The sequence below is a fragment of the Cnephaeus nilssonii genome (genome assembly GCF_951640355.1).
Source record: "Cnephaeus nilssonii genome assembly, chromosome: 9".
Taxonomy (NCBI): domain Eukaryota; kingdom Metazoa; phylum Chordata; class Mammalia; order Chiroptera; family Vespertilionidae; genus Cnephaeus; species Cnephaeus nilssonii.
In genome coordinates this window covers 25300922-25373010 of record NC_137080.1, presented here as the reverse complement: position 1 = coordinate 25373010, position 72089 = coordinate 25300922, and the positions used below count along the sequence as shown (strand labels likewise).

The 72089-nt window shown below is 41.6% G+C and overlaps 1 protein-coding gene across 1 annotated transcript; it reads right to left on the bottom strand.

Annotated features, from left to right (window-relative positions):
• Nucleotides 1-43801: 43801 nt before the first annotated feature.
• Nucleotides 43802-58651, bottom strand: TNFAIP3 (TNF alpha induced protein 3). Its single transcript, XM_079780720.1, has 9 exons — nt 58514-58651; nt 55097-55409; nt 51568-51758; nt 50770-50917; nt 50435-50605; nt 49051-49231; nt 47261-48168; nt 46426-46607; nt 43802-45798 (listed from the first exon to the last, which is right to left on the bottom strand). The coding sequence occupies exons 2-9, from the start codon at nt 55392-55394 to the stop codon at nt 45526-45528; spliced, it is 2352 nt and encodes a 783-aa protein (XP_079636846.1). The 5' UTR covers nt 55395-55409; nt 58514-58651; the 3' UTR covers nt 43802-45525.
• Nucleotides 58652-72089: the final 13438 nt, after the last annotated feature.

Sequence of the window (72089 nt, the reverse complement as noted above, 5' to 3'; positions counted from 1 at the left end):
AAGTGGTGATTGAATCACCAAAAAGTCAGGGCTGTCTAACTCTTCATGATACAGAGCAGAGAGAGAGGGCAATATAATTTCTAAAGGAAGGGCTATGGCAGGAATTTTATGAAGTGTGTTAAGAAGTGAAGCAAAAAGAATGACCATTTACTGAGCACCTGCTACATAGCAGGCACTGTGCTCTTATAATCAATAAAGAGAGTGGTTCTGATATTAGCCTCCAATCCCTTCTCACTAAGGAATTGGTGAAAAACATAGTCTGGAGTTATTTTAATCCTTGGAAAGTAGATTGTGGCAGGAGTTAATAGTTACCCTCCTGTATCTATTCTCTCCTTTTAAAAGGGTTCGGGGAGCCCAGCCAGTGTGGCTCAGTGGTTGAGCGTCAACCTATGAATCAGGAGGTCACGGTTCCATACCTGATCAGGGCACATGTTCAGGTTGCAGGCTCAATTCCCAGTAGGAGGCAGCTAATCAATGATTCTCTCTCATCATTGATGTTTCTATCTCTCTCTCTCCCTCTGCCTTCCTCTCTGATGTCTATTAAAAATATATATATATATATATATATATATATATATATATATATATATATATATTTAAAAACAGAGTTTGTGGATATCCAGCTAAAGTTTTAACTTTGCAGCCTTTCTTTTTTTTTTTTAAAAAAAATAAACTTTTTATTGTTGATAGTATTACAGGCATTTCTCCTTCCTCTGCCCCCTTTTCTTGAAGACAGGTGTACCTAGGGACTCAGTGCTGCCCGGGGGAATGAGCGGAAGTTCTGTGTGCCACTGTTCTCTGTGCCTTCCATGCCCTGTCCTCCTTTCTTTGGCTGGGAGGCAGGTGTGGTGAGGAGAGCTGAATGGGCCATTGTGGATCTTCACATGGAAACCAGATTTTGATGGTGAAAGAGCTACAAAAAGAAGAGCCTCAAGATTGGGAGGCACATCACTAGCCCAGATTGCCAACCTGCACTTTATATTGGAGAGACACAGAAAGTCTGTGTCTTCAAAGCCACTGTTATTTTGAATCTCAATGTTACTGCAGCCAAGCCAATATTCTAACTAATAAGCTATAGTCTAATAATTAAATAGAACCCTTCATTTTCCAAATCTTCTGAATATGAATATATGTGAAAACTCTCCCTATACAATTATCTACCATAGCTCAGCCTCCCTCTTGTGGCCCAATGCTTCCAACAAAGAGAGGCTTTTAAATACAGATGCTCCTTGACTTACAATGGGGTGATGTCTTTATAAACCATTGTAAGATGAAAAATCGTTGAGTCAAAAAAGCATTTAATGAACCTAACCTACCGAACATCATAGCTTATCCTAGCCTACCTTAAACATGCTCAGAACACTTACATTAGCTACAGTTGGGAAAAATCATCTAACAATGAATCCACTGTAGAGTATCAGTTGTTTACTCTCATGACTGTGCGGCTGATTGGAAGCAGCAACTGTCCAACATCCTTCAGGGCATTAAACTGAATTTATTGCTAGCCCAGGAAAAAAACAAAACTCAAATTACACTTTGTACTGAATGCCATCACTTTCACACCACCATAAAGTTAAAAAATCGTAAGTCGAATCATCATTAATTCAGGACCATCTGTCCTGGGAGCACTTCATTTCCTTGGTTCCTGTCTTTAGGAAAGTCTCCCGAGGGGGTCCTGGCTTCTCAGGTTTTCTTAGGAGAAGCTGAACTGGGCCTAGAAACCAGGCTTATTTCTTTTTAGTTCAGGATGGGAGCAACTGTGAAAGTGAAGGCACTTGAGGATGATCTGATAATTATTAGTGATTTCTGCCATGATTTGACCTACAGAAGCCCTTTGAAACCATGGCAGGGTGTGGGATCAGGGTTTTCTCAGACTTGTCTGAGGTTTTTAGAGATAGTACATTGGCTGCTTCCGGGAGAGATTGGGGAGGGGTGTTATAATGAGAATTCCCCTGTAATCCCCTTTTCTAAAATAGGGTGTAGGGAAGATGTGGGAGGTGTCCCCCTCAACCACTAAGAAGTCTCAGTTGTAAAACTGATGACTTATTGATGAGTACATGGGGTCAATTGCTTCAAGTTCTATGATCCATTTCAAGGAGAGGAAAAGTGACAGGGCATTTACCCTATTTCTATAGATATTCTAATAGGCAATTGCACTCAGGAAACCCACTAGGAAAGTTATTATAGAATTTAAAGCAGAGGTAATTTTAGGGAAGATCAGGAATTGAATATAAGCCTATTGAATTTTTGTCTTCACTTTGTATAGGTTATAGCAGAACACAAGGGGCCAGACTTACATAAGGGGTGCTAGAGACGGGGCGGGTGGGGTGGGGAAGGCAGGAAGACCACCTAGGTATATTAGCTAGTTCCAAAAAGATGGGCCTGATCTTGGTTAAAAATCCTCCCTGGAAATGAAGATATTAGATTTATGGATTTTTGTTTTGCTTTGCGTAAAAGAAGAAAAAAAGTGAGAAGGAGAAACTCATGAGGCTCATTAAATAAGAAAAAGTCAGTAAAGAATATTGGGAGGGAATTATATTGTATTAGGCTAAAGAATAATGGAATTCACCATTCCATTATTCTTTTGCCTAATACAAGAAGTCTATTAATGAATTTGATAAAGCAAAAAGCACTATGGTTGAATATTCAAATAATGTTATCACATATTATCTCCAAATTCTGGGCAGATCTCAAGTGAAAAAAAAAATTAAACAGATATGGTCCCTGCCTTAGCCAGTAAAATCCTAGACAGATAACAGTGACCTAGACTGAGGAAAGCTATAAATCTATAAACAACAAAGTTGGTTTTAGACTACTATTATTGCCATCCTTCTTGCCATGCTATCACCCCAAAGGAATTTCTGCTGACTGGGACTAGCATTGAATTCAGCTACAATTCAGAAATATGTGGGTTAACAAATTTTCTCCAGAAGAAAAACAAGTTATGCAAGAAGAAGGCTATTTTAATAAAAAGTGACCATAGGCATCCTAAGAAAAACTCTACAAATCTTTTTTATTTTCTTGGTAGGATGTTACTGTTAGAAAAATGGATATTCTAGAACAAATCCGCATGAGCAAGTATCATATGTGGTTTTAAGCCAAAAGTCCCCTGTTCATTTATGGCACAAGAAAATCACTGTAATTCTCTATAAACTTCTCCCTCAGATGGCTTTAAGTCCTTTTCTCATTGGCACGAGGCAATGTTGACATGAGTTAGTCTCCAGACTGAGGTCAATATGCAGCCTGGCTGGCCAGCTCTCTTATTGGCACACGAAGGTCTTCTCATGTCTCAGACAAAATACTAAGGAAGTGACCAAGGCCAGAAATAAGGGGAAAGTTGGTGCCTCTGCTGAGTTCATAACTCAAGGTAATGAAACACAAACGCTGAAACATAGAAATCAAAAACCGAGAAGCAAAAATAGGAAAGGTTGAATGGTGTGGTAAGTCAGCCAAGACTTGACAAAAACAGAATTTGGAAGCAGATGGCATAAAAGATTAAAAATATCCGGCACAAACTGGATTAATTAAGAATGGCAGGGGCCAGCTGAGTGAGGAACATGTGGGTGGATATGGATTTAAGCTTGGTTTGTAAAGCTAACGGAGTCCAAAATGTTTCAGAGTATATAAACAAGCCCTCCCCTAGAAATATGTATTGCAGCCTACATGCAGATCACAGGGGGTGTTGACACCTCACTGGGACTATTTGTAAAGGTAAATTTATGTTTAGCTCCATTATGGTCTTTACTATGACTTCCCTAAGAAGAAAATAGAAGTATAGAAAATAGGATTGCCATATAAATTTGAATGTGGTTCAAGAGCTTTCAAATACATTTATAGGCTTCATTTTGTATTCTCATATACTTTTAAAATAAAAATGCACTGATTACTATCTAAAAAGTTGTTGATATTTAAAAATATATTTTTATTGAATTCAGAGAGGAAGGGAGAAGATGAGAGAGATAGAAATATCAATGATGAGAGAGACCACTGGGGATTGAGCCCACAACCTGGGTATGTGCCATTGACTGGAATAGAACTCGGGGCCCTTCAGTCCACATTCTGACACTCTATCCACTGAGCCAAACCAGCTAGGGCTGTTGATATTCTTTTATATATTTTAAAAAATTTATTCAACCTACCAACCCAAGATGAATGTATTGGGTATGAGGCCCTCAAAATGTAAGAGATCCTATATAATAAAGAGGTAATATGCAAATTAACCCTCACACCCTCACAAGATGGCTGCCTACAACCAGGCCGGCAGGGGGGTTAGTGAGGGACAACCAAACGACTGAACAGCAGGCTGCATGGGGCGACTAGGCCAGTGGGGGATCTGTGAGGGGCAACCAGGCAGACGGGGCAGGGGGTGCAGTTGGGGGCAACCAGGCTGGCAGGGGGGCAGTTGGGGGCGATTAGGCTGGCAGGGGGGTCAGTAAGGGGTGACCAGGCCGGCAGGGAGGGAGCAGTTGGGGGCGACCTGGCCGGCAGCGGGTGGCAGTTAGGGGCAACCAGGCTGGCGGGGGGGGGGGGGGGGGGCAGTTAGGGGCGACCAGGCAGGTAGGCAGGTGAGTGATTAGGAACCAGCAGTCCAGGATTGTGAGAGGGATGTCCGACTGCTGGTTATCGGTGCTAAACCGGCAGTTGGACATCCCCCAAGGGTTCTGGGATTGGAGAGGGTGTAGGCTGCACTGAGGGGGACTCCCCCCTCCATGCACGAATTTCATGCACCGGGCCTCTAGTTATAAAATAATATAATAATATTTCCCAGAAGCCTTTTTCTTTTGACTCTGTTGACTTGTATGTATACTGTGAATGGTAAGTACTGACCCAGGGCAGCAATAGGCACCAGGTAAATGTCAGTGTTTTTTATAAGACAGGAGAAGATGCACAAGAACTTAAAAGTTTTCATTAAAACAAAAAGAGAAATTTATTTTTAGGCCCAACTTGTTCAATTTAATTTCTAATATAATTTTCTTTTAACACTTTATTTACTAAAGCTCAGTTGAGTAGGAAATCCTTCACGTGGTCTGACTCTCTCATGGGCTCAGCATGGGATTCTGGTTGCCAGAGTTAGAGTTTATGAACTTCTGATCTTCTTTTCCGTAAGATGGTTTTGTTTTTGAGGATCAAATCAAATAATACTTATGGAAGCACATTGAGAGAGTAAGTCATCATACAAATAAAATGTATTATTTAATAAAGCTGTTATCCTTTGCTTACAGAATCATGCCTTGGTTTTTCCTGGAACTAACCGGGTTTCTTGTTTTACTAAAAAAGAAAGGCAAAAACCAACAATAAAATTGTTTCTTCTTACTGACTATAAAGAGTTGTCCTATAGGTCAAATGATTAGAAAACCTAGCCTAGCAATTATCTTTCTTTTTCCTGAGAGGCAAGACTTTCTGCAAAGTCATCTGCTGACAGTTTCCTATCCTTGCTATGAACTACAACTGCAATTTAAGAGCCTTGATCCCTGGAAATAATCCTTTCCTGCAAAAAGACATCGTAAAGTTTGGCTATAAAATAAATACCTTTGTTTCATCTAGAATTCTAGATAATAAAAGGGAATATTCATATTCTTACATTTCTTTGAATAGAAAAGCATCTAAATGCTTCAGGTCAAAATTTTAAAAGATAAAGAGAATGGAATAAGATATTTAGACTATATCCAATATATAAAGGGTTAAGTTTATTTATAAAAGAGATGCTTAACTTAATAAAAAGACAATCCAAAGTAAACGTGGCCAAATGATATAAACAGGCAATTTCTAGAAGTAAAAATGCAAATGATTAATAAATATGTGAAATTTTAAAAGACCAATGAAGTATATTTGCCTCTGACAAGTAGCCCACAATTAAAAATGTTATATATGAGAATGCTTATTTCCCCACATTTTTATTAAAATGCAATGTTAATAAAAATGTGGGGAAATAAGCATTCTCATATATTACTAGTTGGGAGTACAAATTACTGCAATCTCTTTGAAGAGAGTCTGTGGACCACAGGAGTAATTCTAAATACTAGTGTCAAAAAGGATGGTTGTCCATCTTAATTCACTTATTCATGAAACATATTTATTGTGTGCCTATCCTATGCCAGGGGTGCAGACATGCATAAGACAGAAATAAATCTCTGTTCTTATGAAGTTCACAGTTTATTGGGAGAGAGACAGACAATAGGCATAATAAATAAGTCAATTGCATAGTATATAAGCAAGTGATACATACAATTGAAAAAAAACACACAACACAGCAGAGTAAGGAAAATCTACAATATTGAGATGACAGTGTAAACTGCAGCTTAAATGTAGGTCTGGACCAGAAAGTGAAATGTGAGCAAAGACTTGATGGATGTGAAGGAGTGGCTAGTCACATGTTTACAGGGGAAGAAAGTTTCAGGCAAAGGAAAGAGCCAGTATAAATATAAATAATATAAATAGATAAAAATACAGTAGTTGTTGAATATAAATATAAAAAAAAGCAGAACTCATAAAAACAGAGTAAAATGCTGTTACTAGGGGTTGAGGGTGGGGGATAGGAGAGATGTTTAAGTATAAACTTGCCACTAGTAGATGAATAAGTCCTGAAGCTCTAATGCACAGTATAGTGATCATAGGTGATATTATAATCATCTAATTTGCTGAGAGACTGGATTTAATTATTTCCACCACATAAAAAGAAACGATCATTATGTGATGTGATAGAGGTGCTAGCTAAGTCTACAGTGGCGATCATACTGCAATAGGCAAAGGTATCAGACCAAATGTTGCACGCCTTAAACTTACACAACATTATATGTCAACTATATTTCAATAATGAAAAAGAAGTTGATAAGATGAATGCAGCTTGAGCCTTTCTCTCCCAAGGTTTATAGTTTCCTTTCTGCTGACTTTCTTCATTCATATATTTGATTCATGGAACCCTCTGTCTATAACATCTGGAAGGCTGTGTGGTCCTGTCACTGATCAGAAAGGTAGTTTTACTTTTGATCTATCTTGCATGCTCACACAGTTCAGAGATTTGAGCAGATAATTTCTTTATTTTTTCCATAAAATCACGCTGAGTCCATACAGATCTGCCTGGAAGACAGCAGTTTGAGAGGCACCAACGAAGCCCCTCCTCAGATCTCCCTTCCTTGTCCCCTTCGTGCTTTTTCTCCTCCTCTGCCTGCCCTCCGAGTCCTCCCCAGTCAGCCTCTGAACCCAGGGATTTTGCCCACTCCTGGAGCAGGCTCTAGGCCCTTCATTTTGTTCAGTGAAGAACATTCACAAGGCAAATAAACTTATCTCTTGCTAATGTGACCTCTTTTCATTGGATTCATGTTGTTCCATTACTTTTGCTAACAAAACATTGTCACTTTGCCGGGCTGGTTTGGCTCAGTGGATTGAGTGTAGGCCTCCAGACTGAAGGGTCCCAGGTTCAACTCCGGTCAAGGGCACATGCCCGGGTTGTGGACTCAATTCCCAGTGGGGGCGTGCAGGAGGCAGCTGATCAATGATTCTCTCTCATCATTGATGTTTCTATCTATCTCTCCCTCCCCCTTCCTCTCTGAAATCAATAAAAAATATGTTAAAAAACAACAACAAAAACATAGTTACTTTATTCTAATCAGAGACCTCTCTCATAATATAGTGGGAACCTTCATATCTGACTATAGCATGGTAAATTATTTTCTGTACTCCTTTTAATAGCTCTTTGGACAATTTATGATATTTTACAATTTTTCTTAAAAATTTTTTTTTGAGATTTAACATACTTTCAAGTGTAGCATTTGATGGATTTTAAAATATTTAACTACCCCCCTGAATAAGATATAAAAGATTGCCAGCTCCCCGAAGTCTCTCTGTACCTCCTTCCGGTCTATTCTGACATCTGTCACTATAGATTAATTTTGGACTGTTGTTCTTGGACTTTATGCAAATGCATCATTTTGTAGATACTCTCTCGCATCTGCTTCCTTTCACTCAACATTACGTGTGAGATATATCTATGTTGCATTACAGGTAGTAAGTTTTTTATTATTATTATTTTATAGTATTTCATTGTATAAATATACCAACATTTATTTGTTCTATTATTGTAGACATTTGGGTGGGTTTCAGTTTTGGGAAATTGTGTATAAAACTGCTATAAATATTCATGTGCATGTCCTTTTGTGACTACGTGCATTTTTCCTCTTAGGTAGGAGCATAACACTTTTTCTGTAGAGGGCCAGATAGTAAATACTTGAGGTCAATACTTGAGGTCACATGATCTTTGACACGGTTGCTCAATTATGCTATCGTAGGGCAAAAGCAGCCCTGTATAATGCATAAACAAATGTGTGTGGCTGTGTTTCAACAAAGCTTTATTTACAAAGACCGGATTTGGCCTGCACACCATGGTCTGTTGAACCTTGCTCTGCTCTTAGGTGTATACCTAGGATGGGAAATACTGGGTGTTAGGATGGTGGCATTTTAATTATGTTTTACCTTTTTGCAAAGGGGTGGCACCAATTTATACTTCACCAGCAATGGATAAGAATTCTACATCTTCACCAACTTTTCCCAAATATCTTTAAATTCCTGAAAACATTGTATTTTCTCTCACAGCCATCATCATTCTAACCATTAACTTTTATCTAGTTTTTTCTTCTCCAAGAAGTCACTATAGTAACTACCTATTATTAATGCCACTAATCCTTGCAAAAGAATGTTAACGAAACCTCAGTTTGTGCTTTTCTGCCCTTTTAATTTGATGTAGGAGAAGAGCACTATATTGGCAGTTGGGAGACCTAAGCTGAGCTGCTCTATATCTTTAATATAGTCACCTCTGTGCCTCATTTTTCTAATCTGTAAAATGGGACTAATAACTGCCTTGGCTATTTTTCTGGGTTTTTATAATAACAAATAAAACAACAGATACACAAAATTAATGATAAGAAAATGATTATAATATAGCAAGTGAAAAGAAGTGTGTTATAAAACAGTACGTCTACCATGATCCTAACTAGAGAAGAGGGAATTGGCAAAGTGTGTGTATAGGCACAGAAAAAATCAACAAAAGAATATTTCCCAAAACGTTTAGAGTGACAATTTTGGGGAGATAATCTATGTTGGTAATTTCATTTGCCTCTTTTCAATATTTCCCCAAATTTCCAAAATTTTGAACTTCTGACACAGACAAGAAAAAAAACTTCAATTTTTAAAAGTACTTAATATGGAATGAGGGGCTGCATCTCCCTCGTGGGGTCACCTCACTTCTATGTTTTTCAGTTTTTGGCTGAATAAGTCAGCAACTCAATCTAACAGCAACAGGCGTACACAGCACATTACAGAGTGAGGGATGACCATAATGGATATGAATAAGCAGCAGGAGTCCTCTGTTTTCAGTTATGTAAAAGGTGATCTTCATTTTTTTCTCTTAATACTTAGGGCTTTTGAGATATTATGATATCGTGTCAGGGCTTAGCAGTGAAAATAAATGAAGAAAAGCTATTTCAATTCTGCCTGGAAAGTGTATGGGAAATAGCTATAAATTCCTCTCGAATTTGTTGTAAGCCTAAAACTGCTCTAAAAAAAATAAAGTCTTAAAAAAAAAGCCTGTAAATATGAAAGGAAAGCAGTTTGCTTTGATGGGGTCCCGTGCCCATCCCCTGTCACTCACGGGCCACGGAGTGGGGGAAGGCACCAGCTTTGCTGTAGAGGGTGTGTGTGTGTGTGTGTGTGTGTGTGTGTGTGTGTGTGTGTGTGTGTGTTGGGGGGAGGTCGGGGGGAGGGGAGGGATTGTCTGAAAACCATTTTCTGCAGATGATGCCTTGAACATCAAGAATGCAGAAATGTCTTGGGCAGGCTATTTGACACCCTAAATATAGCCTGAGTCAAACTGAGCATGAGAATGAACTTTGAGGGAGAGTGTAAGGATGTGGACAAACTTGGCTTTCTTGACAAAGTGACTGATATCTCGCCTCTCTTCACCGTTTACAAAAAGAAGCTGCCACATTTCTCCTTCAGGCCATGTTAAAGGTTAGAGACACGGATGAAGTGTATTTTCCAAAATATAAGCCCTTTAAAAAAAATGTCAAGCAAATACAAGCTGTTTCATGGAGAAGTTTTGGCAAAAGTCCAGAAACGAGTATAGAACAGAAATGAGGGTTGAAAAGAAGTGTTTGAAAGGGAACACCCCCTTTAAGTGGAGCCACAGAAGCACAAGGAGTGGGGTCCCACGGGAGGCAGCCCGTGGGCACCAGGTGTCACGTTTCACTTGGCGCTTGTCCCTGACCCCGTGGGTGACAGGAAGGAAGAGGAGGAACCGTGGCATTCACCGAAGGACCAGCTTGTCCTGTCGCCGGCATAAAAGTCGAATTCTTAGATGGCTCGACCACTGAGCTGTGTGGTGAAAGAGGGGATTTCCAATTTCAAAAATAGTACGGCTTCAGTGAGGTTTAAGATTGCCTTTTTGGGAAGTTTGTTAAATTTAGAAGCTCCCTCCCCTCCCCTCATGGCTTTTGCAGTCCATCTGCAACATGGCCCACACGTCTTCACATTTCAGATGGCTCAATTAACCCCCGGGGTTCCATTTGAAATCAAGATGTTTTCTTAAAATGTAGGAAGCCACCATTGCACTGACAAAAAAAAAAAAAAAAAGTATTTTCATCAAAATGCTAAAAGTGGTGAAATGATCAGGGACTTTTTTTTTTTTCTTTAGGCTTCTCTGTACTTTTCAAAATTTCTAGACTGTGGTTTTCACCCAGGAGATGTCCCAGATGTGGGCAGTGGCTTCTCAGGGGCTCTCGCTTGGGGAGCTGCGCTCTGGTTACACTGTTGGGAGCTGTGGAGACTCAGTCTGGAGCCAGCAGCCCACAGGAGTCTCCATGTAACCTAGAGTCTAGGTTACTCATAATGCAAAAATAGCACCAAGAAAAAATGAATTCTACTATGGGCATTTTTTTTCTTAAAAAGTAAAAAGACACTTACTTTTAAAAAGCTAAAAAAAAAAAAAAAAAAGCCCTTTAAAATGCAAAGCGTCCTAAGGAAAGGCTGGTTTTTAAAGATGGGCTTTGCGCAGAGGCTCCATGATAGCTCACATGTAGTTCAGCCAGAGTTCTCTGGTGTGGTCTAGTGACCCCAAAAGGCGAGAAGCAGAGACCATGCATGGTTGATTTAATTATGGATGTGGGAGGCACATGGTCAGCCCAATTCAGTTTCCATTTTATTTCCTATCTTCTCTGCAAACGGCTTTCTGTACAACTGTAATGTTCTGTGCGTCCCAAGCGAGGAGCTGATGGGATAAGATCAGGACTGAGGGGAAGTTCTTTCTCACTGTACCCTAGAGCCGTGGTCGGCAAACTATGGCTCGCGAGCCACATGCGGCTCTTTGGCCCCTTGAGTGTGGCTCTCCCACAAAATACCACGGCCTGGGCGAGTCTATTTTGAAGAAGTGGCGTTAGAAGAAGTTTAAGTTTAAAAAATTTGGCTCTCAAAAGAAATTTCAATCGTTGTACTGTTGTTATTTGGCTCTGTTGACTAATGAGTTTGCCGACCACTGCCCTAGAGGATTCACAGAAACGGATTCTTTGCCTCCATTGAAAAAGTGGGAGGAAGATAATGCCGTCTCACTCACCTTCTGTCTGCTCTCTTGGAGCAGTGTCACCAAATTCACAGGTTGGTGGTTAGAGTTTTCCATCAAATATTTTAAAGTGTCACCTTGAGCACCATCCATTTAAATGATCAATTCCTTCTATGTTGGTCCAATTCCCCCAACCCCTGCAAGTTTCTACAGAATGTTTTATAACAAGTTTTCTGGTTCTTTTCTCCTAATTTATTAATCATTTGCAGAACAAGTAGGAACATTCCCAGTGGACAGCCTTTTTGAGTAAACCTCATACTACCTTCCCCTATAGATGGAATTTGGGAGCCATCAGTAGCAATGCAGCAACTGAGGCTGCCAACCTCTAAGGAGAGTCAGGTCATTTCAGGCTACCTTAGACTTTGGATTCCTCTCACTTCATGGAAACTTCCTTTCATCTAGTCTATTCTTTCCTAGGCACATTCTTTTTTCTAAAATATATTTTTATTGATTTCAGACAGAGGAATGGAGAGGGAAAGAGAGAGAGAAATATCAATGATGAGAGAGAATCATTGATCGCTGCTTCCTGCATGCCCCACACTGGGGATCGAGCCTACAACACGGGCATGTGCTCAACCATTGAACCACACCAGTTGGGCAAGGGATTTGAACTCTTGAAATCCCTTATCTGCTTAAAAGCAGAGCTTCCGAAAAGAAATCAATTGTCATAAATCTCCTTCTGGGGTTACTCTACTCCTCTTTTCTGGGAGGCAAAGTTGGCATCACACTCAGACAAACATCTCATAAATTATAGTATCTCCCATCTATTTTCCTAAGAGCCAATTTATCTTAAAAATAATCATTTGCTTTGCCTTTCCCCTATTGAGGTAGAAACCTAGGTCCCACATTCTAACCACCCCTTTGAGTCCCTCAGCCCTGAATGATCCCACATGTAGGTGTGATGCACATGTTAATATACTTCTGCTTGTTTCTCTCTTGTTAACCTGTCTTTGTAAGTCCAATGTACCAGGCCTCAGCTGGACAATATAAGATAGGTAGAAGGAAAAGATTTTTATTTTTCTCCTAAACAAGGCCCAGACCCATCTAAAGAATAACAATAGCAAGAGAAGGAAACGTGTGCCTTTTCTACTGACTGTGGAAGAAAGTCAGAAAATAAGAAATACCATGTTTTCCCTATCCCAGTACCCACTTGCTATAAGGAGAATCTAGGCCCCTTAAAGCAGAGGAAGAAAAATAACAAGAGCACGATGAACGCAAGCCTTTATTTAGAATGCCAGGCATGGAAGTTGTCAAAGAAGCCTACTAACTTGGAGAAGGGAAGTGGACTGTGTTAGGGGCTTATCCAGGAGGAGGTAGGCTAGTTGGTCAAGGATAATTCTCTGAAGAAGGGATTGTCCTTATGGAGTAACAGCTGTTGGGCAATTTGGGTTTTATCAAGAGAGCTGGAGAGGAATAGTTAGAGGCTACATTATGTGCAAAAGTGGATGTGGAGGAATAGCTGTGAAGGATAAGGACAGGCAAAGGCCACTGTGGATGATGTCTAGGCCTTCAGGGTCCCTCATACATGTGTCCTGGGCATTTACAAGTAGCAGTTCTAGCAGTCCTGGGCAGGTAGTACAACATTTTCAAAGAGGCTCTGATTATTTCCTTATAGCTTGGGGGCTCAGACAGGGGAGGGAATGGATAGCTTAAAGTATCTTGGAAAGGTGAGATTCCCTTGGACCCTTATCTGTTCTCTCAAGAGACAATAGCACCACCATTCACAGTTAAAATTACAGGCAACATGGGCAATCACGCATTACCAATGCCTACTTCCAGGCCCTGTGCTAGATCTGGGGGCACCTAAGTGACTGAAGTATGAGCAGTGCTTTGTTATCTGTATCACTTTGTGTAGCAACAAAGAGTTTCACAATAAAGAGGTTTTACAGGTATTGCCTAGTTTTTGTTTTCACTACTACATTGTGGACAATGATTTTTAGCTATTCCTATTATGGATGAAAAGACTAACCCATAGATGGTTAAGCAACTTACCCAAGATCACTCCAGCTGGCTAATGAGAAGACAGGAGACTGAGTCTCCAAAGTCTCATTCTTCAGTTAGTTTTCAGAGACCACACAGTAGAAGAATTTGCAGCTAGGGACACCTCTGACCCCATAAGAGCTGTCCTTCTTTTAAACTTTTGATATTGGCTGACCTCCCTAATGCAGGCTGGGAAAAGGCCAGTACCCTGAGCCCACCAGCCTATCCTTAGGGGCCAATGCCCACCAAAGCTTTCTTTTGCCCTTCTCTTTTTTCTTTTTATCTCAGGAACATATAAACATCTAAGTTATCCCAAGATTGGCCACCAAGTACGTTTCTGGCTGGACTCTGTGGTCTAATCCTGGTTCTTTCCCTAGTTCAGAGGAAATTCAGTGGAGGAAAATCCCCAATGAGTTCCAGACAGTATACAAACTTATTCATTAAATGATAAAATATTGTTTCTATGCCAGGGACATCATTATCATCATCATTATCATGGGTGCTTGGAATTACAAGAAAAAACACAGACTCTGTGTCTTTAGGGAATTTTATGTAAAAGGAGGAGACAGGGAGACATTTACAAACAGATCATCTCTATGCTCTATGATTGCTGAGGGATGAAACAGGTTCAAGGTGGAAGATGCCTCAGTCTCTCTGGGGGTGTGATGAAAAGAAATTCCCTAAATACTGACCCCATATGAGACTGAAGCCACATGGGCATGTGTGTGTGTATTGGGGAACATTCCAAAGGAGGTTCATTATATGTAAATAAACCTTAGTAATATTTTAGAATTATGCTTGGGGCTATAGGGTCATCCACAGTTCTATGGCCAGGACTGACCAGAGAATTAAGTAATCAAATAAGAAATTCAGCAACAATTTTAACTTTATTTATGTCCCCAGGGCAGTGCTCTGATCTGCTTTATAATCATAGTCTTCCCAAATATAATTTATTGAGTGCCTATTATGTGTCAGATATTCTGGGCACTAGGGTAATTTCAGTGAACAAAAGAGGAAAATAGGGCTCATAGTCTAGTGGTGTATATTGAATATGCTTCTCAAATGACATCTGTTTCTCTTGAGCAGTGGTTCCCAAACTCTGCTCATTAGAATCACAGGGGACATTTAAAATTTTTCCAAAGCTTGGCCCAACCTAGATCAAATTCAGGTGATTCTTATGTGTGAGGAGAGTTGAAAACTACTGCACTAAAATTTTGATGTATTTCTCTAGGGAGGCGGATCATCCCTTCTCCACCTCCCACCCACCTTCTGAAGGTCATTTATATAATTCACAGATGAGGAAACTCAGAATCAAAGGCTCAGAGTGACATGTCCAAGGTAAATGGCACATTTAGAGAGTCAGAGGACCAGAACTTGAACCTGGGTCTTCTGATTTTAAGTCTAGTGTGGTTTCCACAATGTTGAAATAGTTGAGAAAACAGTGAATATTGTTACTGCTTATGGAAAAAGTCCTAGGGGCTCCCCAGGGCATGAGAAGATTGTCTGCAAGTCTCTGGTCAAGTCCTCTTGCTCACTGAAGACTTTAGCACCTGGATCAGCACTTGTCCTAAGAAACGTAAGTATCCAGAGGCCAAGTCAACATAGAGTTCATTTGATAGGCTCTTTTCTATGACCTCCTCATTGCCAATACATTTCTCCAGCACTTCACCTCAGCCATCCATTCCTATTGCCATCTCCCGGATGCCACCTCAATGAATAGTTAAAAAAATTATCTAAGGAGAAAATTGTATCCTTTGAGCATGTAGGCTAGAGTTCTTTCATTCCAACAGCTCTCAATCTCATAAGCTGCGGGCCACTGTACAGATCACCAATGTACCACTTGCTCTTTTTGCTTTCAGTACCTCTCTCTTTCATTTCCTTCATAAATGCCCTAGAACCCTGGGGTCATTTTCATCATTGTGAGGCAAATCTTTGTAACTCCCATGCCCACTTCTCCAACTCTCCCTTGTGCACCATCTTTCACACCTGCTGGTATCCAACTCTGGTACTCCCCTTTCCACCCATTTTGTCTGAATCCTAATTATTCTTTAGGTCTAAGATTAATTACTTAGATAGATCTTCCCTGACCCCTCATGCCAACAGAGGGACCCCCTTGATATACAATTCTTTCCCAATTCTTATCATAAGTTGCATTTCTACATGTATCTGTGTGATGGTTTGTTTCATGTACATTTCCCCACCAGGCAAGGACATAGGGCTCTCTGTTGCATCCCAAGCTATTGACACACCTTTTGGCAGATAATAGGTATTTTATAAGTCATGAATAAATGAATGAATTGATTAATATCCCTAAAGTCATATAGGGTTATTTAGTGGCAGATCCACAACTCATCCATCAGATTATGTTCCCACCACAATTAAATTTAGCAGTTGAACTCTCAAGGGGCCCATTTATGTGGCCCAGTTGCACAGGACTCCACCAGAGGCACAGTTTGTCCAGTAGAGAGTCCTAAAGCTGCAACGTTGAAAACTGTATCTTCTTCAGGACAGCATCAAGAGGCTGTCCGTGCATCATGGGGTTCTGAACCCCAGAGGTCAAGTGCATCATGGGGCAGGCTAAGAGTAGCATATTTTAAGCAGATATTCTGTCTGGTTCTACTGTCACCTTGAGATTTGGCACCTTCAGTTCTTTACTAGTCCAGGTCAAAGGGATCTTGCTTAATATGCAATTTCTGTAATTCAATTTTAAATGAATCTTCTTAAAAATTTAAAACTTTCTTCATATAGAATACTTGTTCAAATAGAAGGACCTTTTAAATTCTGAATGTGCTTAAGGTCTCCCTAAAAAGGTCACCTTCTGGCAGGGCTTTGCCAGGTTTCATACATATAAGCTGTTATGAGAGCTAGTTTTTCCCATAGGAGATTATTTTAAATCCCTCAAGGAGCTCATTTTGTTGCCTCTTCTAATATTTATTCAGGGTCCGATGGAGAAGGGTAACCCAGGGACTCAGAGAATAGAATAATTATCTGCCACTTTAATTGGTTAATATATTAAGCACAAAGAAGAGGCTGGCAGTGATAATAGTTTTATAGAGAGTAAGATATATGAGCTGGGAAGTTTGAGGCAATTGGCCATCCAAGGTGAACTAAGGAAGAAAGGCACACTTTGTTCTCTGCATGGTGTCTTGACCTGGGGCAGGGCATGACATGTGCTTCTGTTACTCACCAGGAGTCCAGATGGAACACACAGTTGGGTGACCTTCTGTAACTACTGTTTTTACATACCCTGCGTAATATTGGCTTCCAACCTCCAACTACCTTTGATGCTTGAACTTTACCCCAAGAGATCTGATGAAAAGGAGTTGGAGCAGATGGTGGGTGTCCTAGTATTAAAAAATTCCACAGGTGTTCTGATGCTCGGCCAGAGGTGGCTGTTGTTACCACCTTCATAGAAATATCCGAGGAGAAGTCTTTTGGGGATAAAAATGACTTTTAGTATGTACTTCTTTAGTGTGAGAATCATCCCTGCCCTGCTCTTTAGTGAGCCCAGTGTTTCACAAGCACACAAAAAATAACTTTATTGAAGAACACATGGGTGGCTCTGTGGCCTAAGGTCTGTTGCCTAGTGCTGGCCTAGAATACAAAAATTCATTTTTTATTATTTTTATTTTTTAGAGAGAGAGCGGGGGGGGGGGGGACATCGATTTGCTGTTCCATTTATTTATGCATTGATTGGTTGCTTATTGCATGTGTCCTGATTGGAGATCAAATCTGCAACCTTAGCCTATCGGGTTGATGTGCTAACGAACTGAGCTACCCAGCCAGGGCAACCCTAAACACTTGTAACAACTGACGCCATTCAAGTCCCACGGAAGCTTAGCAATGTTGGGAGTGGGCCTGTTGGTGGCACAAGAACTGTCTTCTCTGAAGATGGAGCCAGCTGGGCCCCCTTCTCACACATGTCCTATCTTCTGCCCACCCTCTCCTCTTTCCCCAAACTAGCCAGAGTATCTTTTGGCTATGCTAGGAAGTTTTGGTGAAAAGGAATGATTCATTTGAAGTTCATTCTTAGAAGACCTGTTTTCCTTTGATAACAAATCCAGAGAAACAAGTATGAGCCCTGTCTGCGTTGTTAGTCTTTATTGAACCGTGAATTCCCCTGGACTGGTGCCTGTTGCCGAAATCCCTGTTTCTTTACATAAATAAACAAATAAATAAAATCTTTTGGCTGGTACCTAATAAAAACTCATACAGGCAAATCAAGTTTAGCACATCTCCTGGAAACTCCCAGCTTTCAAACTTCAATAAGATAGTCATAGGGTATCCGACCCAATTAAGGTACACACATAAAATCCCCTTTTAGCCGAATAAATAATAAACAACGGGGTCTTTTGCTTTTCTCCAGACCCTTTGATTGCGGTTTAGTGGCTAAGACTAAGATTAGTGAAGAAAAATATTACTAATCTGAAAACCTTTTTCTTGGGAGGAAAATACCATGATGTATCAAAATGTCCTAAGTAGTTATTTTAACAAAACAAACAAAAAATAAACGAGGCTGAAATTGATCTTCTGGCAAAGGGCTTTGCCACTCTTGGCTCCTGTGCTTATTTCAAAAGAAATGAAGGGGGAAACGTGAGCGTCATATCCCCGCTCTGGCCATATGGTTTTAGTTTTATTTAGACCAGTTTGGACAGAAACTTCCAAAGGCAGAGACTGATGAGCTTCCCAGCTTTCAAATAATGCGAAACCAGGATCTGTCCCCAGCCTATTTTGGTCTCAAGGCCAAAATCATGCAATGAAAAATTCCCAGCAGATATAATTTATTTCCAGTGGCATGCGTTTCACATTAGGAGTTTGGGAATTCTCCTCTAATGGGACAAAAGTAAAGATCACCATCGTTGGAGCCCTTTTGCTTTCCTTCAGCAGCACTTAATGCAATGGTTCTCAGTGGGGGCATTTGTTCCCCTCAGGGGCATTTGACAATGTCTGAAGACATTTTTGTTACAGAATATGGATGGATGTGGGAAGCAGGTTCTCTATAGTTGGAAGGGAACAGACGCTGCTAAAGTCCTTCGAGGCACAGGACAGCTTTCCACAGTAAAACGTTACCTATCTAGTCCAAAATGCCAATAGTCCCGAAGTTGAGAAACTCTAACATAATGGGTCCCCTTAGCCAGCTATAAAACAGTTATGTCAGGGACATACTCACAAGGGAGACGGTGAGTAATAATAGCTGTTATTTATTGAGTGTTCCCTGGGTTCCAGACACTCCATGTATTTTTAGAGCGCTTTTAGGTGGATAAAAAAATTGAGCAGGAACTACAGAGAGTTTTCACATGCTCCCTCATCCACCCTCTAGTTTCCCCTTTTATTAACATTTTGCATTACTGTGGTATATGTGTTATAATTGATGAGCTAATGTTGATACATTATTATTAACTTGCGTTGTACATTCTATGGATTTTGACAAATGTGTAATGATGTGTACCCACCATTATACTTTCATATAGAAAGAATAGTTTCCCTAAAAAACCTCTGTGCTCCTATTCATCTTTTTCTTCCTCCCCGCAAATGTCTGGTAACCACTGATCTTTTTTACTGTCTCCATAGTTTTCCTTGTACTCCTGCAGATTGATTCCTTTCACTTAACAATATGCATTTAAGTTTCTGCCATATCTTTTCATGACTTGATAAGACTTATTTTTAGAACTGAATAATGTTGCATTGTATGACTGTACCGCAGTTTACCCACTCACCTACTGAAGGACATCTTAGCTGCTTCCTAGTTTTAGCAATACTATATAATAAAAGCCTAATATGCTAAGTGTCCAGTTATCCGGTCAGCCATTCAACCAATCAGAGTGTAATATGCTAATGATATGCTAAGGCCGCTCAACCTCTTGCTATGATATGCACTGACCACCAGGGGGCAGATGCTCTGACTGGTAGGTTAGCTTGCTGCTGGGGTCTGGCCGATTGGGACTGAGCAAGATGGGCTGGACACACCCTGGAGCCCTCCCGCGGTCCCTCCTTGGCTGGCCAACCTTCCGTGTCCCTCCCCAGCCCTGATCGTGCCTGGTGGGGTCCCTCGGCCTGGCCTGCGCCCTCTTGCAATCTGGGCTGAGGGACTCCCCCACCCCCCCAAGTTCACGAATTTCATTCACCAGGCCTCTAGTTATAAATAAAACTGCTATAAAGATCTTCGTGCAGATTTTTGGTAGACATAAGTTTTCAACTCATGTGTGAATACCAAGAAGCATGATTGCTAGATAGCATGGTAAGAGTATTTTTAATTTTTTAAGAAACTGCCAAACTATCTTCTAGAATGGCATTTCCACCAGCAATGAATTCCAGTGTTTTCACAGAGCAGAAGTTTTTAATTTTAATAAAATCCACCTTAGCAGTGTTTTCTTTCATGAATCATGATGTTGGTATTGTATTTTAAAAAGTTATTGCTAGCTCAGGCCAGGTATCTCAGTTGGTTTTAGGTTCGATCTTCAGTCAGGGCACATATAAGAATCAACCAATGAATGCATAAAAAAGTGAAACAACAAATAAATGTTTCTCTCTCTCTCTCTCTCTCTCTCTCTCTCTCTCAATCAATCAATAAAAATTTTTTAGAAAGTAATTGCCAATCCCAAGGTCACCTAAATTTTCTTCTATGTTTATCTTCTAGAAGCTTTATAGTTTTTGTGTTTTACATTTAGGTCTATGATTCATTTTGAGTTAATTTTTGTGAACAGTATAAGATTTGTGTTTAGATTCATTTCGTGAGTATTGCTTGTATACCATACTCTTCATAGACATTATTTTTAATCCTCATAATTACTTTTCAAGGTTGGTACTTTCCCCACTCTAAACTTAAGGAAATGGAGGCTCACAAGGTTAACTATTGTGCCCAATTTTATTATGGCAGGGAGAGATTTGAATTTAGGTGTGTCTTGGGTCTGGTTCTCAAAACCATTATCTTTCTGAGACACTGTGCTCCTTTTCAAATTGAAATGAAGATGTTTTGGGGGAAGGTTTTGCAAAGTCTATCTTCCACTCCAAAATCCATGTTGGGGTATAATTTATTTTGAAATTAAATAGCTATATAAGGGAGAATAAAATATTGAGACTCACAATGATATAACAGAAACACAGGGCTTGACTTTTGCAAGCAGGCTACTAAATCTGCCATGAATAAGTGAAGAAGACATCATAAAATCAGTGCTGACCCCAGAAAAAGTTATGAATGAGGCACTGTTTTAATAATAAGCCCACATTAAATTATGTCACATAACAAGAGCCTGGAGGTATGGAATCATTATCGAAGACATCATCAAAGACACTGGCTCTCTCTAGCTTTGAGTGCCATAATTTTTAGGGGGCTACCCTCTGGTCCTCATGCTGGTTGACTCATGATGGAAATATGGCCAGGCTGATCACCACCTCTCAGTCCAGAAAGAAAGAAGGGAGAGAGGCTGGCACCTGCCACATCTAGTCCTCTTATTAGGAAAGAGGCAGAGGCCCTGTCACAGACTTCCCTTTACATCTCATTGGCTATGGCTATGTGACTTGGATACTCCTACATGTTCCAGACACTATAGTGGAGGGCTGAAATGGTGTTGGGAGAAAGGGGCTGGGAAATGGTGTTGAATATATCCATTCAAAACTTGTTTGTCTTAGGAACCTCTTATAAAGATATCATCTTATCTTTTGCCCCACCTCTTCCTGTGTGTAAAACCTTCAATATAGTGACTGCTTAACCTTTCATCTCCAGTTCTGCCCCACCCTGATCATTAACTACATTTTTCTCAGGACAATACGTATTATACTTAGGAGACCACTGGAACTGTCCACAGTAAAGAAGCTAGATTGTAAAATGGGCATTGATACTTTGAAGAAAGAGGCCCTGCCCTTTGGCTTTCTCAAATTCTGGTTAATATACACTTAGTCCAACAAATTCATAAGCATTGCATCAGTAACAGGGACAAAGAAGGAAAAAGTATACTAAGGGAAAAGGGACCCAATTTTTATATTAAATCTCCAATAAATCTTTTAATTTATCTGTGGTCATCCTCAATAGTCAAATAGAGTACACACTCAAGAAATGCATTTCAGCCCTAATCGGTTTGGCTCAGTGGATAGAGCGTCAGCCTGTGGACTGAAAGGTCCCAGGTTTGATTCCGGTCGAGGGCATGTATCTTGGTTACGGGCACATCCCCAGTAGGAGGTGTGCAGGAGGCAGCTGATCGATGTCGATGTTTCTAACTCTCTATCCCTCTCCCTTCCTCTCTGTAAAAAAATCAATAAAATATATTTTAAAAAAAGAAATACATTTCAATTGTCTGACATGATATATATGTATATATTTTATATTCTAACGGACAGTTAGTAGTACTCAGTGTTTACAACATGTGAGACCAAAGTCAGGATTGGTCTATGAGAGGATCAGGGTAAATCCCTTGCAGGATCATTACTTGCATATACCAATAGAATGGTGAGTGCATTAGTGGGAGAACAATACTGTCAAGTAGAAGGATTTTTTTAAAAAAAAATTTACAGAACACAACACAGTGCTTTTCTTAAGAAGCCAACTTCCTAATGGGGGAGATGGCTCTCTTGACTAAATAAAAAGCTGAAGGAGAACACTGGGAATATAAATGCTAAGAAGATACATTGAAGGGTGATCATAAAGTTGGGGTGGATTAATTAAAAGAGCCTTTCAGCAAGAGACACATTTTCAACTCTACTGATGAACACTGACTGCTTTTGGATTTAGTTCAATTTGATTTCAAAGAATTTGATTAAGAGAGAGTTAAAAATGATAGAGGATAGGGTAGGCTGACAAAAAAGGAAGCAATTGTGCTTGCTGGACAAGTTCGTTAGGAAGTCCTAGGGCCTGCCCATGAAGAATCTCTAAATAGGAAATGAATTAAAATGAAAAGAATGGCCACCAAAGAAGAAGAGCTTAAGGGGGCAGGAGAGAGACAATTTGGCTCCAGGATTCTGTTGTTTCCCTAACATATTCCCCGCCTGTCCTCCTGCCAATGGACCTGTTTTATAGCATAAAGGTGTTTCCCCAGAACAAATGAGCTGTGAAGATGCCAAAAGGAGTACAGCTTTAGCCATCAATCCTCACTTTCATTCATTTCCTAAATCTGCTTATTTTTCTCTTTGACTTGATGGGAGGGGAGTTTTTTTGTTTTTTGGGTTTTTTTTTTGATGTAGAACAGTCTGGTGAGAGACTGTGGCTGACTGAAGCTACAGAGGGACTTCCTTTATAGACTAGTGCCTGATCTGGGCATGTCAGCTGCAACCAGCTGAAAGTCAGATGGCCAGATGTACCATTTCAGATCCTTTCACTTCACTTCAGTGAAATCCGCATTTATCCAGTGTCGATGCAGAAGTCCCACTCTGCTTTGGAGGTTATGCTGGGCTCAGGGGATTACGAGGTGACTGCAGCATACTTTCACTGTGGCATCTATAATACACATGTCTGAGCGATGGGAACATGGGAAACTGTGAGAACACAGTGAGGGCCCAGGGCCCAGTTTTCAACCCTTCTGAGCCTTCTAGCCCTTGGGGGGTCAGGGAAGACTTCTTAGTGTGCATTGAGTGCCCATAAAGGGTACCTTTGAGAAATAAAAACAACTGGGTTTTTGTTTATTGATAGGAAAATAAAAAAGGAATAGAAAATTCCCTATCGCTAAAAAAAAAAATTATTCTTGGGGTGGAGGGAGATTTGGAAGAAGTTAGAGAATTTTTAGATAGATAACTTAACTGATGAAAGCAATAAATAATCCTCCAATGACTTGTTCATACCTGCTGCAAGAATAGCTACAGCCATGCTATACCCGAAGCCTGGCATTTCAAAGGTGGTAGTTGCCAAGGAAGGGGCAAGGGACCTGGGAAACCTATTAAGTAAGTATTACCCCCAGGAAACATCGTATGGGTATTATAAACCATACTTTAAAAATACATATAGATGTGCTTTATTTCAATTGGTGGAAATTCCATAGGTTTGTGTTTCCATAAAAGGAACACACTTTGGAAATGGTGCTGGAAGGAGTGGCAGAGGAGAGGAGCATAGAAAGAGACACCAGCCAAATGAGGGATGAGGGTGTGGAAGTCCCTTTGGTTTGGCTTCCCCAAACCATCCTCATCCCCCTTCTCCTGTTTCTCTTTATATTATGGAAGCAGAACAGGCACAGTCTCTTTCCCACACTCCCTTGGAACTGAGAGTGGCTATTTGACCCATTTCTGGTGAAGAGGCATTAAGTAGATTTGCAGGGGGACTTTTGGGAAAGATATTTTGCTTTCTGATTAAAAGGACAGAAAGTTTCCCTTGGCCCCGATTCCTGCTTGAGATGCTGAACTGAAGATAAAATCTTATAACCCTGAAACAAAACCAGAAGGATGAAGACAACAACCTTGAGGTTAGCTGAGCAGAAAGACACAGCTTGGGAGCATAATAGGTATTGAGCAAACTAATGAACTCCGGAGTGCCTACTCCAGACATCTCATAAACAATACAACTGAAAACTTGGGTTTTCCTATATATGCCATTCTTAATTCATGAGGAAGGATTAAGGAAGATGCCAGCTTGTAGAAGCAAGATTTTCTCATATTGGCTTTTTCCCTAATACACACCTTCTCTTTCACCACTTGAGGTAAGGTGGATGGAAGTTATAGGAAAAATACTTAAATATATGCTAATCTATCTATCTATCTATCTATCTATCTATCTATCTATCTATCTAAAATAGAGAAATATGCTAATTAACCAGGATGCCCTAATGGGTCAACTGGACGGGAGGAGGTTTTGCACGCAGTGTCGGGGGTGGGCAGCAGGGGTCTCCGCATGCCTGCGCTGGGGGAGGGCCTGGTCAGCAGCTGCCGAGGCTGCTTCAAGGGCCAGGGAGCCAGGCTGGGCCAGACCGGCCACTCCAGGGTGGGCGGAGCAGCTGGACCTTCCCCCAGGTGGGTCCGGCCATGCAGTTTGACAGCAGACAGCAGGGCCTGCTTGGCCATTGCCACGGTGACCCGCGAGCAGGCAAGTGTGGCCCGCAGGCAGCACCCAGCAGGGCCTTCTTGCCCATTGCCATGGTGTGGAGCAGGCAGGCCCTGCAGAGAGCAGAGAACCACGGGGAGCGGGCCTAAGTCATCAGTAGGACATCCTCTGAGGGCTCCCAGATTGGAGAGGGTGCAGGTTGGGCTGAGGGGACTGCCCCCTGCCCTCCCGTGCATGAATTTCGTGCACCAGGCCTCTAGTGTGGTATAAAAGGAGATTCATTTTTAATTTGTGAATGTACAGACATCATTAAAGAAGAGAATTAAAGAAAATTGAATGGTCTGATAAGTAGATCACTGTGGAAACTGATAGCATCTCCATATATGATGTCTTAGCAATCATAGTCTTGTTTGAGAGTTGGAGGTTGAATTACCTAGTCTTTGAGAGGATAAGTAATTGTGTGCTAAGAGGAGAAACATATGAGCAAATGGGAAGGCTAGATTCTTGGTTTCCTACATTTTGCTCATCTTTCTGTCTGAGGTGAGCCCCAGGCATTGGTGTTCCTTGTGCCTCCTCTTCCTTTTCTATCAATCTTCCTCTGCTTTAACCTCTGTCTTTCCCACCCATTTTTACTGAGCATTCCTGTCTTCCCCTCACAGGGTGTCTCCTCTCAGCCACTCGCTGTTCCTCTGTGGGTACCTTCCTGCTCTCCTGCTGGATTTGCTCACACTTTCTCCCCTTTCCCTCATTTGTGCCCTTCACACTTGTTGTGTCCTTTATCCTTCCCTTTCCCTCCCCACTCTTTTTTTTTCTTCCTTATTTCTCTCTTTCCTTTATGGGAAATCAAAAGTAATAAACTATGAAATTATACCATGATTTGAAGATACTCATGATTTGCTAAGCAGATTACTGAGCTGAAATGGATGTACCAAACATGACGAGGAAATGATGAAATTCTTACACTATCTGATTTTCATTAACCAACATGATTTAACCTGCTTCTCTCTTAAAATCTTGTTTTACTTCAAGAAAGAGATTTTCACTCCTGCTTCATGGGTATCCTTTCTCCTGGTCAGCTCCTTTCCCTTTTCTAGCTTCATTTTCCTTTGGAGAGCACATTTTGATGATCTCGAATGGTGGGGGATAGAATCCAAGTTAGAAGACCCATAACTGGGCAGACACCTCAGAATTACTAAACCTGAACATCAGTATAGGCTCATATATGGGCATATTAAAAACTCTCTAAGTGATTTTAATGTGTAGCCAAAGGTGAGTACCAATATTCTAGAACATGCCTTCTCAATATAACACTGGCTATTAAAATTGTATAACTTAGAATTGGGCTGGGGAATGAATATAAGGACCCCCCGCCCCATTGATTTGAGAATAGTAAAATAAAGCACACACACACACAAAAAGTCTCCTCATGAGAGTATCAGGACTTCCCAAAAGGGTAAGAGGAGGTTGAGATGACAATGTGTGGGCGCTGCCCACGTTCAGGGGTATGCCCAAAGTTAAAATTGTTTCCAAAAATCCCTGTGTAACCACAGACAGCTCTTTATATTTAGAAACAAAGAAATAAATACGTGAAGGAATTCCATCAGATGTGATTTAAAATAAAAAGCTTCTCTCTACCTTAGAAAGAAAAATTGAGTTTTATGCTCTAGACATCTTATTGAAAAGTGCCAGGAAAAACACTTTTTAAAAAACTCAGTGGGAGCAAGCACAGCAATTTCTAGGGTGGGTAATTTTGCAAAAAGTTTTCCCAGGTAGTTTTAGTGAAACTTTTAGGAACTTTTTTTTTGTTGTTGTTCCACTTAATGATTCAAGTTTAGAGTCCTGGGGCATGTGCGTATGAGTGTGTGTGTGTGTGTGTGTGTGTGTGTGTGTGTGTGTAAGAGAGAGAGAGAGAGAGAGAGAGAGAGAGAGAGAGAGAGAGACAGAGAGAGACAGAGAGAGAGACAGAGAGATTGAGAAACAGAGATTATAGAATGGAGCAGCCACATGGTTAGTGGAATGTTAGAACAAAATATCTGGAAGGCAACAATTTGGCAATACCATTTAAAAAAAAACAACCTTGGAATTTTCCATTTCATCCAGAAATTTTTCTTAAGGCAATCATCATGGAATGACAGAAAGTTATAACTAGTTTTTCTTTAAAAAATATATCTTTATTGATTTCAGAGAGGGAGAGGGACAGAAAGAAACATCAATGATGGGAGAGAATCATTGATAGGCTGCTTCCTGCATACCCCACACTGGGGATTGAGCCCACAACCCGGGCATGTGCCCTGACTGGGAATCGAACCATGACCTCCTGGTTCATAGGTCAACGCACAACCACTGAGCCACATTGGGCTGGGCAAAGTTATAACTATTTATAGTTAGCAAAAAATTGAACACACCAGTATGCAATAAAATAAAATAATTGAAATAATACACATACATATATAATTCCACATACAATGAAATTAAAAATAATGTTACAGAAAATTTTCAGTAATGTGAAAAAATGGTTGCATATATCATTTATGAAAAACATCAGATTATATAATTGTATGTATGATACTGCCTCATTTGTATAAAATATATATTTATTATTAGAAAAAAAGACAATGAGTATAACATAAAAATGTTTACAGTAGTTATTTACTAGAAAGCAAAATTCTTAAAAATGGGAAATAAGTAGCTTTATTTGGATATGTGGTCAGTTATATAAAATATATTGCTGAATTTTATTAAACAGTGTGATATGTTAATGGGTATTTTGATTTCTTGTTATGTCTATTTTCTGAGTTTTCTGCAACTAATAGATATTACTTAAAAATGAGAAAACAGCCTAGCTGGTGTGGCTCAATGGTTGAGCATTGACCCATGAACTGGGATGTCGGGGTTTGATTCCTGGTCAGGGTACATGCCTGGGTTTTGGGCTCCATCCCCAGTAGGGGATGTGCAGAAGGCAGCTGATCCATGGTTCTCATCATTGATGTTTTTCTTCTCCCTCTCCCTTCCTCTTTTGGAAATCAATAAAACAAAATTTAAAAAAAGAAAAAAAAGGGAAAACAAATAAAATTTTATTCTATAGAAAATTTATCTATATGGACAAAGAATGAAATTAATATACAAAAATGAAATTTGTTCTTAAGTGGTAAAATAACAGAATAATGGATAACTTTTTAGTCTTTATACACATACTAGAGGCCCAGTGCATGAAATTCATGCACGGGGGTGGTGTCCCTCAGCCCAGCCTGCACCCTCTCCAATCTGGGACCCCTTGAGGGCTGTCCGATTGCCCATTTAGGCCCGACCCCACCGGGATCGGGCCTAAATGGGCGGCCCGACATCCCTCTCACAATCCAAGACTGCTGGCTCCCAATTGCTCACCTGCCTCTGCCTGATTGCCCCTAAGCACTTCTGCCTGCCAGACTGATCACCCCCTAACCACTCCCCTGCCAGCCTGATCGATGACTAACTGCTCCCTGGCTGGCCCAATTGCCCCTAACTGCCCTCCCTGCTTGCCTGATCACCCACAACTGCCCTCCCTTGCTGGCCTGGTCTCCCTCAACTGCCCTCCTCTGTTGGCCTGGTCAAACCTAACTGCCCTCCACTGTAGGCCTGGTTCCCCCTCAACTGTCCTCCACTGCAGGACTGGTCCCCCCCAACTGCCCTCCCCTGCAGGCCTGGTCCCCCTCCAACTGCCCTCCCTTGCTGGCCTGGTCTCCCCCAACTGCCCTCCACTGCAGGCCTGGTCCCCCCCAACTGCCCTCCTCTGAAGGCCTGGTCCCCCTCCAACTGCCCTCCCTTGCTGGCCTGGTCTCCCCCAACTGCCCTCCTCTGCTGGCCTGGTCATCCCCAACTGCCCTCCTCTGCTGGCCTGGTCACCCCTAACTGCCCACAACTGCCCTCCCCTGCAGGCCATCTTGTGGTGGCCATCTTGTGTCCACATGGGGGCAGCCATCTTTGACCACATGGGGGTGGCCATCTTGAGTCTTGGAGTGATGGTCAATTTGCATATTACTCTTTTATTAGATAGGATGTGCACATGTGCATGCACACACACACACACACACACACACTTGAAAAAAATCACACTTCTGATGATATAATTGAGTTCATAGAGAACCCAAAAGAATCGGTAATTTGTTAAAACACAACTCTAAACATAAAGGTCAATTGTATTTTGTATAACAGCAAACAAGTTAGGAAAAGTAACCGAATTTTAAAAAATATAATAGTCACAAAAGCAATAAACAAAAAATATAAGGTACATAGAAATACCTTTTTCAGAAGAGGTGCCAGAATATTATGGAGACTATTGTAACATTTTAATTATCGAACCCAGGTGGTCTGACTTCAGACTATGTGGCTCCTCTGAATTCATGGAAAACTAAAATAAAATTCCTTACTGTTCTCTACTATATCGCAAAATCAATTTCTGAGATATTAAATATTTAAATATGGAAAACAAAATTTTTAAATGTTTAGATAAAAATATAAGATAATGTTTATATGATCTCTGGGAAAGAAAATATTTCTTAAATAAGACTGTTGCTTATAAAGGGAAAAATTAAATTTGACTAACATTAAAACTAAAGCTATTTGTGAAAATCCAGTAAAATAAATTTGAGAAGACATCTGTAACATAAATGTCTAACAAGTACTATGTCACAATGAAAATGACCACCCTCTACAGTCTTCATAGATCATGTTGAATGAAAAGAGCAAGTCACAAAAGATTAATTATATCAGGTTCAAACCCAAGCAAAATAAAGCAATGCATTGTTTAGGGGTAAATACATATGTGGTAAAACTAGGAAGAAAATGAAAGAATCATAAATCCACAACAAAAAACGTTCATTTCTCAAGAAGCCTACTTTCAAATTGGCGAGATTGCTCACTCCCAGGCACTGAAATTGCAAGTATCTGGAATTATGAAGAAGAATGGGATTGGAGCAGAGTCCATGGGACTTCAAAAGTGTTGTCAATGTCTAATTTTTTGAACTCAGTGGTGGGTATACAAGTATCCATTTACATACTATTCTTTAGACCTTTTACATAGCTATAAATATGGTTTTAAATATTCATTTATTTTTTGTTAAAAAATAAAAACATTAAAAATGATAGAAAACTCTATTAAAGCTAATTTGAGCAGTATAAACACTCCTCTTAGTGTGGCATGAGCTTTGGAGATAGTTAAACAGTATTTTTAAACTTGGCTGTGTATGGCATTTCTGAGCCTCCGGGTTGTTTTTTGTTTTGTTTGTCAAATGGGGATAATACTTAACTAATAATGTATTGTCAGGATTAAATAAGAGGTTTTCTTTTTAAGCCTATCTCATGGGCTGCCATATAATAAGTATGCAATATGTGTGATTTTATGATTATTATTAAAATATCATACTATAATTGAGAAGAGTTCTTTAAAAATAAACAGAAATAGGAATTACAATCCATCTTTGGAAATGAAATATGCTGAAGTGATATTAAATTAGTGCTACATTATTTATAATATTATTCCTCAGTTTGAGGAATATGTTTTATCCAAATAACTCAAAATAATTGTTGCACAGCATCGAAACATTCTCACAGCCCATTTTATAGGGGGCATTTACACGTCACTTGCATTTTGTCCATTATATTAGGCTTGATTACTAAGATTATGGGTCTTCAGACGGCAGGCATTGAAGATCATTCATATTAATGTACACTTCCATCAAAAGAAGATAAAGGAGAAAAGGGAGGTAAAGTTCAAAGAGGCGACTGTTAGGCGACAGGTCTGAGCAGACTTGGCTGAGAAGTGCCGCCTTAAATTACACAAGGATTTAGAGGCAGGCAGGGACCCAGCTCTTCCGGAGGTTACGGTTTTATGTGGGCACTCCATCTGCATGACATCACTTGATAAAATTATATCAAAGAGAATTGGTTTTACAGTCCCAGAGAAGTGGAATTGGGGTAGCTCCCACTGTCAAAAGTCAAACTACTTAAAAAAAAATAAGTTACATTGCTAAAACTTCTGAAGACAGAATTTCCTCCAATCACAAGGAACCCAGACAAATATCACATTTCCTGGCTGCCCACTCAACTTACCACACCCCTCCCCCAGTTCCCCTTCAGCAACAGAGAAAAATCACAGTAGTGAATTAATAATCCTGTGAGGCAGACTTTCCTGTGTGATTCAGCCCCACAGCCAGAGGAGGGACAGGCAGCGAGTTCTTTAACTCTGCACACTCTGGACTGGCTTTCAATATTAGACATCCGGAGTTTTTCAAAATTAACACTGGAACAAAAGTGACTATCATACTCCATGTTCCCTTCACCCGCCCTCAGTCAAAACTTTATTTTAGACTTCTTTGGGGCATTTAAAGAAAAAAAAGAAAACCCCGAATGGGAAACACTATCTAGAAATGTAGAAATCAAACCAATACGAAAAGTGTGTTGTAGTAATTACAACCACCTATGATTGATTTTACTACGAACTAAAGGAAAAATGTGCTTTACCGTAAATGACACTGCTTCAGCTCTGTACTCAGCCCCTTCCTCTGTCTTTCCAGCATGTCTATTTAATCATGCATGACTGCAGCAAGGTGATGCAACAGTTTCAATATCACTGCCTTATCTCCGCCTGAAGGACAGACCTGTGTGACTGAGGACCTGTAGACAACCCAGCCCCTTGGGCATAAGAATAGCAGTGAGACTTTTTCCACTGTGGCCTTGCCCAGGTATCTGTAGCACCTGAACCCCCTAGGAAGTGCCCCCAAATAATCCACAGGCCAAATGGGAACTCCAGGGCACTGCTGACTTTCCTGCCCTACACCTTTCTATGATAAAGGTCTAATAATAAATTCAATTTCCAGTCCCTTTGTCTACTTTCTGGGTTTTCAGAAAGCAAAATATTTACCCAAAACCACATACACGTCCAGAGGAAATCCTGTTCACCTATAGTGGGATCCAGGACTCTGAGATGTCCCATTGACTCTTACTTTTCAGTCACCCACTGACATTCTCAGGAGGACATCCACTAGAGGTGTTTCCAGTAGGCGGGCTTCCCACTAACAGGCAGCGTGAATTCTCCCAGACACTAGAGTGAAATCAACACCTTACCCTAAAACCTCACAGGACTCCCGAAGCTGGGAGGCTGAATTATTATCCAGACAATTCAGGTGTATGGACAATTACAGGGAATGGTTGTCTACCAAAGCAGAGAATGAGAGAATCCCCCAAACTTGACTCTCCGAGACTACTCGAAATTCACTATTATTATTCTCCAGCACATGATAGAACATTCTAGAAAGTGCCCAAAGGTTGCTCACTCACAAAGGAATAAGGAACCCCAGATATGAAAGGTGTTTGGACAACTGCCCTCCTCTGAGGAGGAGTGCTGGGGACATCTCACCCACTTCCTACCTCCTTTGGGAAACCACTGCCTTGGATTTTGACATCACAAATCAATATGATCCCACTCATTAAATGCATTTCACAGAAGCTACATGTAAAATACTTGAATATAGACTCTATTTTTCAGGTACAAGTATATTCCCACTGTTAACAACACTTAGCCTCGACCTTTTCTTAACAATGTTAACATGTTCTTGAAGAAAAAACTGAGCTCTAACCTTTGTGCATTTGATTCTTTCCCACAGCCTTCCCTGAAATTGGGGTAGATGGACAAATAAGTCTTAGGATTTCATACTGCATTTAAAAGTAGATACTCCACAAGACTTTGCTGTTGTATATAACTTCAGTGCCTTTTGTGAGGGATGTATGCTGGTAACAAGGTACTTTTGTCGAGCAACATGAAATACAGTCTGGGTTTAAGACTTTGAAAGGAAGAGCTGGAGGGGACTATAATTGTTTATTAAATTTGTCAACATTTGCTTTTTCTTTGGAATAGTGTATTTGGTCTCATTTAAGAAATTGTTTTCTATCCTCAAAGTCAGAAAAATATTCACCCTTATTTTCTTCTCAGATTTAAAGTCTGCTTCAGACACATAAATCCTTGCTCTATCTAGAATTGATTTTTGTGTGTGGTGTGAGCCAGGACTCTAACTTCAATTTGGTCCATAATTATATCCGGGTTGCTAACTACATGTATTAAAGGTTCCTTCCTTTTCTTACTACTCAGCTATGTCACCCCCATCATGTAATAATTTTTCATGTGTGCATGTATCATATGAAGTGATACTCAACCTCACTGAGGTTGATCAAGGAAATGCAAATCAAGACTATTGAGATACCATTTTATACCCATTTAATTGGCTTCTTTATTCTGTTCCACTGAAACATTGGCAAACATTCTGTTTGTTTTTGTGCCAATACCCAACCGTGTTAGTTACTATCAATTGTTTTTCTAGGATAAATCCAGCTAGCTCATGGCATATTATCTTTCTATACATGGCTAGATTCTGTTTTCTAATAGCTTGTTTTACATTTGTTGATTGAGTTGGGCCTATAATTTTCCTTTCTCATTCTATTGTTATCTAATTTTGGTTGTAAGTTCCTACTGAATTCATAAATGGACTTTGGAATGTTTCTTTTCTCTATGAATTGTGGGGCTAATATGAGGAATATGTTTTAACAAAACTTATTTTAAAGATTACAAAAGGAATACACATCAATTACCAGAAATTTTAAAACTACCCAAAATTAGCCGAAACCAGTTTGGCTCAGTGGATAGAGCGTCGGCCTGCGGACTCAAGGGTCCCGGGTTCAATTCTGGTCAAGGGCATGTACCTTGGTTACCGGCACATCCCCAGTAGGGGGTGTGCAAGAGGCAGCTGATCGATGTTTCTCTCTCATCGATGTTTCTAACTCTCTATCCCTTTCTCTTTCTCTCTGTAAAAAATCAATAAAATATATTTAAAAAAACTACCCAAAATTATAAAATAAAAATAATAAAAATTTATAGCATTACTATCTAGGAAGTACTGCTAAGTATATTTTGGTACTTTTCCTTCTAGAACTTTCTGTCAATTTCTTCAGGATATGATCAATTTGCTCTCCATTAATCTCTCTATGTATCTATGGATATACACATAGAGAATTATGATCATAGCAGCATATATTCTTTCACTACTTCATTATAATTTCCCCAGGCCATTACATCTTTTTCAAAAATAGGATTCTTAGTAGCTGAATGTGAAAGGTGATTGTTAAAATGAATTCATATTAAACTCCCTCTGGGTACCATAAAACAATTTTTATTTATTTTTAGATGAGTAGTTAATGTTTAAAAACTCAGCACAATAATAGAGTAATGTATATTTTCACTTCCTGTTAAGCTTCAGACACCTGCACCTTCATTCTTAGCCCCATCCTAGTCCTGACCCAGCTGCCCTGACCAAAACTTGAAATACATCAGGTGCCCCAACATTACCTATAGATGCCATCTTGAATTTGTGTTGGGGTGGGCTCTGATATCTTCAGCCCACTGAGACCCATCCTTTCTCTTCCTTCTGGACTACATCAAGCTTGCTTGGCCCATGTCACTGGGCAGTTTGTCCCAATTAAAACCCAAATTCTCCATATGGGCCTGGAGTCAGGTCATGAACTTGACCTGGGACCTTGATAACATGCTATTCTATTGCCGGATGTTTATTCATTTATTTTGTTAGTCAGTTGGTCAAGTCAACAAAAATATATTGATTGCTTATTCTATGCCAAGCTACTATGTGGGGACATGCTACTGCCTGGACTTTGATTTGCTGCTGAGATACCACTGCAAAAGAGATAGAACCCAGTCAACTCTGCCAAATGCCTGATTCTGGAAATTACATCTTCCTGGACAGTCCTGTTTTGCTCCAAATTGGATGTCTTAGATATTGATACTATATCAAATTTACTATATCTTTTTGGACACTTACCTTGAAAATCTGGCCACCCATATTAGGACCCACTTCTATAGCCAGATTGTCCCCAATCAGTTCTGACTTCCTCCCTCATCCTCATCTCAGTCTTGCCAAGGCCTTGGCAGACTTTTCAGGTAAGCTTTCTTGGGTTCTGAACTTCACAATATAGTTTACCAAATTTCTTCATATATGTTTCCCCACTCTAGTTTAAATCTTAAGATAACTCTGAGATAGAGTGGGAGGCTTGTTAAATTTCTATTGAACTGAAGAGGAAATTGGGTTTAAAAAGTCAAATGACTTATTTATGTTTATATAGTTAATAAATGGCCTCTTTTATGACTTGAACGAAGACCTTTTGTCTCTGACTTCAGTGTTCTTTCCACTTGATGGGGGCTGGAGATGACTAATCTCCACTTTGAATTGACCTTCAATTCATCTCAGGAGACAGCTAACTTTCCAGCATGAAAGATTAATGTATTAGTCCTCCCAAGACAACATTTTAACCCTAAAATAATTATTCAAAAGGTATAACTATCAGATACTGTTTAAGTTAGTAGGATAAAGACCACTGGATGTGAAGGACATTTGAGAAACATCCCTTAGAGTTCTCCTGATCTCTTGTATATAAGGGCCAGCACCCATGTGAGAATATGGTTCTTACTAGGCACACATCTATCATGCTCTATATAGCATTTTGGCAGATCCAAGCTGACTTGGCTATTTCAGAGTAGAGAAGTTATTTCCTAATATATACACTGAGTGGCCAGATTATTATGATCTCTGAACGCATAATAATCTGTATATATATATATATATATATATATGAGATATTAGAGGATTAGAGGCTTGGTGCATGAATTCGTGCATGGGTGGGGTCCAGCCAGCCTGGCCAGGGGGAGGGGGCATGGGCGGTTGGCCGGCCTGCCTGCTGGTCGAACTCCTGGTCGAAGGGAACAATTTGCATATTAGCCTTTTATTATATAGAATATACACTGAATGGCCAGATTATTATGCATTCAGAGATCATAATAATCTGGCCACTCAGTGTATATATACAGTCATGAGCCACAAAACAACGTTTCAATCAGTGATGATGGTCCCTAGGATTATAATGGAGCCAAAAAAATTCTTTTGCCCAGTGATGTTGTAGTGCAATGCATTTCTCCTGTGTTTGTGATTATGCTGATGTAAACAAATCTACTGTACTGCCAGTCATATAACAATATGACACATACAATTATGTATAGTACAAATACTTGATAATAAATGACTGTTATTGGCTTATGGATTTACTATACTATATTTTTTATCATTATTTTAGTGTGTACTATTTCTACTTTCCCCCAAACAATAATTTGCTGGAGAATAGTATGCCATGCTATGCCGCAGTAGCCTAATACATCTCATGCTTACCACTTCTCTTGATTGCATCATTTTCTCTTGGGATTGATTTAATTTTATGTTGTTTTCTATAGGAATGGCTATTCCATATAGCCAAGGTCTACAGTAGGCTATACCATCTAGGCTTGTGTAAATGTAATTGATGATTGCTTAACAACAAAATCAACTATCCAGCATTTCTCAGACTGTATTTCCATTATGAAGCAGCACGTGACTGTAGTGTAGAGGCAGTGTTAGTTGCTACCACCTTTGCTGGCTCTTCCAAGGTCTCCTTTCGATATAGGGGCTGAAGGCCTGGAAACAACATTTCTCTGGCTATCTTTCTAGCAAGATTCTTGTTTAGAGCGCTGTTCTGAGAGGAACTCACCAGAGATTTAAAAGCAAAAGAAAAGAGAAAACCATTATCCTCTGGAGACAGCTGTAGGCAGCAAATATAAGCAGACTGAAAATGCAAAAATTGCATTTTCCTTTTGAAAGTCAATGGCAATTTTTCCTGAGCGCCTCTCGCCCAACAATGCTATCAGTTTGTTAGCATCACATTTCCTATTTTAAATCCCTCCCTGCTTAGAATTTCTAGTGTTTCTATTTCCTGACCTAAGTGTGACTGATGACAGCATTTTCACCATGGTGGTGTAATGTTGGTATCCATGTTTGTTTCTTTCTCTGGATGGGAGCTTTTGTCTTATTTATGTTTATATCCCAGTGCTTGAAATACAGAAGGTGCCCAATAAATTTTGTTTAAAAATACACAAAGTATAAATTTGAGTGGGGGAAAATGTGAGATATTTTGGAGCAAGCCAAGAAATGTATATCCTGGATAGGGAAAAAATAAATCTTCAAAATGTTAACTTTAATCCAAACTTGTTTTGTGTGGGTCAATTAGCTGATTCACATTTACAGCACTACCTTAAGAGATTCTATGCAAAGAAAGTCTCTTTATATTAAAGTTGGACCTCTTAAAAAATTACAAAAATATTTATACATTATGAAAATGATTGTTAACATGCTCCTTAAGGTTCAATTTAATGGTGACATGCCAAAACATGAAATACTGACCCCTACAGACATATTAGATCTCAAACATTGTCATAACATTTGCTTCCAGAGAAAGTCCAAACTGTGTCAGACATTGGGTTAAGCATCTGGGACATAGAAAAAGAATTTCTCTACTTTAGGAAATTCACATTAGTGATAAACAAGTTAACAAATAATTACAAAATAGTGACAGAAAATGCACCACATTTAATGGGAACACCTAGAAAAAGCAGCTCAGACTGGAGAGTGTGAAACAGAGGTATTTCTTGAATTAAAAGACTCTTGGGTCTTTTAATTCAAGAAAGTCCTGAGAGCTGCACAGGAGTTGGTGAGAGAATAATGGTGGTTCAGGTAGTGGAAATGACAGGCAGGCTCTGGGCTGTGGGCTCATAGCATGCCTGGATTCTATGTGGGTGAGCATGTATGCAGAGTGCCACAGGGCCTTGTTGGCCATGCTAAAGTGCTCGAATTTAGTTGAAAGTCCATGGTGGGCCATTAAAAAACCAGCACTATGGTTCAGTAAAATTCTGCTCAAAGTTCAGGGACCTCCAACTTCAAGTCCTTGCCTCTGAAATCCTCCAACTCTAGGGTTTTCCACGGGCCCCAAGGTGGGGAAGGGACATAGTTAGATGGACATTTAAAAAGATCCCACCAGCTGCCATGTAGCAGGTGGTTTGTAGCAGTCATAATTCAAAACCAGAAGATGAGTTAGAAAGCTGGTGTGGCAGTCCAGGGAAGAAGCAATCTGGCCGGTGGGCATGGGAGCCAGAAGAGCTAATAGATTCTAAATGAATAGACTTTAGCCATTCTTCTTTTCCTATAATGAAAAAAAAGTTTTTATTTAAAAAATTCTGGCTCTTTATTTAACTTTAATTTGTATTAAATAATATTTTATAGTACAATTCTCTATTTACCTAATGTTTTGGAATATGTGCCTATTACATTATCATTACATCTGTTAGCAAATTCTCTGACAATCAGGTATCATCCTCATGTATTTGGGCGATGGAAGATATGTTAGTATATTTACTCAGACATGGAATACCGAGTTGTTTTTTTCCTCAAAACCACAAAATTCTACATAGACAATAAAAGAAGCATAAGGTCAGTTTAAATAATATGTTTCTAAATTCTGTGGTTAAATAATTGTGGTACCTTGTCCACAGACTCACAAACTATCAGGGACAAGTTTAACTTGAGCTGGGCCAATGGGGCTGATCTTTTGCTGATCCAGAAGCCTCTGCATCAACAATTTCCATTCCTCTCATCGAAACTATTTTTTAATTCCGAAAAAGACCGTTTCTTTTTAATGTCTATGTATTAAGTGCATTCCTTTTTGTCAGCAGTAATTTTGCATGTTTTCCCTTCCAGTCTGTCCATGGTTATTGAAAGGCTGGAGGTCTCAGCCTTAGATTAAAAAAAAAAAAGCCAGTTTCCTATTTTGAAAATATTCTACATTTTGAATGTGGTATCTAAAATCAATAGTAACTTCAGACATGAATTAGAAAACATAATACTTTGAAAACGGAGGAAATGGTAGCTAGTAATGTGACAATTATTTTTACTTTAAAGTGCCTGCTTTAAAACCACAACCTGATGATGTATTTAAAATCTCAAGAAAGTGTAGAATCTAGGCTTCTGTCTAGTCATTTTAAATTTAAGTTTTCTAAAGATTATCATGTATAGTGTGAAGTGCTACCTACTTCCTATTTTCTGACTCAATGTTCTATTGGAAAATCTAACTATAAAACTGGAATTCACAGATAAGCTAGTTCAACATTCAGTCAAAATGTTAATTGATTTCACCTTTGTAAAAATGTTGGTATGAGGGGATGTGGGGACAACCTGGACCTGGAAGATTTCAGGAGCAAGAACTTGAATAAAATTGGGTCCCTAAAACTTGAGCAGAGTTTCACTGATTCATAGGACTGAAAGACATTAGAATGCCCAGATAAATAGATGAGTAGTGCTTTAAAGAAGGGATGGGGAGAGGGATCCTGGGGGGGGTGGGGGTTGGGGGGGGTGGAAGAAGGATTTATTCCACTCCTTTCATTAGACCTTACAGGGTTCCAGGTTTCATAATATTAAGGAATTCATGCTTGTGCTGGCTATGATTCCCCATGCTGTAAATAATATCTTCTCTTATTTTTATTCTTGTGTAGACTGACAGCTGGATGTCATTTTTTAAATATAATAAATATTATAGCAATATTTGAAAATATTATATCAAATCTCCTAACAAACTCTAAGGATTTCCCAAATTACTACCTTTGAACTCAAGGTTCTTAGGTAGTAACTGGAGGGAGTTGTAGCTTAGAAATAGGATTTTCCTCTGGGAGTTAAGTAATAAACTAGCTCAGAAAAGAACCAAGTTGCCAGAAGAGGCAGCCTGTGGCCTAATTGAAGATATTGACATGATTACAGGAAAGTGGGCCAATCAGGAGGTAGGGATGGTGATACAAAGACTGGGCAGAGACTCAAAGACATTCATGGTCCATCCAAGCACCACATGTGGGAGACAGCATCCTGGAGTACTCCTGCTATATAAAGAATGAAGTCTCCATCTGTTGGAACCTGGGGACAGGCTTATCCCAATATGCAGAAAAATGTGTCCATCACATGAAGCCAGTCACTAGCTCCCCCGTCAGATTCCAGGCTCACCAGGTATCCTGATAATAGGGATTCCTGGAGAGTGAGCCTCTGAGGAGGGTGGTACACTGACCAAAGGGTGCAAGTGTTTGTACCTCTCTGGTACTAAGTTGTTCTCATGTAAATGATCAATACAGTAGCATATCTCTGACCTTGGTCCATAGGATATTGCCTCTGGAAGATGGAGCTTTTATGCCAAAGAAGACTCACAATAAATTCCACCTCGTGGGAGTACAGATGACAAGCTAGTCACCTAGAGAAGGCACCTGCCCTCTTCAAGTACCCCAGGTGCATGCTGTAATTGTGTTCTCTTTCTCTTCATTGCTTCAGGGAATCTCTGGCCATTGGTTTGGTTTGAAAGCCTTCTGGGTGATTCTAATATGTCCCCAGGGTTTAGAACCATTAATTTGGTTATTAATAGAAAAGAACATTTTCTGGTAGGATGAGAGGGAGCAGTTCCCCAATATATTTTTAAAAACATTCAATGAGCATTTTACAGATGAGGAACCTGAGACTAAGAGACATGAGGCAACTTGCTCAAGTCTGAATAATGAACAGGCAATGGGGCCAGGGCTGGAACCTGTAATTATTTCTTTTACAAAAATACCAAGTTCTTTCCATGATATCTGGGAGAATGCAGAACAGAAGGCAGGAACTCTGTCAGATTCTGGGGAAAGGAGAGGAGAGAGGGGATTGGAAGCAGAAGGGGCATTCAAAAGACTTTCTGAGAAAAGGCAAAATGGTAGAGACATTGCAGACTGGTCTCTAGCCTCTGTCTCTAAAGTGTGTGCAGATCAAACCTCAGAGGGAAGGTAGGGGAGGGTGGGGGTAAGGGGGAGAAATCAACCAAAGGACTTGTATGCATGCATATAAGCCTAACCAATGGACACAGACAACAGCGGGGTGAGGGCATGAGTGGGGGGGATGGGGGGATAATGAAGAATAAGGACACATATGTAACACCTTAATCAATAAAGAAACTAAAAAAAAATAAAGTGTGTGCAGAGGACTCACTGGGGCATAGCAGGAAAATGGTGGAATTTCTTTTATTTAATTTTTATCTCTTAATTTTTAGATGTTTTATAAAGCGTAGGATACATTGATATGGTAATATATGTATATAATGTATAAAGAAATAAACATACATATAATGGGAGTACATGCTCAAAAAAGTTTTACTAGTAGGGACACAGTGAAAAAGCATAGAGTCGATGTTTAGAGAAGATCTTCTCAGCCAGGCCTAGGTGCAATCGAATCTACCCAGGCTCCTGATCTGCAACACACACTGAAGTTCTGGCTAGAGGCAGGGCACAGGCACAGGTGCTGGTTACTGGTGTGGTGATGGGCACCCTTCGTTAGAATCATTGATTTAGAGGTTCTTTTTATCTTTATTGTTGAAAGTATTACATATGTCCCCCTTCTCCCCCACCCCCATTGACCTCTCCTAGCCTGCCCCGTCCCTACCACAGGCCTTCACCATAATATTGTCTGTGATTCTTAAAGTGTTGCCTGGAGAAGTCTGGGACTCCACAAGGTCAAAAATATGTTCATAACAACACTAACATGTATTTGCCTTTCTTGCTCTCAGTGTCTCCTGCATGTACAGTGGGGTTTTCCAGAGGCTCCATGACATAGAATGATGTCATGTCATCATTCTGGAAGTTAATGGGATGTTTGCTGTGAGTTCTGTGTCTTGAATTTTTGTTTTGTTTTTTACTTTTAAGTTCTAAAATGCTAGATACAAATAGATATAATACACATAAACAAAAGCTCCATGGGGTCCTTACTAATTTTTTAAGAGCATAAAGGGGTCCTGAATCTAAAACAATGTCCTATTCTAGAGGGTGCAGAAGAGTACAGAAGAGAGTCTAGAAGGTCATGAGACAGAGATAATATAGTGGCAGGAGACATGAATGAAGACTTTAGTTGGTTAGAATTGTAAAGAGCATTGCATACATGTTGGAAATTAGACTCCAAAGGCTTTTGCTCTCATATCATCTTTACAAACATTTTTAAGTCTTGGCCAGTGTAGCTCAGTTGGTGTAGCATCGTTCTGTACACCGAAAGGTTTGATTCCAGGTCAGGGCACATACTCAGGCTTCAAATCCACAGTTGGGGTGCCCTCTCTCTCTAAATCAATAAAAACATGTATATTTTTAAAAACAACATTTTGCCTGGCTCAGTGGGTGAGCATCGACCTGTGAACCAGGAGGTTGCGGTTCAATTCCTGAGCAGGGCACATGCCCAGGTTGAAGGATCGATCCCCAGTGGGGGGCGTGCAGGAGGCAGCCAATCAATGATTCTCTCTCATCATTGATATTTCTATCTCTCTCTCCCTTACTCTCTGAAATCAATAAAAATATATTTTAAAAAGTGAGGTAAATGAACTCAGGAACTTCCTATTTTCTTGCATCTCCTAGCTGCATGCATCAAGCTTTGGGAGCAGTAGAAGCCATTAGAAAGTTTTAATTAGAGGAGAAGCATCACCAGGTCTATGATCTACAGGCATAGGTGACTAGCACAGTTACAGAGAAAGAGTAGACTAGAAAGGGAGGACTAGTGGAAAAAAGATAGGAGGTCAAGCTAGAGCAGCAGAAGGAGAGAGGATTGGATTCGAGGGACATTTTGTAGATACACATCATGGAAGTTTGGATGTGGTAAGAGTGGGGAAGACATCTAGAATGGGTAGAAAGATGAGATAATACCCCTCCCAGAGCATTGAAAGAAGAGGGCAGGGATAAAATATCATGAGTTCAATTTTGGGTGATATTGAACTTTCACCCCTGTATGGTATAAAGTTGACATTCCACAGTTTTGGAAATAAAAATCTAGACAAACTGAAACAAAGCCAATTCTTTCCAAGTCTTATTTTTTAACCCTCTTATGTCTAGGTTCCTTGCTTTTTGGGAAGTCATCAATTTCTTTGAGACTCTGAAGAAAGCTATTGATTGCCCCCACTTCATAAAAATGATGTACATACCCCAACATAAAATTGTGCATGTGCTTTATAGGGTTGCCAACCCCCACAAGTCCATGCAGGACTCGAGATTGAAACCCTGCCCTAATTGGCTCTAAACCTGCCCTAGTTCCCTGTCTAGGAGCCATTCATCTGAGTCAGAGATGATTTGCTAAATATTACTCACTTCCTTTTTTTAGAAATCCTGATGACTTATGGTCAAATGCTTATGTCCATCATGCTGACTGATGAATTGTAATTTTTAATGCTGGGTGAGAGCTCGGAAGAATGGAGAAAAAGAGGTCAATTTGAAGTTTTGTGATTCCTCAGGGTGTGGATTCAGGCAGCTCATACAGGATGGGATGCAATGGCATACACAGTGCCACCTGAAATAATAGTTCTAATTGAACCAGAATCTAGTAAGATGTGTAGAAAAACAAGTAGAATGACACCATAAGAAAACAACCAGCCAAATTCAGAATGTGGGCTGTTCTACAGAACAAAGCACCTAGTTGCCCTAACAAATGAATAGCATGAGAAATTAAAAGGAAATGCTACAGGATAAAAGAGACTTAAGACACGGTAGCAACCAAATGCAATAGGGTATTTGTGGAGTGGACAATCTGAGAGATTAGAATACACTCTGAATGATACTGAAAATAATTTAGCTAGGTGTAATAATGGTGGTTATATAAATAGAACATATTCTTCAATTAATGATGACACAGATGTGTTTGTGGGTGTGAGGACACAATCTCTGGGATTTGCTTTGAAATAACCCAGGAAAAAGAGGGGGTGAGAAATGAAACACATTTGGCAAAATATTGATAATTGTTGAAACTGGATGATGGATGTATGGGGCTTCATTATACTCCACTTTCTTGTAAATTAATCTTATTCTCCCCCCCCCAAAAAAAAAAAAAAAGGGTCCAGGAGCTTTCTGGTCCTCCTGAATCAATCCTTTATTGCCTTAGGTAGAAGAATGTGTCCTTTTATAATTGCCCAGCACACGGATGCTGCCAGTTTTCCTTCTTCTCCTCCTATTTCTCTTTCCTTCCTGCCTCCCTGGTCCTCCCTCTGGTTTTCTCTTTCTGCACATTATTAAGGTTCAGGGCAGGAACCCTTGGAGGAGCACAGGGCCCCAGCACCTCCTGGGAACTGGCACTGGCAGCTCTTTCCCACTCTCATCCGGGCCCTGGAGGCCTGCGGGTAAACCCAATGTCTTACCCTCACACAGTTACTATTTTTGCAAAGTTCCCTTATTATGCATGAGTGAGAGATATATCCCCTGCCCAGGTATTCCTTGAAATAAAGATTTTTGGGAAGTGTAGTCTTAATATTTGGGCCTTTTCCTTTCATCATATATAAACAGAAAACATCAAAATTTGCTCTTAAATAATTTCTCTTTTAATATTGGCTTTTGTGAAAAGTTACAATTATTTAGGAAACTTTTAATAAACCCAACTGAGTAAACAGAAATCTACTTAAACAACTAAATGTGCAAATTCCAAATGTTTTACATAACAAGTATAAATAATTCCATGTTTTCACATTAAGAATGAGAATATCAATACACAAAATATTAAAATATGAACCTTAAAAGGAATAGATGAAAACACTGAAGACTCGGGGAGCACTAGTCCAGACCAAAAAAAAATGGCCGCCTTTACCTCTGGGGACAATGTGTTTCCCCTGCCATTTTTTTCTAGAACAAGTATGACCGTGACACAAAGCACATATAGAAACCACAGGCCGAGGATAGACATTTCCTCATACTCACGAGCAGGAGGTCACTGCCCTATGCCCCAGAAAGGCATTCACACAGCAAATAAAACCATCACTGAAGGCCACATCTTCCCTGTGACCTTCTCCAATCCCACCCCTGTTCCTTTCCAATCTTATCTCTAAGGAGGTAGAATAGTCAGAGACAATTCTATATTGTGGCTGGGAAGTGGCTCTGGCCAGTTTCATGAAGAAGAAGCATGAGATTTTAATAAATTGACTACTGATGGCAATTCCTTCTTTCCTTGGGAAGGCAACGGAAGTGCATCGGAGTGGCCGACTCCCCGCTGCAGTCAGGAACGTGCCTGACTCCAGAACATGACCCACAGCAAATATCTTTATCTCAAGAAGACACTAGGGCATTTTCCCCAGAGCAGAAGAAACAACTTCATTTAAATAACCTTAAAGTTTGCAGTAAAATAAATAAAGTAAACTCCAAACATAGGACCTTTGACAAGGCAGCGGGTTGAGTTCATGAAAGCTGTACGTACACGCGGTGGCCCAACAACAACCAGAAAATAGGTTATTATTGTTCAGTCTTCTTACACTTGGGCCTGGAGGCACTCTGTGTGGTTCGAGGCACGTCTCTGCGCTGGCTCGTTCTTTTTTTCAACACAATAAAAAAGAATCCCTCATACACAAGGGTGCATTATATGTCCACATTTTTATACACACCTCAGTTCAAGATAGCATGTTTAGAAGCGAAGACCGTGATAACCAAGAGGCACACATCTTCCCACTGAGATATTCTGATTTCTACAAGGTGCATATTGTAAGGAGCAGCTGAAGGCTTTGCAGTATGAACTTCGTCTCAGCAGCCTCGGAATCACAGTCCGAGGGAAAGGAGTGAGGCAGGGAGGGAAACACCACCAACTACTGTCACTGCAGATGTCCCTTTTCCCTGAGCCTCCCATCCTTCTCACAGAGGCCCGGGGGCTGCGAGGACTCAGCTTCCCCCCTCTGAGCAGTGCCGCTGGAGGCAGGTGGACTGGCTCTGACTGTGTCTTGTCTCTTTTCTTGAAAGATGACAAAGCAGTGCTGGCGCGCATTCCAAGTCCGTCAAGTTCCTGGCCTCTGCTGGCAGGAGAGGAGGAGGAGGAGGAGCCCCAGAAGGAATCCGACACCATCTGCTCCAAGGCCACCTGGGACTGTTCCTCGGTTACCAAACTCAAGGCCGTGCCCAAGAGCTTATCTTTCCTCTCCTGCTCAAAGGCAACCGCGAGCCCCCGAGGCCCGGACCGACTCCAGCGGCACCAGAGTGTTTAGAGGATAGCACCATGTTGGCTAACGGCTGGGGCTGGCTCACCTGTTCGCATTAGCTGTACATCTGCTTGAACTGAAAGCACTCGTTACAGTAGCCATTGCACTTGGCGTTGCCAAAGTGATCACAGGCAGGGGCCCGGCAGCGCTGTTTGGGGGGCTCTTCGGGAACGGGCTCCCCCCGGCCCACCCGCTGGCCGAGGTGCTGGCACTCCATGCAGAGTTCCTCGTTGCGACAGGCCAGGATGTTCTTGCAGGAGGCCCGGGCACACTTGGGCCTGGAGGCAATCGGTGTGGTTCGAGGCACGTCTCTGCGCTGGCTCGTTCTCTGAGGGGAAAGAGCAGAGAGAACTGTGGTTCACATTCCTCAGGGAGAGCACCAGGGGTCTTAGAGGACAGTGTGAGTGCGACCAGGCTCTGGGGGTGAAGAGCATCTGCCTGAGCAATGAAACAGAGGCCCACGTGCAGCCTGTGAGCAGGCGCTCTCCCAGCACTGTCCCTTCAGCCCCACAAAAGCAGACCTGGCCCCAGACAGGCCTCCAATCCTAACCCGGAGGCCTGCAAATGCTGGCCAGTTCGCTGCTGTTTAGGGAAATCAACTGCCATTGTTTATTTAGACAGATTCCTAAATAGGAGAAGCATCTATCAGTCAAAGTTTGCTTTTCTTCTATGCCATCCAGGAGGCACCTGGGTGCTCTGCCTCCTTCTCCTGTCTCCTCTTGGTAAAGGATTATTTCAGAAAAATCTGCTGACCACTTAGGTGTTTGTGCTTCTACTATAACTCCAAGAGCTCTGTGACAGCCACCTGGCTTTGGGAGGCGTTAAGAGGTTTTATTCGATGGCTAATCTTACTTGCTTTTTGAAATGAATTCTAAGATATACTAGTATATAGGCCACGCAAATCAATAGTAGTTGCTCCAGCAAGGAGAGAAGGGAGTATCTCAAAATGTCTTACCAGCTGCTCTTCAGTCCGTTTTGCTTCATGAAATCTCTGATTTTGAGCTTCAATAAAACATTTCTGACAGTACCCTTCAAACACGGTGCTTCCGAGGGTGCCACACTCCCGCCCCAGGCAGGGGACTGCATTCTGGAACCTGGAGGCTGTGGGACTTGCTTTCCCCGAGGCAGCAACAAAATCTGGAAGAGAGTTGATACCAGTCAGTACCACATGTGGGCCACCAAACAGAGAAACGATGACTTGAGAGAAAGAAACAGTGTCCAAATACAGAGTAGGCCAGCCTTCAATATTTACATGAGAGCAGCCTTTTATAAATTCAACAAACTTTTAAGAGAATGATAATGCTGTCATTGAAACATCTTTGACTTTACAGATCTCTCACTTTGAACTTGCCCACTGGTCAGGCACAGTAACAGAACAGAGACACACTCACTGCCCATCCTTCTTTCTAATTAGCGATTTCTAAAACCGCAGATGGTTTCTTACAATGTGAATAGAGACGTCCCTGTCTCCAGCTGCTACTCTTCAGATTTTGAGTTTCCTCTGTTATACCCAAGTTTCAAGAAAAGTCTAGTTTAAACTCTACCTTATAGACACAACACTGACCAACCTGTGAAAGCTAATTCTATACACTCTCCCTACAGGATGCACTTGGAACATGGCATTCCGTGCCTTTTGCTCCCGTGGGTGGCTGGCAGAGCCAGCGTGACGGTCCCTCTGTGTAACATTCTACCCCACTGCCCAGAGGGCCTCCTTTCTTGAAGTTCAAGAACAAAACCCTTCTACATAGGGGTTTCAAAACAGGGGTTAGAAAACCCAGCATTGCACTCACGTTTATTTTCTCTGTACTCGATGAAACACAGCGTGCAGAAGCCCTGGTTTTCGGGAGTCCCAAAATACATGCAGCCAGCTTTCCTGCACTTGCTCGTCCCCGTCCTGTCCCCAGGAGTGCGTGTGGCCTGAGAAGAGCAGCCAGAGGGGGCCTCGTTCCCAGCTCTGTGGCAAGAATGGGGGGAGAGACTCTGGATGAGCTGTGCTGGGTCGGACTTGGACCTCTGATGACAGGAAGGAGGGATGCTGGAGCTGAGGTTTGAGGCGGGCTCTGCCGTAGTCCTTTTGAAGCAAGTGCTGCAGATCCCATTAAATGTCCTGGTGACGTCCTGGAGGCAGGCTCGGCACTTACCGGGGTCTAAATGCCTCGTGCTGGCCGAGGTGTGGCCTGCATTCAGTTGCCGGGCATTGTGGCAACGCTCACAGAATCCGTTGTGCTGCACGTTCAGCGTGAAAGGGCAGCCGGGGCTCCTGCACTTCATGGCCGTGGTCTCACTGAATAGGAAGAGGCTGGGTGCTGTCGGAGGGGCCGAATGAGGCCCCCCAGCTGGCTCCTCGGGGCTCCAGGCCGTGGGCTCATAGGCCTCGCCCCGAGAGGCTCCAAGCACCACGTCCGGGCCTGGCTTGGGGTTCAGCTTGGGGGATTTGTGCTGGTTCTTTTGCCGCCTCTCTGCGCATTCATGGCATAGAGGCTGGGTATTCACGGACATGAAGAAAGGACAGTTGGGTGTTTCACATTTTACATCCATGAGAGAGAGCTGGGGCATGGAGGGCTCCAAAGCGTGCTGGGCGTGCAGCTCTCTCCGCCCCTGCTCCGTGTTCTCCTGCCACTTCTTGTACTCGTGCTGGACAAGTTCAAAGTAATCATCGACCAGGTTTATTTCCTTTGGTAAGTTAGCTTCATCCAACCTAAAGACCAAAAGGAGAAATATGAGACTTCATACACATGCAAACACACACACACAAACACACACACACACACACTTGTACGGCAAATTTCTAGTGAATGATTACTCAGGTGTTCTTTTGGGACTAGTCTACTTTATGGTACAAATGACTTTGCCACTCTGTGTTCTGTACTTTGCTGTTATTAATTTTAAACTGGCGCCTGGTCTCTGCTAGAATGAATGGCCGTGAGCCGTACCCAGAGGCAGACAAACCCCTAGGCATTATGTATGACTCTCTGTAATTTGTTACTCTCCACTTTGGGAAACACATTCTCTTGGGTCTTTGGAGGTCAACTCTTGTGCACTTCAGTTCTAAGAAGTAGGCACCACTTCAAGATAAAGCCAGTGCTTGGCATTTAGATACCTGTACGGCGTGCACTCGGAGTGTCCCCTCCCTTTTCCTTGTGGTGAAATCACGTGGCTGCTACATAAACACATTCTACTACTCAGTCTGAGTCTGGCGTGTCTGTCCTTACCGAGAAGTCAAGAAAAAAAGGCTCTTGTTTCTAAGAATTTTCACTTGCTAGTCTAGTACTAGAGAAATTAAGAAAAACAAGTATCCGTGATGTAAACAAACTTTTTTAAAAGCCACAATTCTGACTCTGAGCATCCCTGTGTGTAGGAAAAATCACGATAGGTAAATTACTTGTTCTCATTTGAAACCAGTTAGTAATGCCTCTCGGGTAAGCCTCTCTGACGTTGGCAAGCCTCTGAGTTTGTTTCACACTGGAGGAGACTGCATTCAAAAACTTGACTGTTGAGCTTTGGGGTGGCAGCAGCTTATGTGGCTGAATTACAAACAGTTAAAGAGGACAGAGGTTAGCGGTGAAGATAAAGTGCTTACTTTGCAGCATTAATCAAGTGGGTGGTGCCATGGTCCCAGCCTTGCACTGGGATTTCTATCACCATCAAGTACTCTTTCAAAAGCTTCTCCTTCATCTCGTTTTCGGGATCTGTCAAAAAGTGAACTTTCAAGTCTTCAAATCTTCCTCGCTCTCTGTTCACAAGGGGAACGGCTCGGATTTCTGAGGGGAAAAATAACACGTAAGTCAAATATAATTCTGCTAAAGGAGATGTGTGAGGCTATACACATAATGGTTAAAATTTGAAAATGCAGAAAGGACACAATTATAGAGTGGAAAACTATGATCAAGCCACAAACTCAAATGGGAAAACAAACTCGGCTAAACTCTAATGTAAAATGCATTGTTTCCAGGAAGCTTGCGGAATATAAAGCAGCGTGGAGGCAGCAGATCTTGCTGGCTAAATTCCCACACTTCAGAATCAGACTGACCTGAGTTTGAATCCTCACTCTGCCACTACCAAATTCAGTGACATAAGGCAAGTTATTTACCCTCTCTGAGCTTCAAGTGCCTCAATTGTAAAATAAGGCTACCAATGCTTACAACCTATAGAGATGCTGTGAGGATAAAATGAAATAAAGCAATATGCCTAAAGCACTTACAAAGTGCCTAGGGCACATTAAGCTGTTATACTAATAGCTAACCTGATAGACATTTACCGGCTCCATGCCAGGCACTGGATTAAGGTATCTGTGTGCCTTAATTGGTCACTTATTAATAGAAACTAGAGGCCCGGTGTATGAAATTTGTGCACAGGGAGGGGGTCCCTCAGCCTGGCCTGCACCCTCTCCAATCAGGGACTCCTCGGGGGATGTCCGACTGCTGGTTTAGGCCTGATCCCGTGGCAGTCAGACATCCCTCTCACAATCCAGGACCGCTGGCTCCTAACTGCTTGCTTGTCTGCCTGCCTGATCCCCCCGTAACTGCCCCCCTGCTGGCATGGTCACCCTCCAACTGCCCCCTTGCTGGCATGGTCACCCTCCAACTGCCCCCCTGCCGGCTTGGTCGCCCCCTAACTGTCCGGAAGGAAGTCGGACGTCCAGAAGATGTCCTGTCACCCAGCCTAATTAGCATATTATCCTTTTATTAGTATAGATGATAGTAGTAAGATATATACATGTATCTCCTACTTGCAACTAACATGCTGAAAGTAATTCTGAAGCCATACACAAAAGGTAAGGGAGTATCATGATTACTGCTATTGGAAACCAAGCAAAAGATAACGTACTATATTTAAATAAAAATACACTTCCATGAGACTAATTCAATAAGGAGCAAAAGAGCAAACCCTGACATTCAGTTGGAACAGGGTGTACCGCTATCTACCAGTAGTTACAAATGTGAATGAATGCTCAGGTTTCTCACCAGGCCCACTGTCCTTCAGGGTCACCAGGGGTACAAAGTGTTGGCTGTCGTAGCCGAGAACAATGGGGTATCTGTAGCATTCCTGGGCGGGCCAATGGAGAGGCAAATAAATTCCGCCCACCTTCAAAGGAGCGAAATTGGAACCTGATTCCAAACTTCTCAGCATTTTGTCTGTTGAAAGAAAAAGAAAAAATAAGGCCCTCAGGTGACTCTCATCAAATTCCATTTAGCTACAGTTGCCTGTAACTTCGGCAGTGTAGATTTTTTCCCTAAGAGTAAAAGCATTAAAACTGAAAAGCACTTGCATACAAATAAGCGATCTGTAGGCAACTCACCTGAAATGACAATGATCGGCCTTCTGAGGATGTTGCAAAGGACAAATATGTGTACTTCTTCCAGTGAATTATACGGAAGGCCACTTCGGGCCCCTGGTGTGTCGGGGGATGCCATTTTGATAAGGTTGTCCCATTCATCAGTCCAATTCTGAAGGGAGAGGGGTCAGGAGGGGAACAATGTTTGAATGTACTCTGCATTAGAAAATCATTCTGACACCCTCTATGGTTATTCATTTATATAACTCGGCTTGCTTTTCCCCTTTCTGGAAATCATCATTCAAATGATCACCCTTTTCCCCCCCATTTTGGTTTTCTTCCCTTACTATTTTCCATTACAAGGCAAGCTCAGAAGTGGGGGAGGATGACAGGGACAGCACCTGGTTTCAAAAAAATCCCTGATGAGGCATAACACTGAAGCCCCTCATCCAAATGTACGCAAAAATTCCAAACTTGTGACTGAGAATGGCGAGGTCTGAATTTGACTGGCTGGCTCAGTAAAGCATGCAAAGGACAATCAAACTGAAAAACTACCAAAATGCCACAGGGAAGGCCAGGGATCAGAATGATCAAGCTAAAGCTAAGAGACACACAGCTGGGAATCTGCTACCCTGGAGTCTCCCAACGGTGACAAAATCCTCAGTTGATCCCACAGGAGGTTTCCATTGATGATGTTTTGCTTAGCCAAGCTCATGTGACCTAGTAAATCATATGCTTCTGAGAGCAGGGTCGGGCCTAAGGTACTCTTTCCCCCACCAGGGAGTTCTGTCAGTGGATGCTTAATGGGGGAACAAAACATACCCGGGTGTCGTAGCAAAGCCCCGTTTCCACAAACTCCTGAGATTTCAGAGACTCCAGCTGCCAGCGGAATTTAAAGTTGCGTGTGTCCGTCTCCTTGAGAGTGCTGAAGAGTGCCTTCCTCAGGACCAAGTCCGTGTCCTGAACACCCCACATGTACTGAGAAGCAGCATGCATGAGGCAGTTTCCATCACCTGAGGACATTAAGAGAAGCAAATTCAAGCAATCCACATACAAACCCAGCAAAGCATCTCAGAATAAAGGAGTGCTCATGCTATCCTGGGAGACCCCCTGGGGCATGGAGAAATGCAAATGGTTGATAACATTTCACAGATGATGACAGGGAAAAAAAAAATCCTTATTTTTATGACTGATACCAAAAGAGCAAAAGGAGCCAGGGACAGGTAATCACTGGACCTTGGTCCAGCCCAGCTCTGCCCTAACTCATTTAGGTGACTTGGGGGGAAATTCCTTAATCTCTCTGAGTCTTTTTCCTCTTTGTGAAATGAGGGCATTGGACTGTGATCTCTCAAGTCTGGCTAAGACACTGGCAACATTTACTTGATGTTCTGGCTAATATTCCTTGATGTTCTGGCTAAGACACTGGCAATATTGCCTTCTGACTCTAGCAGAGTAGACCCAGCGCAACATGCACAAACCAGGAAGCCACTTGTCTCCAGTCCCTAGACAGGGACGGTCTGGCTATGACTCAGTGGTAAATGACTTGACCATTCCACTGTAGGCTTTGGGGCCTGGGAGTTTCCTCTCCTGGTTTGTAAAGTGGGATTGAGAACACAATTATCTACTGTCACTGGTAATTATTTCATCTACGTTTAAATGCCTTATGTGAACATGCTTGTGAGAAATTGCAGTCCTTTTCAAAAGTTAAAGGGTGCTTGGATGCCTACATTTTGAAAATAATAATAATTTAGGGCTGGCATTTTAAGAACTTTGAGCAAAAAATAGATCTAATTTTATTCCATTAATTTGTTACTTTTATGTAACCAATTTTATAGGCTAAAATCCACAATTTAAGAGACTGTATTTTCCCTCAACCTCCAAACATTTTGGGAGACTGTTTAATAATAATAATAATAATAATAATAAATTTATTCCTTAATCACTTTGGAGAGTGCACAATTGTTTTTAAAAAGAAAAATTCAACTCTTTGCTTTGTTTAAGTAGGGCAATAAAGCTCTTTGACATTTTATCAAATTTTAATTATAGTCAAACTGTAAAACAACAACAACAACAAAACCCCTGAAATACATATCCACAGCCAGTATCCCTTCAAATTTACACACTTAGAAAAACTAACTACATAAGCATTCAAACAAATGAACGAACAAGATCATTTGTGTCTTGGCAGGAGTGTGGCAACGACTGCATTCTGTTGAAATTTCCCCTTTGCAAAATCTAGAGCAAAGATAAGGCCTTTTTTTCTTCTTGTTGTGCTTACTTTCAGTTCTTTATTGAGATGCACCAGTATAAAATTCCCTAAGTAACATCTGGAATTCCCCAGTGCTAAGTTATTTGACTAGCAATTGAGCAACAGCTATTGTACTTTTTGTTCTGGTGTGTAGACATTTAAACTGCGAAGTGCACCCTGGACTTTCCAAGTGGGTGTGGTCAGGGTGAGCTGGAATAGGGCTACTCATTATACAAGTGAAATCGCTGCAGCCAATAGACGCTGGAATTTTTCACATGAAGTTTCAACTTTATGCCACCTACTCCCTTCCTCATTCACCACAGTCTCATATCCTCAAATGCAAACTTGTGAATCACCCCCTCCCCAGACCATTGATTTTGTAGAACCCACCTATAGGACGAAGGCTGTTTAAAAAAGGTGCTAATAAAAATCAAAGAGGAAAAGTCATTTGCTTCCCCCATCCCCTAAATATCTTCCTTTTCCAGAATCTTAAGACATTTTCTTGAAATTGGAAAATAAAAGGATTCTGAGCCTAAAAATCCCTGTTTCCAGAAAATGTTACCAAAATGCATTGGCTTTTGTAGTTTTCTTGTAGGGTGAATCCTCATGGATTTAAATGACAAATCGTTGCCAAACAAATGTTTACTCTTTATATTCCATTATTTTCTTAAGGAAATAGAGCCAGTTAAACCTAAAATGTCAGTTAATGAAAATAAGGTTTTCCTCTTTCTGCCACATTTCTAATTTGGCAGAATCTCTGTTTCCAACTCTCCCCAAATTGACTCCATATCTTTTTTTTTTTTTTTTGTAACAAAAAGGGAGAGAGTTAAAACCACAAGCTGTCAGGAATATAAACCCCTTGATGATGACTTAACATAATTACCTACTTCTATGCATCACTTGATTTAATGCCAAGAACGATGGTAACACTAGCAATCCCCAGTTTTTTTTCTGTGTTTCTAAGAATCTATGCTTCAAAAATATAAGCAAGATGTTGAGATGATGTACAAGACCCTCCAGAAGCAAAGCAAAAAAACCCACAACCTCAGTCACACCAAGTTACCCCAGCCCAAAATGGCCAAGGTTAGTGTATCAATTAAGTTACTTAAGTTAATGTTCTTATCCTCTCATTGTCCACCAGGATTTTCTGCAGGTGGATGAATGTATTATTTGATTGGGATGGTTTAGGACTGTCTCTGATCTAAGGACCTGAGATTCCTGCCCTTACCTAAACTATAAGCATTTAATTGATCTTGGACCGTTTAGTGTAATAATTAGCTACATCCATAAAGTGGAATTTTGTATCTGCATGAAACAGTATGGTTGGATGTTTCTGGGATGTGTACACTCTTGCTCAAAGGAAATAATTTAAAAAAACCAAACAGTAAAGCTCAGAGCAGGAAACAGCTACGAATGGTGAAGGCCATTGTGCAGATGGGCAGAGACTGTAAGAAATTCAGTACTATCCCTAAAAATAATGAAGCAGAGGTCCAAAATCAGTGTTAAAAATCTCAAATACCTTTCTAGCTCATATCATGGGACGATAAGCAACAGAACCTAGCTAAGGGAAGAGCAGACAACAGAGCCCCTTTTGTCCTCAACAGCCATTCATTGGTTAACCCATAAAAGGCCATCAAGCCAAGAAGTGTAAGACCATCATCACAAACGTTCTCTAATGACAGTGGGAAACAATAGTAATACCAGTTTTCACACCATGCTTTCCTCTTGAACTAAAGCCTTTTAATACTTCCATTACTGGCCAGGGAAGTGAATTTTACAGATGATTCAACAGTCACAAAAATTAGATGCGTAAGTCACCTAACAAGGGCCTGGTGTTTAGAAATGCACTCCCCAAGCCTTAATGCACTCTGCTGTCTAATATACACAACTAGAAAATATCCTTAATAAAAATATTCACAAAACAAGCTTGCTTTCATCACATGCCCCCACAGAGTTTCTAGACTAAGGTGTCAAAGGCCTCAAGAGATTTGTGTTTGGGCTAGTGCTATTAAAGTGTAATGAATGGGGACGCAGCACTGTGGAAGCCACACACACACACACACACACACACACACACACACGCCAGACAAAAGCATGTCTTACCATTCGTCTTCAAAGCTACAAGTTTCCTGACTTCTCGACACCAGTTGAGCTTCTTCTGACTTTCCAGGGAGGCCTGGATGTTTCTGTCTATGAGAGCTTTGTGGATGATCTCCCGAAATTGTGGACAAAACTGGCAAGTTCTAAACATTTCCAGCGTGTACCGGTGCATGGATTTTAAATGATGAATGATTCCATTGGTAGGTTTAAATATATCTTCTGGAGTTCTCTCTCTGATCTTCACAGCTTTCCGCATATTGCTCAAATACAAAGCTTGAGGAAGGAGTTGTTCAGCCATCATGTTCTTCCACAACACCTGAAGAGGAGGAAGAAAACCCATTCCGTTAGCCCGACTTTGATACTATTCCTATATACCTGCCCGCAGGAATCCCCAGCGTTTGATCTTGTCATTACCCTAATCTGTAGGCAAAAGATCTTAGTCACCTCTACTCCCAGGATACTAGCTGGCCTCAAAGATTAACTCACACTGGACTGTTTTAAATTACATCACTTTTAAAGATTAGTCTAAACAAGAGAAGGAAGGCGGAGAGTGGGTACTGTGAAGGAGGAGGAGGAGGTGGAGGAGGAGGAGGAGGAGGAGGGGAATAACCCTGTATTGGAAAGACAGTAAATATTTTGTGAAAAATCCTGCAATTTTATGCTGTCCCCTAGGCATCTGACTGGAGTTTCCTCTTTAGCCCCAAAGAGAAATATTTGCAAAGAGTTTATTTATAAATTTATTATAATGTTTATAGAGTTAAAACTGAATGTTGTATAACCAACACAAAAGCCTATGTCCAGCAAGATGCTTTGTAATTTTAAGAGCAAATGATCAGCAAGCAGTCTTTCCAAACCTGATTACTGAACTTTAAACATCAGAATAAGAAATGAAATAACAACAACAATAGGATAATAAATTCTACACTTCGAAGAGCAGACATGGGAGCTCAATTACTTCAATGCAACTGCCAACCAAATTTCATTCTCTTCCTCCAGGTACCAACGCTCAGATACATTTCCCACCCTGTCTTCACCCTAAAATCTTCAAACAAAATCAACAGGTGGAAGGAAATGAACAGCTGGAAGCAGATGAGGAAAGACATTACAGCCAGGTGGCCACTCGGGACATATGAAAGAGGAAGAGGGCAATACCCAGCATCCACAACCCATGCCAACAGTGTGGGATGGCGTGAACTGACGCAAGGTGGGATCCTGCAGCACGGAGAGCTAGCTCTCACTCACTGGCCCTTAGTAGGGTGCCTTTAATTTCCAAGAGGAAGACAAACATGGTTTCAGAGAATGAAGATATTCCCTGGAAAGTTTCATAGTGATTGTGAATCCTACTCCTGCATCAGACTATTTGCCAGGCCTCTAGTTGAGAAAGAAATTACATCGATGTAAGAGGGAAAAGAAACCTAGATATTACGGAAGCCACTCCTGCGAAGCCATCGATAAGGGGGTCTAAATTCTGTGGTCCGTTCAAAAAAGAGATCTGGACTAGATGACCCCAAGGTTGCTTCAGAGGAGTTTTCTGGTGGTAGTTTTGCATCAGAATTCCTAATCTGATTGCCAGAGGAGGCCTGGGCGAAGTCACTCTCTGGGTCAGATAGTGATCTGTCCTCTGATGCCAACTGTTCTCTGCAGGTAGAAGTGGGCAGCATTATAGCAGGACTACAGACACCACGAAGGTACAAAAACATCACGAAGACTTCCCCTTTGTGGCATGGCAAAAGTCTCTTTTAGGATGTCATTTAGTCACCTGTCCATCACTCAACAAGCACTGTCCGCTCCGCTCATCTGCTAAAGGCTGTACTTGATGCTGGGGTTAAAAATCAAAGACAACCTTACCGCCCCCTCTTGAAATCACACGATCACCTTAGTCTGCAGCGAAGGCGACAGAAGCACAGGTCCTGCTCAGGTCCCACACGATCCAGGGGCAGAACTTTGCCTAGAAGCCAGGTCTCCCAACACCTGCCCCTTGCTATTCTCACACCATCATACCTGTGATTGCAATGCCTGCTGCTCCAGATGGAAACAGACGGGCAAGAGGAAGATTTTTAAAAAGCTAAATGGAGCCCCTTTTTGCTTTTCTGACTCTTCTATTATTTTCTTCTGAACCTAAAGCTCTTGCAAATAGTGAGAGCTGTAAACCATATGCTAGACTTGCAAATGTCAATATTGGCTAGCCCAGTGTCATCTCATTCATAGGTGTAGTCTTGCACAGCCCGCAGGATTGCCTCCTTAAATCAAAACCCACTGTCCAAGTTCCCAGTACGTGGACTTCTCCACGCTAAAGATTAAAGAATAAGTTTTTCTGACCTATGACTATACTGTCCTCATAGGCAAAGACATACGATATTACCTTCAACATTTCTTTTACGTTTCTATTATCTCACCTTTTATCAACAAATGCCTCATGGAATTTTTAGAAAGTACCCCTCCAAACATTCAAAAAATTGTACCAAGAATTGCAAGAACGAAAGAAGCACCTTAGATGACCAGAAAGGAGCCGTGACTGACTGCTCAGTACCCGGGGCCATGAGGGCCCAATGAATGAAGAGTGTGGTTCTCCCAAAATGCTGCCCGAGACACTTGACCAGGCCCGCGTTCCAAGGCAGAGAGAACTGAAAACAAAGCGGTCTCCAAGAGAGCTGAGCTCCTTCCTTACTTAATACCACTGCTTTCCTGAGAGGCCAGGTGGCAGGATGTGGAACGACCCCGGTTGACAAAGACTGTCTGACTGTGGGGTAGAGGCTGGGGCAGGGGCCTGCAGAGGGTTCTAAACTGGAGCCCCCCAAACGCAGGCCACGTCTACATGCACACTTGCCTTACAATGATGCAATTGAAAAAGATGGACCTCCGACTCCCTTGCACAGAACTCTTTGGAGTGTCTGCACACCCTCCCTGGAAAGGTTAGCTGACTGAGCCCCCTGCCCTGCACCGGGTTTTGTTGCCCCGGATGCATCACACCCCCGATGCGCTGGCTCTGCACAATCTGGAAGAAGCCACAGCATTCTGCAGGGTCTACGTGGCCATGGGCATGCAGCCCTTGGTTCCACAAAAAAAGAAAAAGAAAAGACACGAAAAAGAGCAAAGCAACAACGACCACCCGACCAAGTGGCCTCAGGGGCGACTCTCCATCAGCCGGCTGCAGATTTAAGTTCTCTGCATAATCTGAAAGGCACAGCCGGCTGGAGGAATCCAGAGCTGTCACCCCAACCTCTGGCGCGGTGACCTCAACTTCCAGCATTTCCAAACCTACAGTGGGCACAAACGGCCGACAAGCTGCCCTCCAGGACCGCTGCAAAACCAGTGCCAGGCCGACCGGTCCAGCCCGCGAGTCGCTGCCGCATATGCGCACCCACAGCCCCGGCCCGGAGAAAGAAGCCGGGGCAGGCAGCACGGAGACGTGGCGGTTACCTCTCCAGGGCCGCGCGATCCTCTGCCGAAGTCCCAAGTCCAGGTTAGGGCAGGCGAACGCCGCAGGCAAGGGTCGGAGCCAGGCGGAGGCGGCGCCCCATAGACAGCCGGGCTCGGGTGCGCTCACTGGCTGGGCTGGCCGGGGGTGTGGATCGCGCCCGCCGCCGCCGTGCTCCCGGGGCCGCTCTCGCCGCTCCGCCCCCGCGGGTTCTGAGCACCCTGCACTCGCCGCCGCAGAGGCTGCAGACTGCCAGTTCTCTGTTCTCTCTTTCTGTTTAACCGAGGAGCCCGGTGGGGATTTCCACCTTTCCACCCGGGGACTTTCCAGACACGTGACGCAGCGCGGGGAGAGAGGCCGGCGGCCGGGCTTGCTGGCCGGCAGAGGGCGCAGCAGGCCAGCGGGGCCCCGCCCTGCCCCGTCCCCCCGCCCCCCCCCGCTCCGCACCGCCCGCGGGGTGGCCCCGCCCGCCGCGGGGTGTCCCCGCGTGAGTCACCTGGGCATTTCGGAAGCGGGGGCCAACGTCACATCCATGTGGAAATCGCTGTGATGGGAACTGGAAATGAAATAGGTTCTTTTTTCTCGGCCGTTTTTCTGCAGAAAATCAACTGTGGAGAACCAGAAGGGAAATAATAAAGAAAGAAAACCCTAAAAACCACCCGGCGGACCTCAGCCTCTGGGCCCGGTTTGAAGAAGAGCTTTGGTTGTGCACGTGATGAGCTCATAGGGGAGCCCATGATTCTAGGCCCCCCGCGGGGATTTCGAGAAAAAGAAGCAGTCACAGCCTCCCTCCCCGCTCCCAGCGTTCCTGCCAGCCCAGGACCCCAGGCTGAGGGAGGCAGGTCCGAGGTGACATCAGGCCCCGTGGCCCTGCGACCTTGAAGTTCACAGGAACAAGGCCAGTCTAGATGGATTTCCCCTTGTTCGTTTCTGCACACCAGGTGCCCAGGTGGCGTCACATTCAGGTAGAATTTTCAGTTTAGCAATCACTTCGAGTCCATTACTGCCCTGGCTATGTCCCCCTAAGACCTTATTAGGAGGCCTTTTAGGTCATCGCTCCAAGGAAGAGAACACGACGTATTAACTAACGTGGTCACCCACTGTCTTCATCCAGAGATGTCCTGTGGAAATAGGTCATCAGCCACCTGGGCAATGGCTATGCCTGAGCTGTGGAGGGAAGGGCAGCCTGGTCCCCACTGGCCCGTTTCCTAGAAAGGTTAAACGAGAAGCAGATTGAAATATTCTGCGCCATCGTCCCCTTGTAGGCTTAAGTATACCTGTCAGGCCCTGTAGCTCACGTTTCAAATTAGGAAAATACGCTTCTTTCTCCGGTGAGAACCTGCAGAGACTGAGAGGGAGGTGGCGTTTTTTTTTGGCAAAGGGAAAGCAGAGTCAGTAACGGCCAAGGTCCCAAAGCTGGTGCTGGTCGTTTGAAACTGAGGGCTGGAATTTTTTCCAAATCCAAACCTCCTGGTACTTGTACTCTTCTTATTCACAAATGTTTTTAGCAGCCAATCTCAAACAATGGGTAGTCAAACTAGTAATATAATAATAATCAACCGAAGGACTTGTATGCATTCATAAAAGCACAACTAATGGACACAAGACACTGGGGTGGGGGGATGAGGGCATGTGCCAGGGGGTAGAGGAGACTGGGGAAAGGTCAAGGGGAGGGGAAAAGGAGATATATGTACTACTATTTGTAATACTTTAAACAATAAAATAAAATTAAAAAAGAATAGTAATAATAATAACAATGCTTATTGAACCTTTACTACATGCCAGTCTCTAGGCTAGGTGTTTGAAATGCATCCTACCATTTCAACCTCAAAACAACTCCATTTGCAGTTTAAAAGCTTTGAAGTGTAAAAGCTTAAGTCAATTGCTCAGTGTCTGCACAATGAGTAAGTGGCAGAGCCATGGGCCTGTCTTACTCCAAAGTTCACACCGTTAAGTTTTAACTATTAAACCATTACTCTCTGGAAAGATTCTACAAGATTGAGTCCCAGGGCCCCCATATGTATCCCCAGCCTCACAAACACATGGCAATCACCTGTCACTTAGCCAAACATGGGCCCCAGGCAGGGCCAGAATGTGGGCTTGGATGGCTCTCCCTCGGTGCTCCTTTGAAACAGAAATTGCCTGCTGTCTTTCATTTCTCAGGCTGTAACCCCTCATCTCCTCCTGTAGCATCCATGACCCCTTTTCTGGTTGGAGTCTATCCCTGACTTGATGAGCTAGGACTGTAATAGTGGGAGAAACAAGCCTGAAAGACCACGCGTATATCTGCCACTTCCGATTGTCCCAAGGTAGGTCCTATGCCATCCTGCCTACCAGCAACTGTGACAAGGTGGTAGCAGTCAGATGCAGGAGTAGTCTGTAGCCCTCAATTTTGCTCCACCCACATTTTCCCATAATTCTTCTATTGGAACGATGATCTCTCTGAGGAGGCATAGTTAGTCTTGGCCTTCCCTAGTTTTTACTGTCCTTTCCACCTTCTAAATCAGGGCTCTGGCTGAATAATTTTCCCTTTCTCATACTTAACACATGGGCAAGACCAATAAGAATTTTCTTGGTGGTGAATCAGAAGGAAGGAGTAGAAGAGGAGGGAAGGTGTAGAAGGAGAGACTCCGTGTGTGAAAGGAGATAGAAAATGTGGGAAGATTTGTGGAATGAATTGAAGCCGAAGAGATAGAGTGCCCGAAAGCTTGCAAGGGACTCTAATCTCTGCAATAGATCTTATCAAGATGAACATGATTCTGCAAAGAGGAAGGAATATTTATTAACATCTATAGGACACATAGGAGAAAAAAAAGCATGACTCACGAGAGGAAAGAGGAAATCTGGTTATGTGGAGTGTTTTGGAGCGTTTCTGAGTTATGTGCTGTTTTCACCATGGTGACAGCTTTCGCATGTCAGGGACCACATTGCAAAGAGCACAGGTGACCTCTTGGAATTGGGCAGCCTGTGGGCCTGTGCCTCCGCCTGTGTGCTTCGCCCACATAATGAAGAAGAGGGGCAGCCCAAGACAGTGGGGAGGGGGCGGGAGAAACCCGATTAAAGAGAGGCAGATGTGACAGTTGGGAAGGGGACCAGCAGTTTATGAGCCTTAAGATCAAGCGACAGCCACGGTGTAATGCTGAGAGGGTATGGATTTCAGAGCATGGCCATCCTGGATCAAACTAAGATCGACCATTCTGTGTCCGTCGCACCATTGTTCTTTTCCCGGCATTGTGCTCTGCTGAAAAGGAAAATCCTGTGAAACACATTTTGAAGCAGCCTTACGTAAGTGTGGCAGTTCAGTTATTGCGGGGCAGCTTCGAATCCTGCCTCAAATTTTACAACCCTTGGCTGAGCTGTGAGATTACTGAAGAGTAGTCTTTGAACCTTCCAGGCTGCTCTAGGGGCCGGTTCTGAGGAGACACTAGAAACTGTGGGCTAAAACTACAAGGAGAATTAGGAGAATTTTGTCATAGATTTCATCATCATATGAACGCCAAATTCTCCTAAAATGCTACTCCTTACCCAGATCTTTTATCTGTGTTATCAGGAATGAATGGAGAAACCAAGACCCACTTTGGTGAAGGGACTGAACTGAGATAACCTAATGAGTCACTTGTCTCAGGAACAAAGACCCTTCACTGGAAGGGAAGGAGTTGGTTTAATGCCAAATACAGCTCCTATTATCCTACTTTGCCTGAAAGCATGGGACGCTGAAATCTAAAACTTGTCAGAAAATTCATTCCCCCAAGAATTTTGGTTTAATTTTCTGTCAACAGTTGGCTGAAACACTTGGCAAAGTAATGTTATTTTACGTCAGGAATATAAATATTCAATTAGTGGTTTCATTTCTCTTTTTGTGGAGGCTGCTTTTAAGGATCAAACATGAAAAATGATGAAAGATCTGAAATGGGTGTTATTAGGAACCAACTGGTATGCAGTGCTGGGTTTACCAGTAAGCCTGATGTTCACTGGAATACATTAGTTCCTGTTAGTTGGAATAGTGCGGGCCATTGTGAAAATTTGCCTTCAATGCACCCCTATTCTCTTAATTTGTCCCTCAATTTCCTCAGTCCAGTTTGGGGTGCTCAGAATCCTGCTTCCTTGCCTTCCCCACCCTGGCCCTCCCCGCCCCCCATCTCCGTAAAAAAAAAGATTTCCTCTTTCATTCTCTCAGGCACTTGTTTTCTGGGATTGGCTAATCTTATCTGGTAATTTATGATCATTTAAAAAAAATAGACTGAAATGTGTCATTGTGTTATATTTCTCGAGAAACATTCCCATTGAAACCAGAACTTCCTAGAGCTTAAAGGTGGAAATTCCAAGCACCTAAGCAGGCTGGGTAAGAGCTGCTAGTTCCATGATTCTGAGAATCCATGTTTGTAGGACATACCATGGATTTAATAAAAACCTGGGAGGTGGGGAAAACAATGTGATTATATTAAATGTACACACATTCCTTCTTTTTCCTCACTGACAATAGCCTACATCTATTTTTTAATATATTTTATTGATTTATTTATTTATTTATTTATTTTTTTACAGAGAGGAAGGGAGAGGGATAGAGAATTAGAAACATCGATGAGAGAGAAACATCGATCAGCTCCTCCTGCACACTCCCTGCTGGGTATGTGCCTGCAACCAAGGTACATGCCCTTGACCGGAATCGAACCTGGGACCCTTGAGTCCACAGGCCGACGCTCTAGCCACTGAGCCAAACCGGTTAGGGCTAGCCTACATCTATTGATGTAATTGTATTCTTCTTTCTTCTTGTAGAGGAGGAAGGACTTTCCCTGTACCCTCTTAGGTTCAATAGCTGAGTCTCTGTAATAAACTGACACCAGGCAAATTAACAGGAGAAAAGACATAGAAATGTATTTTTAAAATAATTTTTGTAAGTTTTTCAATTATAGTTGACATACAATATTGTATTAGTTTCAGGTGCACAATGTAGTAATTAGACAGTTATATAACTTACAAAGTGATCACCCTGTTAAGTCTAGTACAAACTGACACCATACATAGTTATTACAACACTTATTGACTATGTTTTCTATGCTGCATTTATATTGCCATAACTGTTTTGATAACTGCCAATTTGTACTTTTAATCCCGTCACCTTTTTCAAGCAGTCCTTCAACCTCCCTCCAACCTGGCAACTAAGTGTTCGTTCTCTGTATCTATGAATTTGTTTCTGTTTAAGGTATACAAATGTGTTGCTTTTTAATATTATGTGCATTATTATGCACAGGAAAAAATGAACACTCAGAACACTGGCGAGATTTGACAGCTTGTGTACTGTCCTAAATAGAGGAAAAGGAAGGGGGGACGTAGGCAACTTAGGAGACAGCAATTGATTTTTAGATAAAGAGGAATGGGCCCTGGGAAGAACAGATGGAAGGCATGATAGTCTCCTCTCCAGTGGTAAGATTTAGTCGTCCCTGGTGGGTGAAACTCCTGGGAGGGGCTCGATGACAGTTGAGTTCCTTTAGGAGGCTCTGTCTTGAGTCAGATAAGGGAAAGTCAGAGAAAGCCTCTTTTTTTTTTTTTTGGCCCTCCCAACTGCTCACAGGTCTTTTCATCAGAGAGGCCTTTCTGAATACCCACTTTCCTGCTCTTTCTGTCTTGACCACCGTTGGAAATTATTTACTAGAGGCCTGGCCTGTGGGGATCAGTGGACCTCTGCACCGCCGCAGCCAGGCCGTACCTGCCAGCTCATCCATCCCTCACAGCACGAAGTAGTGCAGAAGCTGCAGGCGGCCGGGGAGGAGCCAGAGCCGGGGCTGGGCCCCACACTGCTCCCACTCATCCCGCTGCACCTGCCACCGCCTCCACTTGGGCGGGCAGGGGGAGTGTCCTCGGGAGAGTGTCCTCAAGCCTCCACAGCTGAGCTCGCTAGCAGTGAGCCCAGAGTCTGGCACCCATCTATCAGCTGAGTGGCCCTCCCACTGTGGGAGTACACTGACCACCAGGGGGCAGCTCCTGCATTGAGCACCTACCTCCTGGTGGTCAGTGCACGTCATAGCTACCAGCCGGTCTGGTCGTCCAGTCGGCTGGTAGCTTAGGCTTTTATATATATAAATTGGTCAAATTGTATATTCTTTTCCCCCAATTGAATGAAACTCCATGAGAGCAGGACTGTCTCCTCTCATTGTTCATCTCTGAATCCCTTGTACCCAGAAGTTTGCCTGGCACATAGTAGGCATTCAATAAATAAGAATTTATCAGATGAATGAAACAATTGAGTGACTGCATGGAGAACTTTCCTAACCACAGTTCTAAGCTTGCAAAAGCACAGGCAAAGACAACTGTGCTACTCCACTCCCCGGCGCTTAAGTCTTCTTACATGAAATTTTAAACCAATTGCTGTGTTAGAAATTCTAAAATATTTTTTAAAAATGTGTGTTAAAAAATTAAGGAAATAGAGTCATTTGGGAGTTCAAACACATCAATCCAGTTTACTGAGCCTGCTCTTTCATTTTGGCTCAGTTCTTTCAGGTTCATTGTTGTGTTAATCAAGTGATTTATCTTCTTACACATAAAGAGAAGGACCAGGAAAGAAGTGCCCCCTTTTAATTTTAAGTCCCCAAACATACTACTAAGGGACTCTAACTCACTGAAGGAGAAATAGCCTGGCTCTAAATAAGAGTGTGTGGTCCTGAGATGGATTAGCCATTCCTTTTTCTCTTTCTTATGTGAACAAGTGAACACCAGTCAGGCAGAGAAGCATTGCCCCTCTGCCAGTGCATTTAAAATATATATATATTTGATTTTTTTACAGAGAGGAGGGGAGAGGGATAGTTAGAAACATCGATAAGAGAGAAACATCGATCAGCTGCCTCCTGCACACTCCCTAATGGGGATATGCCCGCAACCAAGGTACATGCCTTTGACCGGAATTGAACCTGGGACCTTTCAGTCCACAGTCCGACGCTCTATCCACTGAGCCAAACAGGTTAGGGCTGCCAGTGCATTTATTGTGTATGTTTCTGCATGCCTATTATTCTCTTGATTACACTGAGGGTGACTGTTTTTTTCCTGTGGATGTTGGGAAGTTTTAAAACGGTTGTCTATGCATTTTATTTTTTTTAATTCATTTGTAAATGAGCTTATCTTATGCAAAAATACTATTTTTTTTGTTTGTTTTATGCTACTGAGAAAAGCTCTCATTTTCTGAACTGGTTCTGTTCTTATAAAGTCTTAAGAATTTAGCCTTATTGATCCTTATTGATTCTAGTTTTCATTAGCAAGCATTTAGAAACTTAGACGCAAGTTTGGCAATTGCATATTTTAAATATATCCGTTGGGGGCTGCCTGGATATTTTATACTTGAAATATATTTGCCGAACCTGTCTTGAAACATGTTCAGTTCTAAAGAGAACAACTAGATAGGCATCATGCTTCATTTCTAGGATGAACTGTAGTTTTCTCTTGAAATAAGTGACTTTCATGTCTTATAAAAGTGCCCCCCCCAAAAAAAACAAAAAACAAAACAAAACAAAAAAACAAACCCTCAACTTGTTATATTTCAGCTGTGAAATAAACCCTTATGAGGAAATGCCCTGATTCTTGGTGCTTTTATGTTTGGTTCTTGGCTTCTCTGGTTGAACCAAACAGTCATTCTTTGGTTGGCCTCAATGATGTCAAATATCCAAACTTGAGAAATGTGAGATTTGAGATTTAGAAAACATTTTTTTTAATGAAAGAAGTTAATTCATATGTACATTCCTGGCTTTGAACTTTAGGAATATTATTGTACTACTTGGGTGGCTAAAAATTTCTTGGCCCTGGGCATTTTAACTGTAATCTCTCAGAAATGTACAACCTGTTATGTCTTATTCCCTAACTACAGTAGTTTTCTTTATAATAACTGAACTATCCATGCGAACTCTAGATGCTTCCATTTTTTCAAAGTGCCTTTTTAAAGCTAAATCAGATGATTTGAATTTAAAACTCACCACAAGAGAATATAAGTAACCTCCTAAGCTAATGATCAGTTACTCTAAGCCCTAAAGTATCTATTTGTCTAATGCTTTCTGAATCAATATTTACATTCATTTGCTTTAAATGTAAATCTTTCAATTGTAAATTCTGATAGAAATAATTTTGAGAAACTTTAGGAGAAATGGTAGAACTATCATCAGAGCCAAAAGATTGTTTTTTCCCTTCTTAAATTGTTCTCATTTATAAACAGAAAGATTTGGATGCACTGGTCCCTAAGAGTTATTCTAACTCCAACATTTTACCCTTCTATGGTTCCATCAAGAAAATTGTACATCAGTTCATATTCCCCAGTTGGCTCTGTTTAATGCAGAAATCCGAGTTCAGGGCCTGAATCACTGCTCGGTTCAAAGCATAGCTCTGCCACTTACTATCTAAATGACCTTGGGCAAGTTATTTCACTTCTCTGCTTTTAGTTTTGCATTTGAAAAATGGAGATAATAGAATCTGGAGTTATTAGGAGGATTCAATAAACTGATAGATGTGATGTGCATGGAGCAATGACTGGCACATAGTAATGGTAGTTATTATTTTTTCACTTTAGTGACAGGACAAACCTTTTTATTCTAAGGTTTGCTTGGAATTAATCATATCAAAAGGTACAACAGGCTTTTCATGGTTGTTTGATATTTCATTGGGAAAGTAGTATCTTTATTTTGCAAGGGAGTGCAAACATTTCTTTATATATTTACTTATTTGTTTATTTTTTTTACAAATTTGGAATTAGAGAGCTATTAAATGTTAGCACGTGATGGAACTTTAGAAACCATCAAGACTGGTGATTTTTTTTTCTTTTCCCTCTTTTGAACAGTGTTTTATTTCTTATAGTAAACTTTTCCCTTCAGTTTTATTGAGGTATAATTGATAAAAGTTATATATATACTTAAGGTATAGTATATAATCATTTGATATATTTATACATTGTGAAATGATTACCACACCAAGCTAATTAACACATATATTCTCTCAACAGTTATTTTGTGTAAATTTGCTGAGAACATTTAAGTTCTACTCTCAAGTATCCAAATCAGTACTATTATTTTTAAATAAAACATTTAAATTTTGAACCATTTGAAAAATAGCACACTAAACCAATTGTATAAGCTGAGAGGAAATATACTCTTATTTTGAATTCACTGAATGTATTTTTTCAGGATCAATGTTATTACATAGATGACTTGATGTATTGTCTACATCATAATGAACTTTAAAAATTAAAATTGTATATATTTAATGTGTACAATGTGTTTTTGGTGTGTATATATAGAGTGAAATGATTTCTATAGTCAAGCTAGTTAACATAACCATCTCCTCACAGAGTTACCATTTTGTGTGCGTGTGTGTGAGAGAGCACCTGAAATCTACTCTCCTAGCAAATTTCCAGTATACAATATAGTATTAATAAGTGTAGTCATCATGCTATAGAGTAGAGCGCTGGAATTATTCATCTTATATAATCGCCACTTGGTACCCTTTACCAACATCTCCTTGTTTTCCCACCTCCCCACCCCAGTGCAGTCATCATGCTGTACATTAGCTCCCCAGAACTTATTCATCTTATAACGGAAACTTTGTACCCTTTGACCGATACCTTCCCCTACATAGGAATTCTAGGGTCCCCTGTGGTCGATTTGAAGGTAACCTCAAGGCTATGTAGGGTGGGTCAGGAAGGATGAGCCTCTATGGTCCCTAGTCCAATTCTACCAGAATGGCTTTGCTTTCCTCTACTTTATATATTCCATTTCTTGAAAAGAATTTAACACAAATTTTCTCATTTTGCAGACGAAGAAACCAAGCCTCAGCGAGGTGAGTTGACACGGACAGGGACACAAAGCAGGTGAGTAGCAGAGCAGAAATAAAACCCAGGTTTCCTGACTGCCAATAGAGCACATTCTGTACCATGCTACCATGGAAACTTTTAAACAGAGGAAATTAAAAACAAACCAACTCAACAACCAAAACAACAACAACAACCAAAAAACCCCCACAGTATCTCTGGGAAGTATCAATGCATTTTTGTCAAGCCAGGTTTTCTCCTACTTGATAAAAGCGATAAAGACGACGCCGAGGGAATTAAAACGTAGACGTTAAATAAGACACTAGAAATTGGGCCTTTAGATTGTTTTGTGAAATCTTCAGAACCTTAATCAAATGTAACTTTCCTATCTATAGAAAAATGAATAATTGCTTTTCTTAAGGAAGCCTCTCAAGGGCCAAGTAATTCATATGTGTCAAGTACCATGGATTCAAGGATGAAAAATCCCCTATGGCACTAAAGCAAGCATTGTAATTTGAGGTTTCCTGACAGTTTTTTGTTTTTTTTTTTTCCAGAAAAGAAATACTAACCTTCTTTTCTGGGCCCAGTGCCAAGTTAGGTAATTACCCTTTGCCCACTTTCTTCCCCCAGGCTGTTTTAATTAGATAAGAATTCTGCCTTCCTTTCCTTTCGTGAACTGTGAAGTTGCCACACGCCTTTCAACAACTGCTAATGCCCTAGTGTGCTGAATGTCTTTCCCTTCAGAAGGGAAAAGGTTTTGCCCTAAGTACTTGGCTTTTTTCAGGTTAAATGCTTTCCAAGGAGCAGCGGGATTAGGAGCAAATATTCATGTTTCTCAACACCAGAGCATTCAGCTTCAGGTCTGCGCCAGAGAGAAATCAATAAGCCATACCTTCCCCACTAGTCCCAGAAACATCTGACAGATGCTAAGAGGAAAGCTTTAATAAAATGTTCAAGAAACAATTAAGTAGATCAAGTCTTGCAGTCAATCTTCCACCATCCACCCTATCCCTTAACTCCTTGAAAAACTGCCCAAAGAAACAATGGATCCATAAAGTCACAGAACACATGCAGCCCATTGACCTTCCCCATTTAATCAACAACATGGTTTTTCCACGCCAGCAGAACAGCAGGGCCCAGTGCCCATTGGAGCAGGACTTTGTACTCAGAAAGAGCTGAGTTCTAGCACCTACTACCCTACTTAACACATTGTGGACGGATCACGAGAATTCTTGCTTCATATTACACAGTGTTTTACAAAGTATCATACTTTAAAAAGATATTAGCTTGTAAGAACATGTAATAAATGACTTCAAAATGCAATGGGTATTTAATTTTAAAGCGCGCCTTGAACATTTATGTAAAAACGTTTTTGTACTCGTTCAATAGAAACTTATCTGGCCACTGGGTAAAGCTAGCATACTACTAGTCCGCAATGTGCTAATAGCAATGCTATTTTAAGCAAGTTACTCAGCTTCTCAAAGCCTCTTTCCTCAGACTTACATAGTTTTTCACTTAAAGTATTTTGGAGCTGTCCATATCAGCACATGTGATCTAATTATTTTTTAATAGCTAAACAGCATTCCATTACATAGCTGTACCATTATCTGTTGATGGTCATTTGTTGTTCCCAGTCTCTTGCTCTGGGAGGCAATGCCTCAGTGTGAGTGGGTCATTGCACACATGGGAATACGTCTCTGTGAGATATACTCTCATAAGTGGAATTGCTGGGTAGAAAGATCTGTGTATTTGAAAGTTGAATAGATTGTGCCAAAGTGTTCTTCATCGTGGTTGTCCCTTTATACTCTCACCCGCAGTGCCCCATGTGCAGTTTCCTCATGGAAATCATTGTTAAACCATTAGGTGAAAATGGCATCTCCTAGTTTCATGTGCATTACTCTTGTTACCACTAAGGGTAAGCATCTTTTTCTGTAACTGCTCAAGTCTTTCATGTATTTTTTCTCTTGAGTGTTGGCTTTCTTATTAAAGTATAAGAACTGTCTATATACATCGAAATTAGTCCTTTGTCTGCTGTATAAATTGCAAATTATGCACACACACACACACACACACACACACACATTTGTCTTTTAACTTTGTTTAGCTTAGTTTGCCAAGCAGAATTTCTAACAATCTTTTTTATGGATTTTGGGGTTTCATCATATTTAAAAATGTCTTTCTCATTCTGAAAGTAAAAAATAAAAATCTCCCAATTTTCTTCTGAATATTTGTGACTCATTTTTCACATTTAAATATTTGATCCATCTAAAATTTATTTTTTAAACTGTAAAGTAGGAGTCTAATTTTATTTTATTTTATTTTTCTAGTGGGCCACCTGGTTTTCCAATGCCATCCTCTCTAATAAAATGGTAATATGCAAATTAACCATCACTCCACTACATAAGCCACGCCCACCAGCCAAGCCACGCCCACCAGCCAATCAGGGCGAGTATGCAAATTAACCCCAATCCAAGATGGCTACAGCCACAGTGAGCAAGGTTTCCCAGGTAACAGAGCAAGCCAAGCTTTCCATAGCCGTTGCAGGCCTAAGCCTCCACTCAAGCTACAAAGTTTCAATTATAGAAGGTAAACAAATTCAAACAAATGGCGGCAGAATGGAGCTTGAGAGAGCAGGCCACGGTTGCTGGCAGCAACAGGGGAAGCAAAGCTTTCCGCACACCCTGGCTGGGCTCACCCGCTTAAGGCTACAAAGTTTCAATTGTAGAAGGTGAATTAACTGCCACAGAAATGGCTGCCTGAGCCCCAGGCTTGGCTCCGCTCCAGGCTACAAAGTTTCAATTGTAGAAGGAAAATAAATTCCAAATACCAGGGCCTCCCCTTGGGTTGCCAGGGGGCGTGGCCGGCCTGCAAACCACCACAGGCCCCTCGCTCAGGCCGCCCCACACCCCAAGGGAACCCCCACCCTTATCTGTGACACCCTTCAGGGCAAACCAGCTGGCCCCCACCTGTGCACCAGGCCTCTATCCTATCTCATAAAAGAGTAATATACAGATTGATCATCACTGCAAACACAATATAGCTGCCTCCATGTGGACACAAGATGGCCACCACAAGATGGCCAGCAGGAGAGGGCAGTTGGGAGGCACCCGGCCTGCAAGGGAGGGCAGTTGAGAGGGACCAGGCCTGCAAGGGAGGGCAGTTGAGAGGGACCAGGCTTGCAATGGAGAGCAGTTGGAGGTGATCAACCCTGCAGGAGAGGGCAGTTAGGGGTGACCAGGCTGGCAGAGGAGGGAAGTTGGGGGCAAACAGGCTGGCAGGGGAGCAGTTAAGCATCAACCAGGCTGGCAGCAGAGTGGTTAGGGGGTGATCAGGCTGGCAGGCAGAAGCAGTTAGGGGCAATCAGGAAGGCAGGCAGGCAAGCAGTTGGGAGCCAGCAGTCCTGGATTGTGAGAGGGATGTCCCAGATTGGAGAGGGTACAGGCTGGGCTGAGGGACAACCCCCTGCCGTGCACGAATTTCGTGCACCGGGCTTCTAGTTGAATAATAAATCAATCTCCAACTGAATTGATCATGTCCTGAGTTTCTGTGCATATCTTAATATATTGTTGGAGTTTCTACACTGTTCTATAATTTTTTTCTCTGTTCTTATGCACAGAAACATTGTTTTAATAATTCAAATGTTATGATATACTTTAATATCTGATAGAATAGCTACTAATTTTTCAATAGTTTTCTTGGCTATCTTGATTCTTTACTTTTTCACATGAAGAAACCACTTATGTAGTTCCTGCTTCTCCAACAAAATCGCTTAGTGTTTTTTTCTTTTTTGGAGTGGGGGA

Excerpts from the sequence above, each read along its gene's own strand:
- TNFAIP3 (XM_079780720.1), bottom strand. The coding sequence starts at position 55,394 with ATGATGGCTGAACAACTCCTTCCTCAAGCTTTGTATTTGAGCAATATG. Across the intron at positions 51,759-55,096 it reads TGTAGCTTTGAAGACGAATG|GTGATGGAAACTGCCTCATG; the intron begins GTAAGACATGCT and ends TAATGTCCTCAG. Across the intron at positions 50,606-50,769 it reads GCCGATCATTGTCATTTCAG|ACAAAATGCTGAGAAGTTTG; the intron begins GTGAGTTGCCTA and ends TTCTTTCAACAG.